Raw genomic sequence first — 58,942 nt, 5'->3', positions numbered from 1 at the left:
CCTTTGTCCATGGAAGGTCCCTGCAAAATTTCATTGAAATTGGTTCAGGGGTTTTGGAGAAGAAGTCGAAAATGTAAATTGTTTACGGACGCACGACGGACGACGGACGACGACGGACAAAAGGCGATCGCAATAGGTCACTTGAGACTTTGTCTCAGGTGACCTAAAAAATTGGCCCAACAATCTGTCACTTAACATTCTAAATATTGTATTTCCTACGGTCATCGAATTGAAAAAAGTGTTCTAATCACATTTGTTCGTGTCGGCCTCGTCAATGGAACGATAACAGAAAACGCTACTAAACACGCCGTAATAACTTAACCACAGTAGTGAAGCCAGTGCGCCCAGCCTCCCACTGACAATACAATGGTATAACAGAAACCGTACCTTTAGACCGTCTGTTTGACTAACTGATTGGTCTATATTTTGTTTCATTTATTCATAAATTCATCGACTGGATCGCCTTACTTCCTTCCTTCATTCATTCATCAATTCAGCGAAATATTAAACTCAAGAAAAGTGCTAATATAGGACTACTGCTAAAACATGTACGTTTACAGTAATTTGTTTCTTGAAATCATTGTCAAGGAAATATTGCTATATCATTAATATACTGGTCATACGCTACTTCTAACGCCAGCAAACATGCTAAGGTGTTACATTGAATAGATTATTACGTCAAAGGAAAACAAAATCCATACGTCTCAAAACTTTGCAATCATGGAAAACGTTAGTATGCGATCGTCGACTGCGATTGCAGCACTAATTATTTACGCATGTGTATAGAAGGCACTTTGGTCGATTACGATGGCCATGCCTTGAGAATAAAGTAACACAGGAATTCCGTGACTTGGTTGGCTTGGCAATTCTTTCTAAGTATAATTCTCCATGTTTGGTGAATGATAATTCATCATACAAAGGGGGTGTTATTTGTATTCACCGCACCACGTATTAAATTCCCAGATATACCGTCTGTCCAAAAGCACTGTTAGTTTGAGTTTTCAAATACGATGGCGTATTCCGAGTATGAGAGAGGATGGGGAAGCTATATTTCACTATAAATGGACTCCAGATTCCTTGCAACCAGTTATGAATTTATTTTCTGGACATAAGAGACAGAAATACTTTGGATAAGTATGATTCCTGGATGGTATTGACAGTAGATATTACTATAATGTTAAAAAATGTATTTGTTAAGTTACATTTTTGAGGGGTTTGTCTGCCGGTGGGATTAAGTGGTTCGACACTAGACATTTGTATGTATGTACGTATTTAACGACAACGGGTTCAAAGGGTGTATTTAAGACAGGTAGTTTTATAGTGAAGTGTGGTAATTGATAACATTTTCATTCCTTCGATTACCGTTATAAAAACCAACAAATGATACGTCAAGTAGACTAACCAGCCACTGGTCAAGCATGCCCGATAGTAACACAAAAGCGATTTGAAAATTACGGAAATCGATTGGAGTTGATAGTTGCTACATAATATAGAATGTAACATCACGAAGACAACGTTTTCATGCGTGGGCATCCCAAGGGAGATTATTTTTACGGTTCATTTGTTTATTTAACTAGTCAATTAAGTGCTCACGGGGGGACACAATGATGTATGATTTTGTGGCACGAATACTTATGCGCCATGGGAATACCTATACTTATTGTATATCTAGCTTTGCCACGAGAATTGGATCCATTTTATTACGCAACATTCGTGGCAGGGTGCAATTAACTATTTCAATGTTTGATAAAGTCATTGACTATATCTATATAATAGATTGCCGACAGCACAATAATATTTTGTGCAAATAAACTTTTAAACATGTATGTATTAACTATTTAGAGAAACCTTGACAACTGTCTGTGTGTAAATCAGATTTGTGCCATTACTGTGTTTTTTGTATGAGTAGTAGACGTGCTGTTTTGTTTTATTTTTATGTCAAAAATAAAGCTTTATAGACGGCTTTTGTCAACAATGCCTTTGTTATTTCAACACAATCTAACATATTTTCAAATGAAATAAAAAAAGGATCTTCTGTGTACACAAAACCTGATAAACATTAGATGGATAAAGAGCCGACGTTTGCCGACGGATCTATTATTGCTGAAGACACGTTGCTTTCGGTTGGTATATAAAGTGTCTTAAACGGAACGAATGATACCATTACATGGAGAGACTATAAGCACTTAAACTTTCAACATTCAAACACAGTAGACCAATAGAAGGCATCCTCGAGGTGTTGAACATATAACTGAAACCTATGGCCTAGATAGACGTTAACCTTCCTTATAGCCAAATTACCGAACGAACAAAAGAAACAGCTTCAGTCTACTTAAAGATAGGCATAAAATAAACATACGACAATTATCGTTTAACAAAGGATGGTGCATGGAGGTTAAATCTATAGTTAGCTGTAGGTTTATTTTGTTCCGATCTCTAGATAAAAGGACTGCGTGGTGGGGTAATTTGCACTGTCGATCATGCAAAAAATGTAATGTAACCATTTTCTTTGCCAAAGACGCGATACCTAACCGTCAGTGACGTTTAAGCATTTTGTTATTTTTTTCTGGTTTTCATAGCCAATATGAAAGCCAACAATAAATAACGAACTCCGTGAGACACTCATTGATGTACATGTACCGACGATAAATATATAGTTAGCATATTAATATGTTAGCTCTCTGTGCAATTTGATGGTCGATGTATTTTTTGTTATAATTATGCCCTTCAGTGTGCGTCTTGTGATATTGGTATCACTACCTAAAAGTGTATAGCAAGACCTTTTATTCTTCGTAAGATCTTATTCGTTAAACACAATATATATTAAAAGCAGATATTCATTGTATGTGTTTAAGGGTTGGGAGTCCCTTTGAAAGATGTCCAAATACCGAAATGAGATTGAGGCTATGATACAACAGATGTTCACGTCACGACAAGTGCATATATATCTAGTGGAATACATAATACTATAAAGTTAATGGTGTCCTAACGGGATTCTTCTTCTTCCGTTGAATGTGAAGGACAAAGACGGCAAAGTAAATTTTAAAATGAAGAAATTACGGTGTATATTTATTGTATAGTTATTTAAGTTTATCTTACCATGAACTGTTATAAGATGACGCCGCCCGCCATGACTTTGATGTATATGACACGATCGACCTAGTCTCAACTTTATCATCCGTAAGATAACTCATATTGAGCGTTCAATTTTGTCCTGACATATCCCAGGAGTGCATATAATTTAACTGAGCGTAACCCCTGGAAATTCGAGGATTGGCGCAGAGAGACAGTTTCACAAAATGTTGGGTTCTAGTTAAATATACAAGCAGAATGTAAAATGAGAACATGTCATTGCGATGATGAAACAAAGACAAACATTTAATTTCGGAATTCAAAATTAAGTTTGATCGTACAATTGCATGTTCCATCTGTAAAACGACGCTCTTGAAAGCTTCCTCACAAGAACGGACTACCACGGGAATTATGACAAATTACTAGTTGTCATCACCATATTCTAGACACGCCAGGCATGATGCATAGGCAACAGAAATTGACGAAACTTTGTTTGCAAATTATACTCCAGCCGGCATGTGCAAGCCTATCCCCAATAATAAAAAGACAATTTGTGTTGACTAGAAGGAACACATTATCCTTAGCATTGGCAGGTTGTGAGTGATTTGTTTCAATGGGGCCAGCGAGGGGGAGTCTACATCAAGTTTGAATGAAAACCTGCCAACTCTAAGAGCTCGAGGAATTCGAAAGCACGTATGAATTATATATATGTGTGTGTTATTCGAAATGTGTTTCTCTTCGAAATGTGTTTCTCTCTTTTATGTGTAACTGCTGTAGTTGGATTAATTGTATTTGTACAGTTCCAAAGAAGTTGTTATTTCTGTACGTTCTATTTCGTATCTTTGTAATGTTGTAACCACGCCTTTGTTGTGTTTTGTTTGCTTCGTGTTTAACGTCCTTGTAACAGTCAAGGTCAAATGAAGACGGGTGCCTAGTGAGATACCGCCGAAAAGAATGAGTAGGGAAGGCAGAAAGGAGAAGAGAGATCCCAAGTGTTGCAATGAGGGCAGCAGATCAATTGTGTTTCCTCAATGTCCTCTAGCTAGAAAACACAGAAGGAGGACTCCGGTTAAATCAATCCTTGAAAATGGCTGATTTTAGACCTCTGCCAATGTGTAACTGGTTTTAGACCTCTGCCAATGTTTAACTGATTTTAGACCTCTGCCAGCGTTTAACTGATTTTAGACCTCTGCAAATGTTTAACTGCTTTTTCAAGTAGTTTTACGAACTAATAAAAACAATTTAATTTTAATGAATAATGGCTTTTGGTACAATTGTGGGGTCAGGGGTAACGATTACAATGATGGAGTTTAATACTGGAAAGAATCAGTTGAAACACTTAGAACCTATACACAGATTATTAATTCATGCATATCGACACACATGTCATCATCGATACTCCGGATATAAGGCTTACTTACGTACTCCACACACCTGAAATATGTCAAGACAAAATCAACTGTCGACAAGCGGTTAGGTATTTGATTGATCTGTGGTAAAGTAATGACCAATACCTCGGCCGATACCTGTCGTTTGAAGAATATAGAGAAGCGACTACAATCTTCAAATCCGGTCAGTTTTACCGTTAATATGTTGCTGGATTCTTTTGATGTACATCAAAGGATAAAACCATTCTTCTTGTTTCATCCGCAAGGCGGCGAACACTGAGCCTTCGCATTTGTCATGATATATTCCACGGGTGCTGACAAATAAGTGCTACGATGTAATAGTATCTATTATTAACTAATGAGATTTTAACACTTAATTCAGCATAGCCTTTTTAGTTATTTCTTTTCAACACGCAAGTTGCATATAGCATGCAAAAATATTCAGATATACAAATCTCCGTAGAATATTAACATGTGATTACTCTGTACTCTGCCGGGAATACGTGATCATTTTTCAGCTGGAATGACATAAACACATTCTTTATTATCTGATAATGCATGTTATCTCTATTCCTTATGACAACGACCCCAATTCAAACCATGTCATGTGGAAAATTTAAATGACAGCCTTAACACTGACTGCTGTAAATTAGTAATGTGTATCTTGTTAATTTATATAATTTACAGTCTGTACTTTACGAATGGTGTTTCGTCAAAATATAATGTATACTAAATGGTAATTGTATTTCAGCAGAATGTTGTAACAGCCAAGACTGTACAAAAAAAAACCTGCAACATGCCGTAGTCGACGTTTTAAACAGATCTAATTTAAAGTTAACATTATTTGTCCGTCCCCCTTTCGGAGCCCCTGACATGAGCTGTTGATGGTGATTGAGGAGCTTATAATATAGTTATAAAGTCTTGTACGGACTGCAGAGGAAGGAACGACAATGAATGCGCACCCTTTCCCAACTCTGGAACCGAACACGCCTGACCAAGCCTAACTCTCGGGATATGTCCCCAATGCTGTCGTATAATACGTTCTAACTTCATGTCAAATGCAGATATACATTTGATATAGCCATCGAATTTTACGGAAGGTTGCCAGAATAAATATTGTTATATCTAAAACAATAGTCGTATATGTAAATACCATGCATACAAATAACATGGAATAGATGCACATGACTGGATAAACAAACTGTTAATGGCTATTTCGTCCTGTTGGTCGATCAATATTCTGACTGTTATCAATGGTAAACATATCACAATCACGTAATTCCACCTATAAAATTTAGTAAAGGACACAGAAAGCCAAAAGTGAATGACACCGCACAATGCAACGTTGTCTTCTAATATCGAATCATCGATGATACTAGGGACAAAAGGATGAAAATTTATTTATGATTCAAAGTGATGTCCTTCCTGTAAGTTCGAATATCTAGCAACTCTACGGTCCGTTGTGAGGTCATCATTTTGTTTTTAGGTTCAAATTATATTTTATTCCCCCCGCAGCATCTTTGGGAGGGATGCCAGGGTTGGGGTGCCCCGGGATCATCCCTCTTACATAATATAGTCTCATGCAAAAGGCCTCTTTCTCTTCATTCTATCTTTTTTTTCATTCATTCTTTCATACTCAAACTCAAAATCATTCATTCTTTCAAACGTATATTTCATTCATTACAATAACAATAATATTTATTTTGATTAAATTGATATATTAAATTACATCAACCAATCCTTCTTTATATATTCATATTTTGAGGACTAACTTAAGAAGGAATGTCTGGGGAAATAAAGAGTACAAATACTAATGTACCTACCAATTTAGACCTATATACATAAACACAAAAACATAAACAGTGTAACTTTATGTAAAATTTAACTACAAATTAGGTATTAATAAATACATCATACACACACTCGACAATGACAAATATATTACTTGAGTCATACATATATACCACACATAATTGTACACGCATACACTCTTACCCATACACATGCATCCTTGCATGCCTGACAGCATATAGACATTGCAAACATTCTTTATATTAAGACATTAATATGTGGATACATCCATCCTTTCTATTACAATAAATATTTATATATTTACCATGCCATTTGGGTCTACACATACACTTAAAACAATAAACATACACAAGACAGATATATTACATACAAGTACGACTGTTATTTACTTAAATACCAGAAATCTTTCTTCATGTTTTAATTAATTCTTTACGGGTTGTAAGTTTACCCGGATATGCAATTGATATTAAAAGATTTTCTTCTCAAATATTAAGGGAGACCACTTTTGGTTAAACTTGTTCATCCTTTTTTCAATCTGTTGTTGTTGAATAATGCGTCTTTTTCCACCATTTAAAGACGGTTCAATATTTTTGAATCGACATGTATAGATAGAATATTTAATAATCAGTATCAGATAGTTTATGATAGAGGGACCCATTTTTTTGTTAGTTTATAATAGAGGGACCCTTTTTTTGTTAGTTTATGATAGGTGGACCCTTTTCATAAAAAAATAACACATCCTTGATATTCATATGATGAATGATGATAATATTGTTATTCAAGTCATTCACCCAAGCTATTAAATCATTCCATATATTATTCATTTTCACACGGTTAAAATATATTCACACAGTTAGAATATAAGTGTTCAATTGATTCTGGTGCATCTCTACAAAAAGTATATTGATCCTCATCCTTAACATTAATTTGGTAAAGAAAACTGTTTGTTGTTAATATTCTATGAAGAGTCTTAAATTGTAGATTTTGAAGTTATGTGTCAATTGTCACCAGAAAGCTTGTTAAATAAATTTTCTTCAAACCTATATCATCATTTAAATTTGTATTTAACTTTCCATTCCATTTTTCCTGCAGTTTAACTGGATAATGTTTGTAGTTAGCAACAATCGCTTTATAAACATATCTAAGATCTTTTGCTTGAAGAAGTCTTCTTAAAAATTAACTGTTTTCTGATTGATTGTTGATCAATGGTTGTTGTCGTATTATGTTTGAGTTTTCTCTTTGAATGTGGTCTATTACTGCAAAAAATTGTAAAAAAATCATTTTCTCACATTATTCTTAATATCATTGAATGACAAAAACTGATAAATATTGTCCAGCAAGTCCTTAACTGTCTTCACCCCATTCCTTTCATATTCAATAAATTGTTTGAAACTAGGGACTGGTATGTAATTCAAAAGATCATGACCAAGAAAACTTGATACTTCATTATTATCATCTTTATATTCTTTCCATGCTAAAATAACATCTTTCGAGAAAACATTAGTTATATTTTTCGATGTTTCCTCTAGTTTTCATTTTTTCTGATTCCATAATCTCTCACCTCCAAATTTACTAAAATTAGATTTTGCTAAACATTGCCAGTCCCCATTTCCATCATATACAGTAGCCTTTTTTACCCACTTAATTTTCAGGTATTTCATAAAACTTTCAATGTGTATCATCTTTAAACCTCCTTCTCCATATTCAAGAATCATTGTATCCCATTTGATTTTGTCAGGTGTGTACCCCCATGTAAATCTATAACAAACTGTGTTAATTTCGCTTATCCATTTTTTACCTAGTTTTGGCAGTGAATACAGTAGATGTGTTATAAGTGGTAGTGCCAGTGTTTTAACAACTGTGATCTTTCCTAAAAGAGTTAGATTTCTTTTAGACCACATTCCAAACAATTTTCTTTTTTGTTTTGACAGCTTTTCTTTAAAATTTAATTCAATGATTTCTGATAACTCCAAAGAAAAATGTATAGCAAGATGTTTATGTTCAGGGCATAACATCTCTTTTGAGTATTTCTTGTTACCGATCCATACCAATCGACACTTATCTATGTGAAGTTTAAGTCCAGACACTGTAGAAATCATATTGAAGTCAGTTATAGTACTTGACAATGACTTTGAAGAACCATATAGGAATAAAAAGGCATCGTCCGCATATTGACCAAGCAAATATTCTCTATTGTTTATTTGTACACCTTTGATACTTTGATTTTTTTTTCAATTGTATAGCCAAAATTTCAACACCTATCGGGAATAGACATGGGGAGATGGGATCCCCTTGTCTACATCCACGTTGTACATCGAAAAATGATGAAAAATACCCATTATCAATTATTCTGCTTTTTGCATTATGATATAAAATATGTATCCATTTAATCAAAGATTCACCAAAATTGAAAGATTTTAAAGACCTATAAATAAAACTCCATTCTATCGAGTCAAAGGCGTTTTCAAAATCAACAAGTAGCAATAGACCAAACATATTTTTATGTTAATGATCCATAGATATGTTGTCAAGGGGCTGGTCGGGGAAAAATTACAAAATAAATGGGTCTAAATGCGTTCGCTGGCCTTCCAAAAGTTATACCACGGCAATATGATGGTCGAGTTCTGCTTGCAATGTCCAGTTTTGACAACTGAAATCGCGGGGAAGCCCCGTGTAAATTTAGCGCAGATCTATTTATATATGTCACGTGGTTGTTTCAAAAGTGAGGCAGTGAAGATAACAACAATAGCACGCCGTGATGTGCCATGTCGGACTCAACTAGCGGACAAGACAGCAATACTATATGTAAATAATTGTTTTCAAAGGTCATGCAAGATACAAGTGTAGTATTCCTACCTATATGTTGTTGTTATATATAACGGTATTAATACCTCGTGCCTGTCATGACTTTTGCATGCATCTTTTTCTTTCGTCGCGATGTTTACATTTGGCCTTGTTGATGACGCGCGTGCGGTAAAATTACATCACTGATCTGGGTCAATTGAGAGTTTTAGACTGTCAGGTGACGATTTAGGATTTCTTTAATATGATTATAATTTTTACTCTTAGGTAGTGAATTTCAGCAAAATTTGTATCGGTATATTTCATAAGACGGTATTTTAAACATGTGTATGCCATTTTAGGAAATATGACATTTTTCCCCCGACCAGCTCCTTTAAGTTATAATAAAACTATTACTGATTTAAGTTTTCAGTTTCCCAAAATACACACACATACACTACACGCATGCATCATGCACACAGGGGAGGCTGTCCCTAAATGACCTTAGCTGTAAATAGGACGTTAAACAAAATCAAACAAACAACAAATATTGTCCTCAATATTGGCGCACAAATGTTAAATATTTCCCCGATTATAGCTGTGACACTTTAAATTGTCGTTTTCCGAATCGATGTACTACTTATATTTACCGAGGGTCAAATATAAACACCGAATCGAATATCAATATGTATGGGGAAAATATTGCCACAGCGCGACATCTGTACAAATACATGACATTATAAATCATGCATACGCATTTAACTATTTAGCCAACTAAGTGTTTCCTTATTAAACTATTTAGCCAACTAAGTGTTTCCTTATTAAACTATTTAGCCAACTAAGTGTTTCCTTCAGTCCCATCTTAATTTACAGTAATGGTAAGATGTCTATCTACATAGTTACTGTGAAAAGCGAGTTCACTCTGTAAGTAGGTGATGTGAAAGTGTTTGCAGACAAAGATTAGGTTATCACATGCTTCCTCTGCATACACAATACATACCATACCTACCAAGTAGATCGTTGAGAAAAATTGCATATCAGCCTTTACAAACCAACTTTCATGTCCAATAAACATCGTTATTTTATATTATGAGTAAAAGGAAGTGTGTTGTTAACGAGGTAATATTCATATGTATGGTAATGATGCATTGATGAAAATAAATGCCCTGGTCGACGCTCTAAAATAATAGCTTGAGATAAAAACTTGTGAAATACACTACTCATCCTCTATTTAACCACCACTTCAACCCTTATCAGGTGAAATAGATAAAAAGCATTGTAGCTTCAACAAATGCTACAATTCTTTTAAACGTAGCGGAATCAATTTGAACATCTGGCTATGATAATGCCCGTAGATTTGTCAGCCTTTAATTTGTAACTCTTTCTGAATGGATATCTTAAAAAGCACATGCAAGGGGAGATAACTCAAACTAGAATCTCTCTTCATAACAACAAAAGTTGCGTCCGACACACGCAAGCGTTTGAGGTTTGCAAATAATTGAAAGGATGAAATAGCCTACAAGCATGTTGCAAATATACATTTATACGTGAATAAAACTTTTTTGAACTGTCCAATTTCGAACAAAATGGTAAAGATATTGTCGTTTATTTGCATTCAGTCAGTTTGCAACATAACATAATCCTTACCCTGGAAATTATGTTGTGCAATAATTGGTCACTTTGGTCAGTTTCCGATACATACAGGTATATCTCAATAAAATGAAATACTTTTCAAAGTTTGGTTTTTGATGTATCTAAAGCAAAAAATTATTTTTTTGTATTTGTCGTTTTTTCGTATTCTCGCAAGAACGTGAGACTAGACTGGCTCTCTAATGCGGGTGCGAAATACTTTGAATGAGGCATAGCGCAGCAGGTGATAAGGAGTAGTAAAACTGGCACAAACGAGTCAACATATTTGTTTCTAACGTTTAATGTCTTTTGTTTTACATTGAAAGTGTATGGGTATTCAGTAAGAAATAATGATTTCTCATAAATAATAACATTATTTGTAAACGCCGGTCATTCGTCGCTCTTTTCTTATGGTGTTACATACATTGACATGAAACTACACCACAGGCATTTGTTTCTGTCACTAAAAATAGTCATGAGAAAAAATCACACCTTTTTTCTTTTTCTCATGGCTATTTGTATTGACAGAAACAAGTCCCTGTGAACTACACTGATTTCTATTCACTCGCAAAGGTCTAAACTACGCATTTGCTATGTATACTGATATTCTATATGGGCCACAGAACACATAAGCATAAGCTTCTCTTGTATAAGCTAGTGTTTTGTGACCATATCAGAAAATACAATGTATGTGTTGTGTATTTCAGACAGATAGAATCCAAAATAATGTTGTTTGCTTTTTAGCATTACTTTACTGATATAAATGCATCATTGGGAAACTGAACATTAACTGTAGTATGAAACGAATCATCACTTTCAACATGTGATTATTCAATTTTAAATTGGCGGTTTTATCAGAATATATTTACTACTTTGTGTGCATTTACACCAGAGACAATAGCACATTTAAATAACACATTTTCAGTTGTTCTTTCCGGTGAAATCATTAGATCTTGGAATATATAAACAGTTTAGCAAATTCACTGGTTAAAAATAATAAATTTAAGTGTCCAAAATCCGCAGTCTTCCTCCTAAATATGGAGTGTTGGCAAATATGGAGTTAATGACTAATTCATTTGAATACCAAACTCTGTTCAAATCTGCTATTAGTTCTACATCTCAAATGGTTATTCTTCTCTTCTCTTTCTTCTTCTTCGTCTCCTTCTTATTCCAGTTATCATATGCAGCTTATTGTCACATATTCTTTCAATACCATGTTTGCTACCTCTTTTCATTCTACTTTCTGTACCATCACCGAATGACATTATCATCACCAGGCTGAAGTTGGTCATTATTAGGTAAAACTAGAAGCCATTTAAAATCACCTTTTCTGATTCTATGAGCGCTAATTCATCATTGCAGCGAACATAAGGTACATAACATAAAATTAGATCTACAATTAAATGGGAATGGTGAATTCAAAACTGTACGAATATTAATTTTAAAACGTATTCAACTTAAAACAAATGTATCATGATAGTCAAGTAAAATCACAGGTTTTCTGTTACAGTAAACAATAAATCTACAAAAGTATAATGTCTAGCAGACATACTACTGTTATCTAAAGTGTATTACCATTCTCCTGTATTACAATAATAAGATGTACATGATATAAACAGGTTTCACTATCATTGAAATTTAACCTATGTGATCGGTTAAAAAAAATGAATTCAATTAGTACTAACTAGGGTAAAAAAATCATTTGGATAATGCACAGGATCTTATTTTCTGAAAATGTCTAATTGAATTGCAATCTCATAATTATTCCCATCATGTTTGAATTTTTCCCTGCTGAAAATTGACAAATTATACCTTTTCCACATAAAGAGTATATAGAGGATATTTAATGGTGTCTTCAGTAATAACAAATATATTTCACGAGTGTGGCTAATATTTTGATATTTTTCACGAGTGCGCAGCACGAGTGAAAAATATCAAAATATTAGCGACACGATTGAAATATATTTGTTATTACTGAAGACACCATTGAATTTTCTATTTATTTCATTTTTAAAGCCTAGGGTAAATAAAATTTGATCCCGATACATTTTTAATCTGAGGAAGAACATTGATTATGTGAATTGTTTCCAATTCCCCCCTTTAGGCCTTGCCCGTGCAGCCCCAGGCAAGGCAGGATTCTACCTCTCAAACCATATGATTGCCATCTCAACATAATTGTTCGAACCATGAATTATATCTTGCAGCTGAAAATGGACAAAATATACCCAATGTGTTATTTCTCTGTATAAACCATAGTCAACTCTACCCCCTCCAGATGAAAGTTACAATTTAGATGAAGCACCTCCGGATCTTTACATCTATCAGCATTATTGGATTCCAGTACATTTGAGTCTAGAGGAAAGGATTTTTTTAAATATTGCTTAATTTTCCCTTTTAGGACTCTAGGGGTTGGGCACGAAACCAAAATTCAATTGGAACCTTCTTCCACCAAGTATGATTTTTTTTACCAAGTAAAAGAAATCAATTCACATTTCTTTTTTAAAGTGAAATATATTTAAAAACAAATTATGGATGATGCACAATGACACACAAAAGGTCAACTGAGCCTTCGGCTCAGATAAATTAAACACAATATTGAAGATAATTTGTTGGGTACATATCAAAATCTTAAATCTTGAAACGTTTTTTGAGTTTTTGTATTAGATTATCCAATATATATACAAACATTTACTATTGATAATGTGATGTTTTGAACACAAACCTTAATATGCCCCCCCCCCCCCCCCCCCAAAAAAAACAACAACAACAAGAGGCCCAGATGGTCTGTAACACTCACCTGGAAATGTTAGTAAAATTGAGGTTGGAATAGCTAGATGTTGCTGGTAGTGTACATGCATTACATGGTTAGTCAGGGGTTATATTTATGCAATTGGACAAAATTCTGTCATTCCTACAGGAAAATAAGGATTTTGAAGAACTTGCTGTGTTTCCCCTATTGGGCCCCGCCCCTCTGCCCCAAGGGGGGGGGGGGGGGGGGGGGTCAGACTCACCTTTGATACAAAATCAGGTCGCTTTTACCCATTGATGTTTTTTGACTTCGGCATGCTTAGCTACCACAACCATAAATACATGCATATATAAGTTTCGATTATAACTGATCATCATCCCAACACCAGTCCACTTGGCCCAAAGATGCCCAAAGGATTCCATAGCTTTTTGGTATTAACTCAGCTATGACCTGGTCATCGACATTTGAACATACCCAGATTTCTGTCAATGCAAGAATGTCAATGTCCCGAGATGTTACAAAATCTCCGATGGACAATGACTTATTCTTCACTGAGCGACAGTTTAAGGACACTAAATTCAGAGGAATAACCCACTTACAGTGACCAGCTGTTGTTGGCTTGATGACATGTAAATTCTCGTACGATACTGATAATGTCGAAACCCGTGTGGAAATATCGTTACGAGAATGCACAATAGTGTTGAGATCCGATACTTCTGTGAGTGCAGTGTGGCTCTGCAAGAAAGAGTGCGAGGCAGACAGAGCATTTGTTCCAAAATGGATGTGGTTATCAGTTTTCAAGCCCGATTTGGTACAACCCCTTGTTCCGTTTGATTTAACACCGATATAACTTGGTATTCGCCTATCAGCACCCTTTCCTGCCCGTGAACCACGCCTAGTGCGCAAGTTTTTCTCAGAATTTGATTCCTTGATGTGTAGTAATATCATGACTCATTGGTAAATCACAGTATGGAAATTCACGGCGCTGCATGGGGTTCTCTCATTAGTCGCCTCTTCTGTGGCGTGTACAGAGATGCTATGTATACGAAAAGATCCTACAACTTCTAGTTATTTACAACATAAGCGAAACAAGAACAAAAAAAAATAGTAGTACAAAATTCTAGATCATATCTTCCAAATTTCTGATTCTGATACCGATACTGGAAGGGGACTCACATTGCAAATGGCATCAGAAAATTACTACAAACGGCATCAGGAAGTTTTAGTCTGATCTTGGAGTAATACCATTCTGAACTGTTATCAGGAAACATTAAGTCAAAATATAATACTGATATTGATCGTAAGTACTATATTTTTTTTTACATTTAAGGTGAGGCCTGCTGGTGGTCCCACATTTAATGTGTGCCTCTTAAATTAATGGTAGATGACAAATTTGTGACGAGATGTCTCTTACAAATCAAATTTTGACTATGCACGATTTTTTTCCTTAAAATTATATTGATATAGATTAACTTACCAGAAGAAAAACAATAATGTTTCACGAGCAGAGGATCGCGTTTATATTAGCACGAATGAACAAAAGCCGAGGGAGGATACCGATATGGTTTAGATTCATGAGGCAAACATTTACGGTTAAACTGTAATGATGTCTGTCCAAGCCCAGATTTTTTTTTTACCACAATGATAATTAGTTTTTGTATTATGTAAGTCAAATGTGAAAAGGATGTTATCAATGTTATCCAATCAAAGTGCTAGGATTCAGTGATATTGACCAATCATGGTTTGCTGGTGCTGTATATATGGGCGTTAACATTTCCCCCCAGTTGTAAACTTGTGGGGGAGATGTTTGCATGTTGAGAGACATCATCTGTGATAGCTGTCACGTGAAGAGAGGCCGATGTTGGGCAATAACAAAATATACTGTGTGTATGCGGGGTGGAAACCTGTAATGTACGGGGATTGAGTTACAGCTATTTAAGGAACAGTTTGGATTTTCACAAAAAAACTAACGATTTTGTTCCATTTGGCAAACATTCTTACGAGAACCTTGAGTGAAATTTTATCGTAAGTGTAATTTTTCATTGTAAGATAAAAACAACAAATAGGCCTATGGCTGCTGCATTTATTATATAATTTCAGTATGATAGAGCGATGCGTCGTGAACGAGTTTTTCGGGACAGATTGAACCACCTAGATACACTTACTGACGGCGAATTAATCGCTAGGTATCGGTTTCCAAGACGAATCATACTGGAGTTAGTAGAAAGCGTACGTGATGTAGTACACCAACCAACATCTAGATCGTGTGCAATTCCACCACATACGCAAGTAAGTGTTTACACTGCGACTGTTTACAAAGGAGGTCATTCTTGAACTACCTACTAGTTTTCATTGTAAAGTAAGTAAGTTTTAACATTGTATGAGGTTAGAATATCATTTTATGAATTATGAAAGTTTAAAACAATACTTATCATAACAAATATTGTGTATTTATTTATTTGTAAAATATCTTTCCGAATCTTTTTGAGGTTTATTTGGTATAAACCTCACTAAGGTCTTCATTTAATTTGACTCAAGATCCATTAAGGAAAGAAACCATAAATAAAATAAATAGTACAAATAACACATGGCATTCTATATGTTTTCTTAATTTATTTCTCAAATCACTGAACAGCACATACCTATTCAATTTAAATGTTTATTTATTGAATGTTTCTAATCATAAATGTAACAAACTGAGTTAATTTAGAATTGAAAGATTTGATTGTGTCAGCCTTCTACTTTGCCAACAGAAAGCCCTTTGCAAACTGTCTTATAATAATTTGATGGGCTAAATGTATTATCTAAATTTATAATTAATTGTATGTCATTATTTAAATTAAAGAGTACCACTGCATCAGATATATTTGTAAAAAGAGTTTAATTCATTTTTTTTCCTGGAGTATCCTCTTTTCTATATATAGAAGATGAGGCAACCAAATGTTTTTTCTGGCTTAGAGTCACTTCTCAAGTTTTTCATATACTTTGCATCTAATAAATTGGACAATAACTTTGATATTGTATAGAATTAATGTATCAAACATGGCTAAAGTGTTTTGTAGGATTTGCAATATCCTGAGTTCAAAAGCTGTAGCTTTCTTCATCTTGTGACACTATTTCTATTTCCTAACAGTTGTTAATTTCAAACTTTTGTAAAATGCATGTAGTGGATTATTTTCTCTGAAAAGGACTTGAAACAAATATTTCACAATTAGTGACAAAGGTAATGATGTTGGTACTATTTACCTAAAATGTCAAAGTAATTATTTGAGCACTTAGTAATTATATCTTGTTCAGTCTTCAAATGACTTTGAGATACATGTATGTTATGAGTAACAAAACAAGCCAAAAACATAGAAATATAATATTTTATGTTATTTGAATTTAATGGATAGTACTGGTGATGCAATTGCAATGACTTTATCTGATGCCAAAACAAGAAGCCCAAAGGGCCTGTGTCACTCACCTGCATATTTAAGCAAATTACACATTATACTGCAAATATGTCGTAGTACTGGATCTGTCTCTCAGCAACAGCCTTAAATGTTTTTTGTAATGGTTCTATTTTTCCAAGTTTTTCATAACATATACATAAACAGGACATCACGCATTCTCACATACATGTATACACACACGGACATGGATTTAGCATTATCACACTCAATTTCATTGTCATCATAATAGCATCATCAACATATCATCATCATTCATCTTTATCGTCGTAATCATCCTCTTTCATATATAATTATTCAATCATCACCATTGCCATAATCCATCATCATCCAAAATCTTCAATCATCGTTTCATATGTATCATCATCATCATCATACAATCATAATCTTCACTCATCATTCTATATGTGTCTTCATCAGCAACACCCTTACATTATTGGGTCCCATCCCTCCATCCCCATTGGGAAGGGGCGTGGTTTAAACAAAAATAAATCCTATTAGGTCAAGGATAGTTTATATCAAAGTGTTGCATTAGATCTCATACAGGCAATTGCATATATTTGGTGCAAAATATTTGATTGAAACAGTAATACACATATTAATACATCTATGCAATATTAATACATCTATGCAATTATTTTAGATTTTCAGCACCAGATAAATAATATGAATTGTTTTTCCTACCTACATAGGCTACCATATTTTTTGAGCCAAAAAAGGACATGCATCTATATTCCTGTTTGACTTTAGATTAATTCGAATCAATTTCAATTATACACGTCATCTGAAAAATCTAAGCATGCAACCTTTTCTTTCAATTGTATTTTAAATTTATTCAAGGTAATGACAGCTCTGCGCTTTTTGGCAAAGGGAGAGTTTCTGTCTGAGGTTGGTGACCTCCATGGAATTTCCATAGCATCAGAGTCCAGGATCGTCTACTCTGTTTGCACAGCTCTGTGTGATAATCTTGACAACATCAAATTTCCTTCTTCAGATGATGAGCTTAACAGGTTGAAGGAGGGATTTTACAAACTAGCCAACTTCCCAAATGTTGTTGGGTCAATTGATGGTACCCTGATACCAATCCAAGGATTGTCCGGAGATGAGGAGCCCAACTTTTTTTGTCGTAATGGGTTCCCTGCCATCAATGTCCAGGGGGGTTGTGGATGCTGATCCTCGGTAAATATATTTTGTACACGTCTTTTTAGCTATGCACAAAACTAACATGGCTAATATCACAGACATTCTCAGAGGCATAAAATGCATTGGCACATTCATATTTATTTGATGTATTATTTTAAGTTATACATACACTCTTTATATTTGCACTACTTTTGTTAACAGTTTAACCAACATTGTGGTTAGGTGGCCTGGAGCAACCCATGACTCCTTTATTCTTACTAACTCTGGCCTACCAAACATTACGGAAGGACTGATTGGTTGGCTGCTGGGCGATTCAGGCTATCCCTTTACAAATTGGTTATTGACTCCTTTTGGTGCTCCCAGGGGCCAACAGGAACAGAGGTATAACAAGGCCCACTGCCCAACCATGAACCCTGTGGAGAGAGCCTTTGGAGTGCTCAAGAGCAGGTTAATGAATAACCATAAATCATAGTTTTCATACCTGTAAGTAATTAATATCATCGATCAATTTGTTTCATAGATTTATGCACAAAACAGGAGGATGCCTGCAATTTTCCTCAATGAAATGCATCAAGATCATTGAGTGCTGCTTTAGGCTTCATAATAAAGCCATCAATGAAAGGATCCCTTTGGGTGCAGATGGGCCAGTACGCCTGTTCAACAACAACATTGCCTACCAAGGAAGGGAAAATGATGGATTTGCCTTGCGCCAGAGACTTTTAAAGATTGTTTGAAAATTCTTTTTTTAGTGAACAAAAAATAACACATTATCTCAAACTCACATCCACACATTTAAACTTGCATCAACTAATTTCATCATCATCATCATCATATTGTCATCGTCAAAATTGTCATTATCTGCTATCATCTTACATCATCATCAACATCATCATCATCATCATCATCAACAATACATTATCTATCATCCACAAAAACATATTATCATTTTCTCACATACGTCACAGGGTGATCCCGTTGTTGCTAGGGAAAATATTTAACACCATCTTGCACGGGGTAGGGAAAGACAGCTGACACACGCTATGATGTCATAATAATGGATTGTTGACGTGCCGTCATTTTATTGTTTCCGTGATGTAATACAATTGTTGTGTACGGGAAAACATCCGTCTCAACCTATGGCTTTGGGGTTTGCTGGAAGAATAAGATCGATGTTTATTTCGACTGAAATTGGTTTATTTGTATGTATGCGAGAAAATAATCAAAATTGGGTCTGTTCCATAGACAAGGATATCTCAACCCCATAAGGGCTGGACAGCCAAACTCTTACACTCGGGTTGAGATATCCCTGTCCGCGGATCAGACCCATAAAAGATTATATTAATCCTCATCACATTCTCATTCCAATCAGATGAACGCATGCGCAGGCACTTTCATCGTTTAATGGCATATTAGATGAACGCATTCGCAGACGCTTTCATCGATTTACAACAAAATTTAGTAGTTTTTAGCTCACCTGGTCCGACGGACAATGATGAGCTTATGCCATACCATAGCGTCCGTCGTCCGTCAACTTTACACTACTTGTCATGAACCACTGAGCGGATTTTAACAAAATTTAGGCTGAAGTATCCTTGAGTGGAGGCGAACTAATTTTGTATAAACCGTGGGTCTGGCCCCCCAGGGGCCTGAGGGGCGGGGCCCAATAGGGGAAACATAGCAAATTGTTCTTTAAAATCCTTCTTCTGTAGGAATGAAAGTATTTGGTGTGGAGCATCCTTGGGTAAAGCGAAACCAAATTTGTATAAACCATGGGTCTGGCCCCCCAGGGGCCTGAGGGGCGGGGCCTTATAGGGGAAACATAGCAAATTATTCTTTAAAATCATTCTTCTTCTGTAGGAATGAAAGTATTTGGTGTGGAGCATCCTTGGGTAAAGCGAAACCAAATTTGTATAAACCATGGGTCTGGCCCCCCAGGGGCCTGAGGGGCGGGGCCTTATAGGGGAAACATAGCAAATTATTCTTTAAAATCATTCTTCTTCTGTAGGAATGAAAGTATTTGGTGTGGAGCATCCTTGGGTAAAGCGAAACCAAATTTGTATAAACCATGGGTCTGGCCCCCCAGGGGCCTGAGGGGCGGGGCCCAATAGGGGGAAATATAGCTAATTCTTCAAAATTCTTCTTCCGTAGGAATGAAAGGATTTGTTCCATATTTGGTCTGAAGCATCCTTGGGTTAAAGGGATCCAATTTTGTATAAACCGTGGGTCTGGCCCCCAAGGGGCATGAGGGGCGGGCCCAAACATAGCAAATTATTATTTAAAATCTTTCTTCTTCTGTAGGAATGAAAGGATCTGGTCCATATTTTGTCGGAAGCATCATTGGGTAAAGGGAAACCAATTTTGTATAAAAGGTGGGTGTGGCCTTCCTGGGACCTGAGGGGCGGGGCCCAATAGGGGAAATAGAGGTAAAACCTTTATAATCCTTCTTCTACCATAGGGATTAAGGGATTTTATCCTTATTCTGTCTGGAGCATCCTTGGGCAAAAGGGACTCAATTTCGTATAAACAGCGAGTGTGGCCTCCCTGAGGCAGAACACTGGGGCCCAATAGGGGTAAAGATTCAAAATCCGTTATCTTCTGTAGGAATGACAGAATTTGGTATGAAGCATCCTTGGGCCAAGGGGACTCAATTTTGTATAAGCAGTGGGTGTGGGCTTCCAGGGGGCAGACGGGCTAGGCCCAATAGGAGAAATAGAGGTAAAACCTTTAAAATCCTTCTTTGACCTCGGGATTAAGGGATTTTATCGTTATTTAGTCTGGAGCATGCTTGGACCAATGGGACTCAATTATGTATAATTGATGGGTATGACCCCTAGGGGTGGGGCTCTGTTTGAAGTTTGTTCTCGCTATATATCTCAAGTACTGGATGGATCTTTCTGAAATTTCATATGACAGCACCTACCATGGAGTGCTATATCTTTACTTCATACCAATTATTTTAAACATATTCAGGTGAGCGATACAGGCCCTCTGGGCCTCTTGTTTCATTCTCACATCACACACACTCGTACATACATCCAGACAGAGAATTTGACTAGTACATCTAAAAATATAACAAGAGGCCCAATGGGCCTGCATCGCTGACCTGGTATTAATCTCAAATTTGTAACCTTAAAAGTCAACTAAAATAAAGCTACTGGCAAAGTATCAGTATTTATGACTAAGTCATTCAAAAGAACCTGTTAAAAGATTTAAAAACATTTAACCCCTGTAACCTTGAAAGGTCATTATGTTGGACAAACTTTATAGCCTTCATCTCAGCATGCAACTTACAAAATATCACCACCCTAGACCTTTTGTTTATTGAGATTAGGTCATTTAAATGTTTATACATACTTGACTAAATGTGACCTTGAAAGTGGGTCAAGGCCATTCAAATGAAAAAAGCTTGATAGCCCTTCATCCAAGCATACTTTTATTCAGAAGAAGTCATTCAAAGATTTTTAATATATGTGACCATTGATACCTTGAATAAATATCAAGGTTATTAATTTTAACAAAATTGGTAGCCCTTTATCCCAACATGCAAATGGCCAAATATCAACATTCTGGGCCTTATGGTTATTAAGAAGAAGTTGTTGAAAGTAAAATATTGACGACGGACGACACGTCACGGCATAAGCTCACTTGGCCCTTCACAGGTTTGAAAAGTTAATTACAGGCGAAACTGAAAAAGGGGACATTGAAGGTGAATGCAGGTTATAGGACTGTCCTGGTTGAACTTTCATGGTCAATAATTCCAGAGCAGCTGTTGATTTTCTCCTGCAAAGCTATCTTCTTTTCCCTGTAATCTTTTATATTCAGATACTTTTCCTTCTCCAAAAGAAAAAACTCCTATTGGTGGTCGCCTGTACTGTCATTGTTACCTGTAAATAAAGTGTTTTGACTTATAACTGTACTGATTACACTTATACTGTATTTTATATATTTAAATCCATCAATGAATGATTGTCACAAGGTAAAAAGAAAATATTTGGCATCTCTCTCTCTCCTAAGAATGTATGCAAACATACATAGAGATTTCTTCCTACTCTTCTTGAATTGAAGACTGGGTAGACAATTTGGTCTGTTAGCCTCTTCCACTCTTGTATTAAACAATATTGAAGTTTTATGACTGAAAGAAGAAAGGGAAATCAGTGTCCATAAACATGTCCATCTACACAGGTATTGTCCAACAAACTGATTCCAATATACCCTCAACCAACTGTGTAATCCGGGGTAAGAGGCTATAGTTACACTTACTTGAACCCTGATAGGTCAACAAGGACCTTGCCATGCGCCTGGATATAATTGCTATGATCTATTTTTAATAACAGTGACCTTGACCTTATACACTTTTTTTAAAATTCCTATTGCATCTACATATATCACAGTGTATCGCCATGTCAGACAGACACACAGATGGACACCTTGTTTATGTTAGGGCACCCACATCTCCAATGTGGGACCTTCATAAGAGACCACCAGTGGTGTTTTTGAAGTTTCAACAAAGCCTGCTGGCAGTTTAGAAGAATTTAAAAAAATGTATAGATAAATGGACAGAAAGAGACTTTAACAGTTCGCTAAAAAGTAAAATAAAAAAACAAGCTTTGTTACCGGAGCAACTGCTGACTGCTGCTTCCTCCTCTGTAGGAAAGTAATGAAGTTAAAGATTAACAGAATGTACTAATTGTGTTTACTTCTATTTTCAATTTTGTCGTTCCTTTAAAAACCAAGGATTTAATTAGATATATTTTTGTTTTCGAGGATGCAATGCAAATGTTATAACAAGTGCTGTCTCTTATTTATAGTACATGTATTTGAACAGTAATAACATTAATATTATGACCATTAAGGTATGAATATGTACATGAAATAGCAAACTTATACTGATTAACTTTTATAAAACAATTCTTCAATAACACTCTTATAAATATGATACCATTAGTAACTGAACACCAAAATAAACCGTTTTAAAGAATATCTGATACCCGGTAAGAGAGATATTGAATTTTGGGACCCATTATATGTGTCAATTTACGCATAATATACTCGCCAGTGTACAATATAAACAATATACATAATATACTTGGTATAAAACAGCGCCAGCTTGGAGCTTCACTTGCCTCCAATACTGATGTACCCTCTGAAGAAAAGGATTTTTTTAGGCAATAGAGCACAACAAAATAAATTTCGACCCGCCCCTTTTCACCTGGAGGGGTCACACCCTCCAATTATACAAAATTGTAATCCCCTTTACCAAAGGATGCTCTAGACCAAATTTGGATTAAAACATCATTCCAATGGTACAGATGAAGAATGATTTTGAAGAGATAAACCCCAAATGTTTAGAAAATGTGCACAAATATTTCAATCATCTGTTAATAAGTTTTGTTAAGACGGATCAACAAAAAGACAAAGAAGGATGTTTGTTGTTTTCATACCTTTCTCCAATGCTGTAAGACTCGATGCTTTTTTGGTCTGTTGCACAGCTGTGTCGACACCTCCTACAACCCCTTCAACAGCACTCCTTGTAAATATTCCAATAATCTATATAAAGACATATTTAAGTTTTTCAATATACATTTTGCCAACACCCTGAAATAAATACCCTAACTCAAAATTGAATCCCCCCCCCCCCCCCCCCCCCCCCCCCCCTACCTACGTACCCAAAGTGATAACGGGAAATATGTCTGTTGCTAGTTTGTTGTTGTGATGGGTTTACTCACTATTTTTTCCCAGGGCTTTGCATCATCTTCCATGTATGGACCCCCACCAGTAGCCTGTCGCTCCCGTATCCTTTGTGCTTCTTTTCTTTTAGTGAGGCTGCTAATATCCTGCCACTTCTTTTTCACATCACCAACATCTCTGTTGGTTTCAGTGCTGTTGGCAGCATTTACTCTGAAACAGTTAATTTATATCTTATATGTTAAACACAGAAGAGTACCACATATGCTTATACCATATGACTCTATAACAAGAGGCCCAAAGGGCCTGTATCCCTCACCTAGATCTTTATGCCATGCAATCATATATATGGCTATGGGTTCAGGACCACAACCATTTCAAAGTTATGAACAAATAATTAAGTCCTTGAAGAGGGGCCAGACCCAAGGGTCAATATAAATATCATGATTTAGTTTATCTCTTGATGCCCAGCAATGGTATATATGGTTATGGGTTGAGGATTTCAATTGTTTCAAAGGTATAGCTCGGGCATTAAGTCCCGATGAGTTGGACCAGTTCCCAGGGTCAACTTTTAAAATATAATTGATGGCATGTTGATGCTCAGCAATTGTATACTTGGATTTGGATCTTGATAATGTCAAAGTCAGAAATTATTTTAGCCTAGCCCCTCACTTTCCCTAAGAGTTCATTTATACAATTTTGAATCCCCACCACCTAAGCATGCTTCCAACCAAATATGGTTGATATCGATTATGAAAAGAAGTTATTTTAAGCAATATGGCCAAATTAATCCTTTCTGGTCCGGCCCCTCAGCCCCTCCATTTATACAATTTTGAATCCACACCACCTTGGCATGATTCTAGTCCAATTTGTTGAATTCTAAACTGCGGATAAGGAAAATAAGTCGTTTGAAGAAATTGTTAGCAGATGGAAAGACAGCGGAGGGACAGATGATAGACCCCACAGTATGGCATTAAAAAATTGGTTAGTCCAGAGATAGTAGTATATATACATGTACCTCTCTAGTTACTCTGATATTACTTTTTGTTATACAATATACAATTGTACATGAATACACAACATTCAGTACATGTACATGTTGATGGCTGATTTAGAAAATACTCCCCCTTGAAATTATTTGATTTTATTGCAAAAATGGTACAGAAGAAATGTTCTTTTCATCAAATTGTAAACCTGGAAATCTTATTCGCACGAAAGGTATAAACTGATTTGATTACATTAAAATTCAATGTGACACTAGCTATATGTTATCTCCACGGTAACAATCTTTACCTGAATATTTGTCCTTAGTTTTTGACTGGTGCATGATTCTATAGGTGTGTGTGTTACACTACCTAAGACTCTCAAATGGTTTACAAACTAGGTGTTAAAATATAGTTGACACTAATTCATAGCCCATCCCAGCAACAATTAATGGGTCAGTGGAACCATGATAGAGCCTTTTGTACCTGTAGGTCAGTGGTCAATAATAATAACCACACCTTGGGCACAGGTGCTACAATGAAAGAACTTAAAGGTGTTTGCAAAAGGAAATTAATTATCACTTTACGCATCAATGAATAACTCTGTGGGAGATTATCTTACCTAACCAACTTACAGTACCACTACTAGCACTAGGAGTTTATTTTGATTGGACAATGAACATTTATATTTTTTAGTCATTTTAAATTTATTCTGAGATTTATTTTTATGATACACTTTCATGTCGTTAAGTTTATTTTCTTACAAGAAACTTATACATTTACAGGATCATAATTAATCTTTAGTTACTTTTTTTATTAAGCTAACTATAAATAAAAAATAAACAAAGAGATCCATTAAAAAACAGTGCCATCCCCTGAAACAATCTGGATCTGCCCCTATTATGCTTAATTCCCCCTTCCACCAATACCGTCTACTCTTTAACTCCAGTGCGTTTGTTTACAACTGTACTGTATCGATAAAAAAAATCTTCCTAGCCTTATGAAATACAGTCCATTATTATGACTAAATACTTGACATTTTAGGAGAAACCCATGACAGGGCTGCAAACAAAATCAAAAACAAATATCGTACTGTATTACTGTAGCCTAGACATAGGGATTCGTTACAAATGTCTTATACACATATGCTGTACTGATTTGGGTCACATCACGCATATACATAACATACTGTATGTGTATTAGTATCAAATACGTGTGACGAACAACCCTGTGGACTAACCGTTACTGAAATAGTGGTAGACAAATTACAAAAGAAATGTATAAAAAGGGTTAGTCCTAAATAACTGACTCTCATTTATTAACATTGGTGGGTTTCTGTCCCGTCAAACATTTTTAACGGGAGACTAATTATTTCGGACTACTGTCAAAAATGCTGTATGTGAATGGGGTCCGTACGTACGTACGTCTCTTCTGTATTGTACTTACCATGAGGTTATCTCCAACCAACACTTGTTCTTCATGTCATTTGTTAGTGAAACGAGAAACGCGTGTTACGACTGCGCAAGATGCGATAAGGTCGTTGTGAGGAAGCTTTTTATCTAAAGTCAAATCGTAAGTGTGTTCGTAAAGAAAAATCCTAAGGTTTGTCTTAAGACTACTTTCGTGAAACTGACTTACGAATTCCCTTACGATAATCCTAACTCAAAATCTTACGACAAATCGTAAGATTTTTAGCTCACCTGGCACAAAGTGCACATAGTCAAGGTCACAGGGGTCAAATATGTTAAAAACTTTAAACAACTTGTTGGCCAGTAGCATGCTGAGATAAAGGGCTACAAAGTTTGTTCAAATAAATGACCTTCAATTATATTCAAGGTCACAGGGGTCAATTGTCTTAAAAAACATTTAAAAAGACTTATTCTCAAGAACCAAAATGCCCAGGGTGATGATGTTTGGCCAGAAGCATGCTGGGCTAAAGGGCTATCAGGTTTGTTCAAATGAATGGCCTTCACCCATATTCAAGGTCACAGGGGTCAAATATGTTAAAAACTTTAAACAACTTCTTCTCAATAACCAAAATGCCCAGAGTGATGATATTTAGTCAGAAGCATACTAGGATCAAGGGCTACCAAGTTTGTTTAAATGTATGACCTTAAATCATATTCAAGGTCACAAGGAGCAAATATGTTCAAAATATTTAAACAACTTGTTCTGAATAACTTAAATGCTTAGGATGTTGATATTTAGTCAATAGCATGCTGGGATCAAGGACTACTATGTTTGTTAAAGTGAATGACTTTGACTTATATTCAAGGTCACAGGGGTCAAATTTGTTAAAAATCTTTAAACAACCTCTTCTGAAATATGTTCAAAATAGTTAAACAACTTGTTATGAATAACTTAAATGCTTAGGATGTTGATATTTAGTCAATAACATGCTGGGATCAAGGACTATTATGTTTGTTAAAGTAGGATGTTGGTACTTTGCAAGTTGCATCCTGAGATGAAAGGCTATAAAATGTGTTCAACATAATGACTTTGTTCGACTTTCAATCACAGGGGTGAAATGTTTAAAAATAAAGAAGGTTCTTTTGAATGAATTTTAATCATAAATACTGATATTTTGCCTGTAGCTTTATTTTAGATCACTTTTAATGTTACAAGTAAGAGATTTATACCAGGTGAGCGATGCAGGCCCATTGGGCCTCTCGTTTGTTAAAAAAACTCACTTGAGAAAAGGGAGTAGATTAATTGCACACGTTTATATCCCCTATATTGTAAATAGTTTTTTTGTGAGCCAGAAGGTGTTATTCAGACCACGTAGTGTGTATTTACCGTAGCCTGGGGGTTTGGTGATGTTGTGTATTGTGACTGTTTCATGTTGAACTTTTTGTTCCTGGTCATAATGGCAGTTGTTATGAGGTTTAGTTTTGAACTTTGTGTTCCAAACTTGATTATATAATGTAAACATAAATAATTGAGGACGGTGTGTTCAATGCTAGAACTGTGTGTCCAATGCTATCGGCTACACCGATGTTATAGTGAGAACTGTGTGTTCAAACCTGATTGTAGTGTAGGTGTAACCGCAATATGTCATTACAAATATACAACAAAATAGTCCAATCAGGTATGGTTTTATCACACCAAACATTTTATGTTGAGAAAGGCCAATGTCTGCAGGGTTTAATGTTGCTTTAGTTATTTTTCGTCGAAAATGTCTTCATTCAATTACCTGATACTTTAACCATGCGGAGAAAAAAATTGAAATAATTGCGAGAAGATAGAGTTGTATTATCTGCTGCCAGAATTTCTTTCAGTGTTAAATTGGCATCACGCTGAAGTACCTTTTTTTTGTGTCTTTTGTTTATATACTACATAAACATATCAAGTGAGACTCCTTATGGAAAATAACGATCGGATTTGGCTGAAATAGATTCATAAAAATGATTAAATCTAAGATAATCATCGGTATTTCTACCTGTCTGACCAACGTTATGTGCAGAGATTTCCCTCTACTAGCGCATGTGCATAGTACACCATTTCTTTGTAAACAAAATGACTGGCCGTGTGAAGTAAGCGAAAGAAAAGTGTTGTACCGTGTCAGCTACGAAGCGAAAAGCTGCCAAATGGTCAAAAGATAGCGCAAGGGGTACGTTACGGAATCATTATTGCCAGTGGGAAGTAGTCAAAGCAGAAAATAACTGCCCTATCAGTTAGTACGGTGTATGTATTCTTCCGGATAGCCAGTTAAGCTGAAATGAAATCGACAGAAATGCTAGCGCTGTTTATGTTATGAATAAATATCTAAAACTATTACCCTCGCTAGTATCATTGTGTGAGTTTGAACACAGATGAACTTAGTTTAATATGTTAATGGGCATGTATCGGAGAGAGTTTACTTTGTGTTTCTATAATTATACAGTGGTTTATGCGAAAGGAAGGGATAAGTGACTGGTTAGTTTGATTTTGCCATGATGCCCTCTAAGGGATAACTGTTGTGATGGCCACGGCGTATTCTGTTTCCTCCTCTGTCGGTACTCGGGGTCAAATAAGATTAGGGCTGTAACGATACACCTATGCCACGATACGATACGTATCACGATATCTACCCACGATACGATACAGAAATGTTATGCTTCCTCTTCAAATGCGTCGCCATGTTTGATGTGTTCCCCGACTTGTAACTTAAAGCTACGAAATATATGCGGAAAGTGGAGAGTGCTGCTTCATTGATTGTACATTATGTAAAGGGACACCACTGCTGAATTAATTATTGAAATATAAATTAATTAACTTGATTTTTCAAATGTGCATAACTTGAAAAATATATGTAATATGTGAATGAAAGTTATATGAAAATTGTTCAATATTGTCTCTAGTTTACATTAACATTTTCAATTCTAAAGTTGCTTCATTGTTTACCTGTACAGGTGTTAATAAAGATAAAAAAAAAGGTGAAACTTTTAATTAATCGGATTTAAGCCCCAGAAAGATAATTTTAAAATTATGTTTGTCAGCAAATGTGATTGGCAAATGATAACAGAGATTCTAAATTTCCTTCATGAAAGACGCCATACATTTACACGGGAGATTATCAAGTGAAAAGGTCAGGTATTTCATCAAGAATAGCATGTGATTTGCTACAGGTTTCAAGTCGTCATTAAATATATTTACTGTCACAGTCGGCATATAGATATATATTACATGTAGCTACGGTCTAGGTTATGATTAAATCATCGATATATAGTTTAAAGAAATTAATCGGCTCAAAACGTATTGATATGTTCAAATCGGCCTCACCTGCAGACGACATGTGCGCCTCGGTCCGACGATATTTTCCTGTTTGCGTAGGGCACAAAATTAAAGCCGTTCATTGGAAAGTTACATATTATGTTACACCGAATTATTTCCACATCAACCGTGTCAAACCCTTCAAAACCTTTATTATCATCGTAGGTGACGCTGGTGAATAAATTTTACGTTACACTTGTGTGGTTAAATTCCGGAAGTCGGGTATTTCTAAAAACCGAACCGAACCGAAACACGGAAAAATATACCGTAAACCGAACCGAAGCAATTTAGCGCGGTTTTCGGTGCACCGCGGTGTATCGTTACAGCCCTAAAAAGATACGTGCACTATTAGATTTACATAATATATAATATCACCGGGATCATATAAATGGTATGATTTAATTATATTGCTGAATTAAACGGGTTTTTTTTGTTTTGACATGCAATATTTAAATTAGTACTAATAAGAATACCCTGCCTCAATATATGAAAAAAAAATCGCTCTTCGTCAGAAAGCTACGTTATCGCAGCTAGATTAAAAATGTCAAAATGACGGACCAGGATGAATAACTGAGGAAGGAGAACCTACTTCTAGTAAATAGGATCGTATAACATTTTTTTTAAATCGTAATTTTTCAACAGTTCATGTTTGCATAAGATGTTGACTTAGAATGTATGATCATGTAACAACCTTTTCTCTATAAAGAATTAATTTTCGACTTCAGAGAGAATCGGAATACGTATTGAACACATATTTCATTATGATAACTACGGCTTCTGTTTCGGACAAAGGGAACTGATTCAAGAAAAGTTGTCTCAACATAACAAAGGTCCATTTACAAGTATGCTTTAATCTCTGTAAAGTATTGAAAACAAATATAATTATCAAGTATCTCAACAGTGAAAGTGGGAAAGAGAGAGTATACATACATTTATATGCATGGTCTAGAAAAACAAAATTGGCCAAAGACATGTAATAAATAAATTCACAAACGTTTTCTCTTTTTTTTATACGCGTGTAGTTTGTCATTGCATATATGTAAACATTTGAAAAGGGATATTCGTCTCGTCAATATTCCTTTTTACAGAAAGGTTTGTCCCATGGTTGAGGGAAGGTGTTTAGCCCCGTACCATCTGTACCGGTCACATTCCGGTACTAAATTAAATATATATTTATATATATGTTTATGCCTATTATCATTGTTGACATTTAATTGTAAATGAATGACGGGAGAAGGCTGTGATAAATTATAAAAGCTTGTGCTCCATCCCTTATTCAATTTTATTGGCAACAAATGTATGTTTAAAGCTAAATAAATTTAAATTCTGAATATTTGCAAGTGTGCAATTCACTTCTGATGATGAATAATTATTGTTCTATAAGTTTAAATACGGACTTAGAAATCATATTACTTGGTTTCATAGTGCGGTTAGAAGTTGCAGTTGCCTGACGGTCCCTCTCTTGGGGCCCCTTTGGAAACCGTTTCATCTCGCTAACACCACTTGTGTAGTCAGGTGACGTTATCGGCGCTATTTTTAGCAGGGCTTTCCCGAACAATTCAAGTGGTCAAACTGGACATTTGGAACGGACTATGAATATGGGGATAGCGAGGTAACATAAGTGGAAGTGCATACAATACATACATTCATTAAAAAAAATATGGCTTTTCACGTGATGTCCCTTTAATTAAGGTTGATATAAGCCATATATTTGGCCTCCTTCCACATAACTTAACCCCAGGGTTTGCTTATGTTAATAGAGGCCAGTGGGTTTTTGGCCTCCTCCCACATAATCAAACCGTGGGTTAGAGTCGCTTATGCCCTTATTAAAAGTGGCCTTTTTCAACAAAAATTATGGCTAATTTCAGCATAATCTAAGTCTATTAGGTAGCATGTCACAATTTTAACAAATCTTTATTATTGAATATCTCAATTTATCATCAGAGGGTTTTGGTCAAAATCACAAATATTTTACACACTAACAAGGCAAACAGGTTTATCGAAGCGATTTTTACAAAACAACATTTTTTAATTTTTTATTACTTTTCCAATTATCGTGAAGAAAACAATACTGACGTCAGTATTTATGCCCGAAAAAGATGTTTCAAAATTTTAAACAATCGCTTACCTACTTGTCTTAGTAAAAACATACAAAATATTTGAAACCGCGTCCTGTTTGTTTGTTTACAGAATAACTTTTAAGCTATTTTCGTAATTCATTATATCACAGTATCACCATTTTGGCTCCTATTTTAAAACAAATCAGTGTGCTGAAACTTGACACATTTGCAAACAGTTTTATGCTCCTTTTAGATATGGAAAAGACTTATTTTTGAGAATTTATTTTGAAGGTCGGAACTTTCCTTTCATTTAAAATTTTATAATGCAAAAAATTAAATAATCAAAGTTAATAAAAAAAAAATCGAAAATAAACTTATATTTTATACTGAATTCTTTTTATCACTTCATTAGGACTTTAATTCCTTCTAAAATCGTCTAAAACGACTGTTTTAGTATAAAATGTTCCAAACTATCGATTTCTACATCTGGGTTACCCTAACCTTATACCAAAATCTGAAATGATTCTGTGCAGAAATATGGAACAAAATACATTTAAAAATTTTAGGAATTAGTATTGTGCTACCTACAAGTGCAACATAAAATGACATTATTAAACCCTGACCCTGGAACTGTACTTTCAACATAAGGTTAGGGTAAGAATTAGCTTATGTTGCAAAAAGTAAAGACAAAAATATTGAGTTAGGGTTTTTGTTTATTTTTTTGTTAGGGTTATGAGAAATACGTTTTTTCGTTACTATGCTACTTTTGTTGACATATCATTGATAGTTTCTGTTAATGTACCAAAACAACTAATCCCATAGTTGTAGATCTCTGAAAATGATTATTTTTATGTTAACCCCGACCCAATTTCAGTTTTCCATAAAATTGAATTTTGCTTTGATTTAACTGTTAAATCAACGTGCAATTTGTCTGTCTTGGTTTTTTTCTTATCAAATGCATCACAATCTTCTAAAATAGAACGGCTGTAATAAAATAAAAATATGTGTAATGTTAACCCTGCATATTGGGATTTTACAACATAATATGTATAATGTTAACCCTGCATATTGGGTTTTTACAACATAATATGCAAGGTATATGACCATGGATAAAGCAACGAATTTTTCTTTTTTCTTTTTTATTTTTATTTATATAAATATAACTAGTGAATTATAAAAAGGAAACAGTCTGTATAGATTGAACAATTAATGAAATATGTCGATTTATATTGGCTGGTTTTTCGCAACATAAGCTAACCCTAACCCTGACTTATGTTGCTAAACGGCAATATGGTCATAACACAACATAAGCCTGGGTTAAGATTCTCTGTGAGATTGATTAATAACCTCTGGTCTGATTTTGGAAACGCTCTTCTAGCACGATTTAGTGTGATATCAAGGGATGAACGTCCAACGGCCTGGTCTTCACTGGGAGTGTTGTCGCTTACCTCAGGGTTCGAAGAAGGACAGTTGAGTTCAGGATCTTGTATTGCTGGTGCCTCTACATCTGGCAAGGCTGTCAAGCTGTTTGAAATTAGCTTAGAGACCGACACAGCCTCACACTGCCAGTCGTGCAACTCGTGAGTGGGCGTCAGCGGTGGACGGCAGGTGCATCATGTCATGCGACACCAGCGCTTGCCGTGCTTGTGGTTCCTGTTGACGCACGGCCAACTTCCGGATCCAGATGCCGGTCAGTAAAGAAATATACTAAAGTTCATCTTTTCCAGCTCCTTTACGAACCCGGGTAGTGTTTTGCTTACTCGCAGGTAACTTTTTAACATCTTGTACATTTCTGTCGAAACGGCAATCACTGCTGGCGTCCGGTATCCGGTCTTGTGGCCGGCGACATTCATGATATAGGTTTGGTCTATACGAGTAGCGTATTCGAACGATCTGAGAGTCAAAGAACACAAGGCACCAGAGCACTGCGCGTTTTGGAAAAGTAGATGTAGAAACAGATAGTTCCTCATCAAGCAATTGGGGTTGCCATGTCTCGATGCTCTACCATCCGGAAGTATTCCTCCGCCCTGGTCGCAACACTTGATTTGTTGAATCCTGTCATGTCGCTTACACTGACCCCTTCATCAAGGTCGATTACTCTTCCTTCCACTACACGTTTTGATCATTCCAATAGCATTATTACATCTATCTATAGCAGTTTCAACTTTAGTCGCCGCCTCTGCTGCTGATTGTTTTTTTATGATCAACAAGCTGACGAACTCTTCAAGTGTTCCTAAATACGATTGAAAGGTTCCTGGAAGTTTGACTTCCCAGAAATCCTGCAACCATCTTGAAAGGATTTTGTCACAATCTAAAAATGAGGATATGTCATATTCATCAGTCTCATTGTCCCAGATGACTTTGAGTTGTTGAATGTTTTGATTGGCAACCTCTTCACATTTGCACCTCTCTGGTGAGATAAGGTACGCCTAGAAGGCGTTTAACGTCTGCTGCTTACAAGATGGCTCAGTGGTAATGTGTTGTTCGATTATCAACCTATGTGAATGCTCCTGGGTCAGTCGATACACACTCATCAAGTGTTTGTCCAGGCGCTTGACAATCGCTGGGCAGTTTGACACCATGCATTACTTGTAGTGTTTTTTTCATAGTGTTTGTTGCACTGACTGCCCTGTTCGCGGCCGCCGCTTGAAGATATCTTCAATATCCTGGGCATTCCGCATGTGCCTTGCCATGTCCCTAACTTAGATAAGGCATAAACGGCATTGCTGCCGCAGGCTCGGCTTTGTAGCAGTTTGCTGCCTTGACCTACGCCGGAGGTAATGACGTATTGTTGTGCGCATTTACTGTTGCCATGCTTTTCCCGTTGCGATCTTTCACAATCTACAGGTATAACGCTCAAAACCCTCTCTTTGGGATTAGGCCGTATCACGTCATCAGAGATAAAATTATCCTCCTCGCCGGAAAAGGGTTTGTAAGTTTGATCGTTGTTTGAATCATCCCCTTCATTTCAATATCAAAGACTTCTGCGAATGGTTTCTCTCATTCGAATTTTTTTTTTTTTAGTATGCTGTTCGGTTTTTCCTCACCGGCGCGTTTCCTTCACTAGATGTTCATCTTATCTGGCCCATCTGTGACACTGTCTCGGGCGCATCTGTGACACTGTCTGCTGTCTCGGGCGCATCTGGTAGCATCTTATTTCGCGCACCTGTGACACTGTCTGCTGTCTCGGGCGCATCTATTAGGCTTTCCTATTATCTGGCGCATCTGTGACACTGTCTGCTGTCTCGGGCGCATCTGTGACACTGTCTGCTGTCTCGGGCGCATCTGGTAGCATCTTATTTCGCGCACCTGTGACACTGTCTGCTGTCTCGGGCGCATCTATTAGGCTTTCCTATTATCTGGCGCATCTGTGACACTGTCTGCTGTCTCGGGCGCATCTGTGACACTGTCTGCTGTCTCGGGCGCATCTGGTAGCATCTTATTTCGCGCACCTGTGACACTATCTGCTGTTACGGGCGCATCTGGTAGTATCTGCCTCCGCTGTCACCTCCCTTTTTTTCTACTCGTAGCCTTTTTACGCCTTGGCATAAAGGAAACTCTAACCCTGTAATGGTCATGTCAACTTTTCAGTATGGGAAATACCATTCTCGTTAATATGCTAGTTTCGTCAAATTTTAATAGTTAATATCAATCTTTATATTATAGCAACACTTTTCCGTGTAGTAGGCTTCCAAAAACCGATATTTTATGTTAACTCTGGTCCAATGTCAGTTTTCAACATAATTGAATTTAGATTTTAATAAATTATTTAACCAAGGTATAATTGTTTTGTCTTATGTTTTTCCATATACACCACAATCTCCTTAAATAGTACGGTTATGATATAAATAGTATATGTGTGATGTTAACCCTGCGTATAGTAATTTTACAACATAATATGTGCAAGGTATGTGACCGTAGAAAAAACAACGAAAACACAAAAGCTTTTTTTATTTTTTTTTGAATATAGGAATGTCGAGTTAGTTTCAACAAATACAACAATCTGTATAGCGAGTGTATAGGGTGTTAACTGAATGAAATATGTCAATTTATATTTGCGTTATTCGACAAGGTTTTAATATATGATGGTGTGAAGGGGGAGTTGAACGCAAAACGATTATACGCTAATACAATAGTTTTAGATGAAAAGAGACGTTTTAAAACGTGATATATTGACACATTTTAGTATTTAATTATATTAAGTAATTATATGAACAAGGTCATTTATGAACAGAAACTCAGGGTCAGGGTTAGAATATGCTTGTGTATCTATCCGTCTGTTTTTTGTGTACGCATATACACTATGACTGTATGCATTTCAATGTGTTGACAACAAAATAACAGCACTTTAACATGACTTTAACCACTAACACACAGCCCGTCGGATGGGACTATAAAAGGTATCCCGTGTGCGAACTGTCCAATCACGCACGGAAAAGATCCCTCTGGATTTTTTCGAAAAAGAGTAGGCGAGTAGCGCCGACACAGAGGATAGCGTTAGATTTGTCTTCGGCCGATAGAACTAGGATATCTTTATTAGACAATTAGAAGGACTTTAAATATATATAAACCAACAAAATTCATAGAATAGGCAGGCGCTGGTGGTGGCTCAGTACCTCATTTCCGGTCCCGAAGTTCCATACTACACTACGAGTGTTAGGTATTAAGGCAATTATTAGGCATAGGAGCCGTCTTACAAAACCTAGACTTATACAGTTAACACATATAGTATAGACGGCTCCTTCTCTAACCTGTCCCCCTCTTCTATCCCTTCACTCCATACTTTATCCTTTCTACTTATTTTCCTTCTTTTTTTCGTCTGCTGAATAACCGAACTACTCGGTGGTGATGGGACGTAAAACCTACCAATCAATCAATTATCGAGTCAAAAGGTATATCAAATCTTATCTTAAATTGACTTTGAAAAGTGGCTATTTTGCCACTTAATATTTTTATTATGACCAACAGAAAATATTTCACTTTGTTTACATGTTGATTTCAACATTACATCTCAATAATGAAATTGAGCTACCAGTACCTATGATATAACTAAGGTGACCGCTAAGGCCCTTTGGCCTCTTGTCAATTATGTTTTATTTTTGGGTTAGGATTAAGTTTTTTAATGTTGTACATTTTCGGACAGTATATACGGAATTGCCATAACGAGATTATGACTAGTTTGGTAGAGTTTAACAAAAGAATACTTTTTTACTATTTTATTCTTCGTTTTTGTGTCTGGGATTAGAAATTAAGTGGCGAAAATACCTCTCTGCAAGTTTGGAAGGAGGTTCTGGAAAACCGTTTTTTGTGATGAAAGCGCTGGACATTTCTCTTTCTTTACATACAAAGCTTATTTATAAACCTTGCAAATAACTACGGATATAAATCTTTTCAAAAGTGTGGTCTATTCACAACACAAGTGGCTTTTTTATGTGCTTCTAGGAAAAGTGATTATTTTAAAAATTGGATTTTCCAGAAAATTTAGTTAAATCTAGTTTCGTTCGCAACATATCAGAGCATCTTTGTGTGAAATTTGGAGGCTCTATGTCCATTAATAAGGAAACTAGGTATGAAAGCGTGAAAAATGGAATTGTGTTCAGATTTGGTCCAAGCATAGGATAGGTCGATATTATCCGACAACTGCATTTTTTAGGAGTGTTTTTTTATCCTTAAAATACTCCGTGGTTAGAACGGGTCTACTAACGATGTTTTAAAGATCTTCTAACCCCCTGGGGAAAAAACTTTTCTAACCACATTGTCGTTTACGGGGGTGGACCCCATGTGGTCTTATTCAACTAACCGCTCTTTCTAAGTCTAACCTTCACTGCTATTTTATCCCCGAAACACTCTTGCATGATATAAAAAATAGATTGGCACAATCTGACGGCGTGTTTTTTCTAACCCCGATCTCAAACGAAAGAAGTTAGGTGGGCTCGGTGCTTATTAGGGTAAGGTTAGGGTTTAGGGTAAGGATGTTCATACGCAGATAACCTTGGCGAACTCGTCAATGTCAAAATAATAGTGACGTAATTTGCGGGGCCTAATGTTTTTGTAGTGTTATCTGAGCATGCATGACGTTATATGTAACATATCTTTTGAACCCCTCGGACGACGTGTAAAGGATTTGAAATGTAGCTTACATTTGTTAACTTATCGGGATTGTTATTGAAACAATGTGTCCTCTGGGGTCTCCACCTTTGATAAGGACATGAATTCTCTGAGGGAACACAGAAAGCTTTTAATTGTTCCTTGTTTGTATTTCGTATGGCAATTATGAAGCCAGCATTTGTTGAGTATACCCGCATCTTGTATGGTTTTCAAGCCGAAGTCCGCATCAATTTCTTTCCACATAGTGTATATCTGTGTCAGGTGTTGTCTTGTTACTTTCGGATCTTTCTCACGCTCTATTCCCTGAAGCCAGGCGGAGAATTTCTTAAGCACTGGATGCTCGTCTTGCGGGTATCTTACAGTTACAGTGGATGCCGGTATACTTTACCTTTTTGCTATGGATGATGTTGGTAAAATCCTTTCTTCCGGTGCTGTGACATTAGATGTTACTACTGTTGACATCGTTTGTCCTTGACTTGTCGTTGGAAAAACATGTTGACGAGGGAGGAAGTTGTCCACGTCAATTGGCGCAAACTGCGTTTTCTTTGTCAGAAGCTTTGACCGCTCCTTAGAAATGCCGTGATCCATTTGGGGAGCTTGTCTTCTGATTTTTTAATACTAGTGTTCGTTTCTTAGTTGATTCCACATCTGGACTATCTGGATTATAACTAAGATCTGAATCGGTGTCATCCAAATCCTCTTCGTCTTGGAACAAATCTCGATCTGGCTCAATATAGATCCGACACGTCTTCATCATCGGTTGACTTGTCTGCTCCCGCGGTTATTTATTTGATGTCAACTGGTTCCAAGTGCCTTTGGGGCCAATATTCCAACGGTTCCAAGTGCCTTTCGGGTTTCACAAATGTGGTCGAAATTTGTGAAACTATGTGCAGGAGCCGCTGTCATGTCATCATCTTCACCATTATCATCAATGGCCATGTCTGTGTTGTCTGCTTTTTCTGTTGTTTCGTCCTGATCCTCCGCTAGGTTGCCATCAGCCGGATCCGGGATATATAAGTGTTCATGAGTTTCGTTTGTTTTCGGTTTTCCATATGATCTTTTTTCGGTTCTTATCTGTTTTACAGTGTATCAGCTTTGTAATAGTCTCTTTAGATTTTTTCCTCTACTTGTCTTCTCTGTCACTGTCTTATGTTTTTTTGAAGTTTGCTTGCTGTCCTTGATTTTTATATCCTTCTTGGAGGTTTTTTAATCACGTTTTTCTTTTTTCTGCTGTGGTTCTGTTACTCTTTCTTGTTCCTGCCCTCGTTGTCATCTTTTTCTTCGGTGCCATTGCTTCTTTTAGAATACTTATAAATGCATCATCGTTGTTAGCGTCAGAGTACTTAACTTTTATAAGGTCACCTGAGCTAAAGCTCAGGTGACCTATTGCTATCCATTTTCGTCCGTCGTTGTCCGTCGTCCGTAAACATTTTACTTTTCAAACTTAAAGTCAAGTTCTGCTGGGCCGATTGAACTGAATGTTGGTGGAAATGATCGCATTATGGTCCTGACAAAGTGTTGTTATTTTTCGGGTCAATCAGAAATCCAATATGGCCGCCACGACCGCCATTTTGAAAAACTATTTCAAACTTAAAGTCAAGTTCTGCTGGGCAGATTGAACTGAAAGTTGGTAGGAATGATCGACTCATGGTCCTGACAAAGTGTTTTTATTTTTCGGGTCAATCAGAAATCCAATATGGCCGCCATTTTGAAAAACTATTTTAAACTTCAAGTCACGTTCTGCTAGGCCGATTGAACTGAAACTTTGTAGGAATGATGGACTCATGGTCCTGACAAAGTGTTGTTATTTTTCGGGTCGTTCAGAAATCCAATATGGCCGCCACGGCCGCCATTTTGAAAAACTATTTCAAACCTAAAGTCAAGTTCTGCTGGGCAGATTGAACTGAAAATTGGTAGGAATGATCGACTCATGGTCCTGACAAAGTTTTATTCGATATTTTGTTACTTTGAAAAATATAAGGCAAAATTATAATAATAAGAAATGGTGTTTTTTCTTAAATTCTTAACATATACACGTGCAATGAGCTAATTCCTATTAATAAAACACTGAACATCTGGTCCCCAACGGAAAACATAACAAACATTGCAAAACACTAGGTGTTTTTCAAGTTTTTTTATTTATATTTTTGGGAATAATTCGGTAACATATATATATATACATACATTATAGCAATTATTTATATATTAGTAACTACAATAACATCATATATCACAATAACTGCAAGATAATATCTGTATGATATATGGTAATTACAAGGAAATATTTCTTATACAAGAAAATGTAATAGTAACTTCAAGAAAATATTCATATAGTAGTCTAATTTGTTTATATAATAGTAACTATACGAGATCATTAATATAACAAATATTAGCTAAATGAAATCATTTATACTATTATAGCAACTGCAACATTTATTTATATTAAAGTAACAACAATGAAATCTTAATGTAATAGTACAGTTGTGTGAACGCACAACGCACCAAAAATAGCGTGCACGCACCGTGCATACATCGTTCACACACTGTCTGCACATCGTCCACACATGGTGCGCACAACTGTGCGATTTAACAATCGTTCGCCCCGTTGTGCGCTTCTCTCCGCACAACTGTTCATTTGCATTCGGTTTGCATATAGCTCCCCTTCACCTGTGTTTTCACACCCCAGGCCCTACCCGACGAAATACGTAAGCGCCCCTGGCGGGGGAAAACTACCGTCCAGGTACATGTAGACGGCTAGTGGCTATGTTTACCTGTATTCGGGACTGTGTTGTGATTTCACAGGTGTCGATTAAGGTCGTTTAAAAAATACCAAAAACACAATTTCTAAATTTAAGAAAGTGTAGATATAAAGATAGGTTTACAGATGTAGGTAGGATATAGAAACATACAAAAAAATCAAGGTTTATGTGTTTAAACACGAAACGGTATATATTGTTAAGGCATTCCTCAATTTACACCAACCACGATTGTTATCGCACAACGTTCGTCCATCGTGCACGCAAATGTCCGCAAGATGTGATCGCCCAAATTTTTAGCGTTCGCACATCATGGACACATCGTGCACACATCGTTCGCACATCGCACATCGTGTAACGTTGTGTGATCTCACAACTGTAACTACAAGAACATTATTGTTTGTATTTTATTATATTTGCCCTCGTTATGCATTAGTTAAAATCTTGAAAGGTTTTGTCCTAGTACATGTGTCTTTCCAAAAGATGTTAGACAAGGTGATAGTTGCAACTAGCTTGTACCGTTCGGAACAATAAGCCATTTGAAATTTTACTCCTCAATTGGTTTATGATACTTGGCCACCAGTTTTATGATTTTTCCCTCGTATATCCATTACAAAAACGGGATACAATAAAAACGCAAATCTCTAAGTTTTCATAGAAAATGTTCCTTCTAAGTTTCAATTTAATTATATCTTTTATTGTATCAAACCGAATAAAAGGGAATCGGGCAACATGCAAAGCCTATGCAAGGGTGATAGATTTGGAACATCAGGCAATGTTGAAATTTAATTCATACTAAGAAGCCCCTACCCAATGTTTGTGTGTTTGACAGGGAGACCTGATATTTATGATTTCCCAGAGTATAATCAAGGCGAATCACAATGGCCAATCACTGTCTAATTAATGAATGAAAAACCACTATTTATAGAGAACTATTTACAAGAGCATTATCTAAGTTACAGTTACAAGGATAAGAGGGAGATACATGAATGTAAATCCTCTCTGTATACACCAGGCGAACAAGGCTAAAGTTTGTTGAGGGTCAAATACGGCTAGGACATCCTTCCAAAAAATGACGGTCTCCACAAACCGGTAGCGATTTTGAAAGGAATGGAGACCGGCTTGGATTTAATCCATCATTTGGTCGATGACGAATATGGTGCTGGGAAAGGCCATTGTGATAATGATACGGAAACGCGCTAAAAAGGCGTTAAATACAATTCACCCGTACCTAATAGAAGACTTGCCTTTAACCGAGTACTCCAATCCCACATAGACAGAAAATGCAACAAAAATGAAACACATTATATGAAGTGTATTACATGTGTTTATTATATAGCATTGAACATTTCTATAAAAAGATGTGACGGATATCTCCAATAATGAAAAGAAAATATGAAGAAGAAAATACTTTTTACTGTTTATTGCATTTTTTCTCAGAAAATGAGATCTATATCTATAATTCTCCATATATGCAAATACAATATAGCTGTTTCCTGAAAAAAATCATATTAGGCCTGTAGCATGCTGGGATGAAGGGCTACCAAGTTTGTTAAAATTAATTACCTTGACCCACTTTCAAGGTCATAGGGGTCAAATGTCGTAAAATCTTCAAACGACTTATTTTCAATAACAAACAGGCCCAGATTACTGATATTGGGCCTTTAGCATGCTGGGATAAAGGGCTACAAAGTTTGTTAAAATTAATGACCTTGACCCACTTTCAAGGTCACAGGGGTCAAATGTGGTAAAATCTTCAAACGACTTATTTTCAATAACAAACAGGCCCAGATTACTGATATTGGGCCTTTAGCATGCTGGGATAAAGGGCTACAAAGTTTGTTAAAATTAATGACCTTGACCCACTTTCAAGGTCACAGGGGTCAAATGTGGTAAAATCTTCAAACGATTTTTCTCAATAACCAAAATGCCAAGGGTACTGATATTGGGCCTGTAACATGCACTAATGAATGGCTACCAAGTTTATTCAACTGAATGACCCTTGACTTATATTCAAGGTCACAAGGGTTGGCTATGTTAAAAACCGTTAAAAAAAAATCCTATGAATAATCAAGAGGCCAAGTGTGATGATATTTGGCTAGTAGGATGATGGGATGAAGGGCTACAAAGTTTGTTTAAATGAATGACCTTCATCTTTTCAAGGTCCCAGGTGTCAAATATGTTTTAAGCCTTTAAACAACTTCTGAATAACAAAGAGGCCTAGGATAATGCCAGTAACAGGCTCGGATGACGGACTACCAAGTTTGTTCAAATGAATGACCTTGACAAATATTCAAGGTCACAGAGGTCAAATATGTCAAAAAACTTTAAACAACTTCTTAATAAGCTAAAGGCCTTGGGTGATGATATTTGGCCATTATTAACATGCTGGGATAAAAGACTACCAAGTGAATGACCTTCGCCAATATTCAAGGTCATAGTGGTCAATATATGTTTAAATCTTTAAATGATTTGTTCTGTATAACAAAAAGTCCCAGGGTAATGGTAGTTTGCCAGAAGCATGCTGGGTTGGAAGACTATCAACCTAATGTCCTTGTTCGACATTCAAGGTCACAGGTGTCATATAGATGAGCGATAGAAAATAACCGTAGAATGCTGTACTATGAAGCAAAGGAAGTAAAAGTGTACCATAAAGATATGAAAAATAAAAACGTATCTAACAACTTGGAATATAAATGCTAACCCTATACACTATGGTCCTTTTTCAACTTAATCACCACATAGTATTTTAATTAGGAAATAGCCGAATAATAGTAGTAAATAAAGTTCAAGTGTACCATAAAGATGTGAAAAATCAAAAACTATCGAACTTGTTTGATTATAAATATTAACCCTATACCATGTGGTCGTTTTACAACTTAAAAATGTCTAACGATGTTCACATAGTACTTTATTTAGAATGTAGATGTAAAATATTGATAAACGATACAAGTACTGTAAAAATGAGATAAAGATTTGGAAAATCAAAAAACCTATACCATGTGGAGATTTTACAACTATAATGTCACGTGTAATGCCTTGTAAAATAAATAACAAAATGCGTTTGCTAAGTGTATTTAAGATTTTTATTATTCTGTTTTATCAATTAAATACACACAAAAACAGGGGAGGCCGTCCTTAAATGACCTTAGCTGTTAATAGGACGTTAAACAAAATCAAACAAACAAACAAACAAACACGAAAACAATAGTTTTCTGTAAGTGTTCTTGATTCTGGAAAGAGCAGTATTCTTAAGGTGCTAAATCCAGGCTTGGGACGCGGACCCTGCTATTGTAAGCCCAAAATTTCAAGACAGCCTGGTGCCTTATTTTTATTTTTTATTTTTCATTTATCTTCCTTTTTTTGGTGCATCCTATTTCAATTTCTATTAATCAAAAATTTATACTGATTGGTTTTAATTCAAAAACACTGTTCCTTTTATTGATAAGATAATTTCTTTTGATACATGAAATTGTCATAAAAATAAACATGATTAATTTCAAAATAAACCAAAATCAACATAAATCAAAATATTTTCACATTGATTTGTTGCTGATTGGAAATTCAATGTTCCCTTCTTTGAATCGATAATTTGTTTATGTATATTTTACAGTCATTAGAATTATAATTAATTAATTACATGCAATAGGTTGCCTTTTTACATTGACATGTTTATACTGTTTGGTTAAAAGTCTAAAATACGTACTCAATATATTGCGTCTAACCTTATTTTGTGATACATATGTACTTTGTCACGTCGCTGTCTTTACGCGGTCAGCAATTTGTTTGCCAGAGAACTTTTCAGTGATTTGCTGCCCTTCTTGAGGACTTTGCAATCCGGTTTTCTATTTTTTGATGCGCCTGCTCTGGAGCTGGACACGCAATTTCACCGATACCTCCGATGCCTCAATTATATTGCCATCACAGGCTTGCAGGTCAGCCTCTGAAGCTTCGATTTCAATGTCTGTAGCCTCAATCGCTATGCCATCATCGGCCTGCATGTCAGCATCCCCCATTGACTTTTCCTCCGCTGGCAATCTATTGCAAGTTAACATTACCTTTCCTATTATGTGGAATAGGATTCCTGCTGCCGCGAATGTAACTGATAGTATACATCCGCTGGGCCTATTGGTCATGTGGCTGGCCAATTTTTCTCGTGTTTCTGGGTTGGCTTCCCTGACATGGGTTACGGTGCTCTTTCAGATCTTTGTCGACGTCACAGCAGGGGCATTTGGTAAGACAGATTACCATAAGCTCTGAATTGCACTGTTGACTCGACTTCCGGTCATCTGCATTGGTCTTTGTTGTGGCACCGGCCACGTAAGGAAGAATGTGGCCGTGTCAGTCTCAAAAGCCATTTGGAAAGCCAGGAAGCATCCTTCTGATAATTTGGTACACCTTCATCCTTCCATGTAATTCCCGCGATAGCCCTAACATCACCGGGGTTCTAAATCCGGTTTTATGGTTGGCGGCTGAGATAACAAAACCATCTGGAGTCTCTATGGCGTACCGGAAGGACCGTAGGGTCAGGTTGGCAATGGCACCAACGCCCAGTGTGTTGGTGCAAAGGATATGAAAAAATGAGGTAATTCCCCATGATACAGTAAATTTCAGATGTCAGTTGCCACCTGACACCGTATTTGATATGTTCAATGTATGTGGTTGCTCGGGCAACCACCAGCCAGTTCATGACATTGTGGATGTCTTCTGGTGTTATGCGATCCTCGGATCCCTTACCTGGCGTTCCACCATCCTTTGTCTTGCTGATTTCCCAATTTCACAAGACCCACTTTCGTAATATTGGTGCCTTTCGGATTCCGATCCTCTAAAAAACCCACACAATTCTCTCAACGAAGACAAGTAACTTTTACGTCAATCACACTCTAAATATTGAATACTTTAGGGGCATGCTGGGTGGCTGCTTTCTCCTCTTTGCACATGTATATGCCCATCAACCAACGGTAGAAGGCCGATAGTACGGGGTGTGCTTGGTAAGTTTCGTACTTTCTGGTAGCTGTACTTTCAATTGTAGTTCTCCTACCAGCAGCAGCATTTGTATCAAATAGTTCAGGAACAGTCTCTTCCTGCACATCCATGTCCTGCAGTTCAGGAAATTTAGAAAAAAAATTCTCTGTAGTCTGAATGAAATCATCGTGTTCGATTCTGAATCTGGTTGTCTCGAACGTGTATAGGCTTTATTTGTTCAGAAATGTATTATCTACAATAGTGTATATTTAAATATTGAGTTGTTGACAAAATAAAAAACACATGGTGTTAACTTTTTACCCCCCTTGTTCCAATAAGTGATGCGATTAATCCTATATTTTACTGATGAAGGTTTGTAATTCATTGATTATATGAGCTATCTAACCATTTGGTTGTCTACTTAATTTATAAATTAACATATTATCTAAAACTAATTGGAAAAACTAATATTAAAATAATCGTAAGTAGGCACTTTTATATATTTAAAAACACAACATGTGTAAAAATAGCTAAATGTACAAAACCAAAAATTACCATAATTGCACGTAAAAACAATTTCACAGAAATGAAATCACAACCTGTGTAAAATTAGCAAAATAAATGAAAATACATAACGCAAGTATTTTGGTTGCCTACTTAATTTGTATATTAACGTTTGATTTAAACTGATTGGAAAAGTAAATATTAAATTTATCTTAAGTAGACACTTTTTGTAGTGTGATTAAGCCTTTAATTCATGGATACAAACTCCCAGAGAAGGAGGGTAAAAACCTGCAACAATACAACATAAAACCTGATCTGCTGTTTGTTATGATGTAAATATACATAAAGCTGGTTAATCTACATGACAGCAACTAACCTGTTTAACAGCTTATAGGTATGTATACAATTATATAGCATGGCATTTAAGAGTCTATTGAAGGTATGCATTATGTATGTTGATAAGTTTGCATGACAACACTATTATAGCAACTTAGGTCAGGAGTGTAGAATTCCGTGCTCACGGTTATCAGTACTCTCATTATTACGGTAAATACGGTTAAAACCACAGAAATACTTCCATTAGCACATATGAACACAAAATATATCAGAGGAATCTATATTATTAGGGCATGTTTATATAAATTGGACTCCAAACTCCTGAGAAACAAACCTACACTCAAATCAAACTTGTATGTGGTAGTAACTTATATTTGCGTATACATCCTGATGCATCAGTCGTAATCACTGACTGAACATGGCAATCAGTACGAATTATCACATATTTATATAGTTCGATCGGATACAATGTGCACAGATTGAGTCATTGGCTTATATATGATTAATTTGTCATGATTATGTTAATTGACGTGTCACTTACGCCTTGGCTTCTCTGATTTATGAAACACAAAAATTATCCACGCTGCCATGCGTTCGAAGTAACGGCAATCACTAACGCATCTCACTTAGGTGTAGCAACTAAAGGGAAATAACTCTTCACTAATAAATCCTAACACGACACTTTTATATAATTAAAAACACAACTTGTGTGTAAAATAGCTAAATAAACAAAATACATCTGATTCAAAACATTAGAAAAATACGAAAATTGTTAGTATTGAACGCAAAAACAATTTCACAGAAATGATATAATAACATGGGTAAAATTTACAAAATCAATGAAAATACAAGGTTTTTTGATTACCTACTTAATTGATATATTTACATTTGATTCAAAACTGACTGGATAATCTAATATTAAAATTATCTTAACTAGACATTTTTATGAAATTAGAAGCACTTTCTGTGAAAATTAACTAAATTGAACAAAAAACATGAGCTTTTTTCGAACGATGTTGATCAGGACTTTTGCTCATTTCAATGTTCAAATGTTCAAATTTCCTTTCTTTGTGATCAAACTGCAAATTTTCCCTTTCTGCAACCTCTTCGGGCCTTCCTGACTGTCTTATAAATCTTTTTGTTATATAAATTGACAAGATGTGTTTCGGAAACTTTTTCCAATACCATTTTTGCAGTTAGGGTTAGATCAGAATGGATCAAGTCTTTGCAGAGAGTTAGCAAGAGCTGACTGTCACTTCAGGTGAAACTTCTTCCACCCTTAGGAATCTCATTCTTGCTCTGTTGTACACTACTTTTCTTCTTCCATGCTTCCTGGCTCTTTTGTACACGAATTGTCTTCCATGGTTTCTTCCTCGTGGTTGCTCTCCATGTCTCCAGTGGCTCGTTTTTGCCTTGGAATACTCTTGGCCTCTTTTATAAATTTCTGCACTTGTGATTTATCCAATCTATGGACTCGGCTCAAATGTCTGTCTAGTCTGATCACTCGTGCGGGACAGCCACCCGTTGGGCAGTCTCTGTATTTGGCCTCCGCTGTTGACGTCATTTACCTATTTTGTGCTGTCGCCCTTAAAACCTGAAAATGGGTAACCTTGTCATGTGCGGTTGTCTGATGCCTCACCATGTCGACCACCGAAATTCCACATGTATCGCAGATTTTGCGCTTTCTGGGGTTGTTGGACACCTGTCTCCTTGAGACCGTCCATCTGATATGTTGTTTTGATTTTTCTAGCAGTTGAATAAACACGTACGTATTTTGAAAGTGTCAAATTCCTGCTTTTTGTTGTTTTCTCTTTGTTCTCATTGAGATTGAAGTCCGGATCAAGACCATCGTCAACGTCAGATTCATCATCAGTCCTTTCAGTGTTTTTCCTAGGTTTTATTGTTTTCACTATTGTAATACATGTCCTGACTGAAATCGTCGTCTGTGTCGACGTCCGTGCTGTGACCGTCAATGTGTTCACTATTGTCTTCCTGACCATCAAAGTGTTCGCTGTTGTCCTTCTTACCGTCTTGGGGTTCACTGTTATCCTCCTAACCGTCGTGGTCCTCTCAGTCGACGTCCATGTTGTGACCGTCTTGGTATTCACTGTTGTCTCTTTGACCGTCGTGATGCTCACTGTTTTCTTCCTTACCTTCGCGGTCCTCTCCGTCTAAGGCTAGACGGTTAAGGTTGTCTTCTTGAGTCACCCTTTTGATTCGTCTAAATTTATTTTTGCGTGCTATTCTGTAACAATAAAGTGTGTTATGATAATTATCCCCCGCTTTCATCGAAACGGGGGATATTGATTTTTCGGTCACCTGAGACAAAGTCTCAAGTGACATATTGCGATCGCCTTTTGTCCGTCGTCGTCCGTCGTCCGTCGTGCGTCCGTAAACAATTTACATTTTCGACTTCTTCTCCAAAACCCCTAAACCAATTTCAATGAAATTTTGCAGAAACCATCCATGGCCAAAGTTCAACTAAAACTGTGAATTATATGGTCCCCAGCCCCCAGGGGCCTGAGGGGTGGGGCCAAAAATGGTAAAATTGACTGAAATTTCAAAAATCTTCTTCTCAAGATCCAGATATGGTAGAATCAAATACTCTTCATAGATAGAAGGGTCTTAAGGTGCTTTGCTAAAATTTTGAGTTTCTTGACCCTGGGGTCTCACGTTTCCCCCTAGGGAGGGGGTAAACTTTACTATAGTGTATATAGGGAAATCACATTTTGGACTAACATTTGTTTAATTGCCATTGGAAGTAATTCAATTTAGGTTAGCATTATCAGTATTGGATAGCAGCTTGATAGTCTGCACATATCAGCCCTGACTGACCCCCCGGGGCTGATGGGTGGGGCCAAAAAGGGTCGAATTGACTGAAATTTCAAAAATCTTCTTCTCAAGACCCAGATATGGTAGAATCAAATACGCTTCATAGATGGAAGGGTCTTAAGGTGCTCTACCAAAATTGTGAATTTCATGGCCCTAGGGTCTCACGTTTCCCCCTAGGGAGGGGGTAAACTTTACTATAGTTTATATAGGGAAATCACATTTTGGACCAACATTTGTTTAATTGCCATTGGAAGTAATTAAATTTGGGTTAGAATTATTAGTATTGGATAGCAGTTTGATGGTATGCACATATTAGCTCTGACTGACCCCCTGGGGCTGATGGGTTGGGCCAAAAAGGGTTGAATTGACTGAAATTTCAAAAATCTTCTTCTCAAGACCCAGATATGGTAGAATCAAATACTCTTCATAGATGGAAGGGTCTTCAGGTGCTTTACCAAAATTGTGAATTTCATGACCCTGGGGTCTCGCGTTTCCCCCTGGGGAAGGAGGGGGGAAATTTGTTATGGTTTATAATGGCAAATGCTACTTTGAATATTACATGCTGATAACTTGATTAGAATTTTAACCCTAAGTTGACAGTTTGATACTTTGTAAATTTTGAGCCATCCCTACCCCCAAGGGCTGTAAGGTGGGGCCCAATGGAGTCTTGTGTGCTAAAATAAAATTTCTTCATTTTCCTTGTTTAGAATCAGAAGTGCTGTTTCAGATACTTTTCAGTCTTAAATCTGCACGCTAGATATTGTTTTTTTTTCCACTTTGAATAATATTTCTGTTCATGTTAAAAACAAAATTCAACTCTCTGTATAAATATATCAGGTGACCGTTAAGGCCCATGGGCCTCTTGTTGTTTGTCCATCTGTCTGTCTGTCTGTCACGCTTCGTTTTCGTGCAATAACTGCAACAAATGTTAACCGATTTTCTTTAAACTTGGTAACAGGTTAAATGCCTGAAGGGCTCGACTAAGTTAGATTATGTCTCATCAGTTCGATAGTATTGAGGTTAGACCTAACCTCAATAATGTTAACCTACAATATGTCCTGCAAGCGGGGGATATACATTCCACGAATGTGCTCGTTTCCATAGTAACGCTGTATCAGATTAGCTTTACGTCCTTTCTCGCCGATATTCAATGAGGAAATGATGATTTCCTGTCACGCTAAAATAGTGTTTCCTGGGATAGAGAACGATCTCTTCACAACTCTTGATGAGGTCTCCCCTCTTTTTTGAATGTCTACTTACTTACTACTTTAAAGATATTTTTGTTTATTCATCCACGTTTGAAGAACCTTTCCGAGAATAATTAGTCTAAACTCTTACGCTTTTCCGTCCGTATCCTGTCCGCAATTTTCTTGTCTGTACTTTGACCAAATCTTTCTTTTAATCTATTGTAAAGATCCATTCCTTCTTCTGTAGAAGTTAGACATTCAACAATTTCTTTGGCGCTAATTGATTGTCGGGTTACAAATCTGCCACTTAGTCTAAGAAAAAGATGTGACTCAACTTGGTGTAAGTTTCTTCGACCATGTGACAAGGTGGTCCTTTCTTTCTGACCGGTACTTTTCATGACTTATTCCTGATTTCTTTCTTCATCGACTGGATCCGAGGACGAGGAGGGTTGTTCTTGAGTTTGCGCACCTACAATAGGCCGGCGTGCTTTTCCTGACGTTCCTACCTCGATCCGAGGAGGGTTGTTGTTGAGCTTGCGTACCTAGGTCGGACTTGGTTTTCCTGACGTTCTCAGATCGATCCGAGGAGGGTTGTTCTTGAGTTTGCGCACCTAGGCCGGACTTGCTTTTCCTGACGTTCTGACTTCGATCCGAGGCGGGTTGTTGCTGAGGTTGCGCACCTAGGTCGGACTTGCTTTTCCTGACGTTCTTACTCTGATCTTCTTGGTCGTCCTCATCCGAGGAGGGTTGAGATCTTCATTGATATAGGGAGGGCATTTTCGACCAATTTCACCATGTCGTAAAACATGTGACTGGGTCGTGTGAGATGCCTGTGCCATCCTCGACGATCTCGACGGCTCCGATCTCCTCACATTCGTCGCTACAAATTTGCGGTTGAGGGTTGCTCTTAGCACATAATCCTTGTGAACAGACTGCCACGTCCGCTGTACAATCATATTCAATAAAGAATGAGTTATAGATTTCGGGTCGCTGTCTTTGAGTGGATATGAATAAAATATCCCCTTACTCGGGTCTTTGTTTAGAATAGAAAGTCTGTCCCTCAGTGACCGGTAGGCCAGCAGGTACTGGAAAAGTGGATCCGGAAGGCCCAGAGCTTCCGATGTCAGACCTGTTTACTACTACGGATTCGCCGTATTTTCTACGTTTTTAACAGTTAAAATACGCTCTACGGTTTATCATTGAAAAACTACGGATTTTGATATATAATCGGTCATTTTCGTTTTTTAAAGCGTATTTCCGTTCCTTGTCGCTATGATGGGTATTTAGACAGTACCCGTGATCATTCGAACGCTTGCATGATAACAAAACATTAGTTAACAAGCCTCTTGCGGACAGGATTAGTTCTAGAGGCCCGGATGTACACGTAAAGATGGCAGAAAAACGCCGTCTGCTCGATGATGAAAAAGAAACGGTTGGAACTAAAAAAGCCAAAAACAAACTAACAATCAAAAGTATAAAGTTGCATACAAAGATTTATGGAAATGTCTACCAAAGGGGACACTTATGTGCATTGTTTAACTTGCAATGTTGATTTCATGTGTGTACACGGAGGTCGCAACGACTGTAAGAGACACATCGAGTCTGCGTCACACAATCAATGGTCGAAGATAAAAAAAAAATCAAACAAAGACATTTCAAACATGCTACAGACATTCAGATCGGAAAAAGACTTGATAGTTACGAACGCAGAAGTGTTGATGTGCGAGTTTATTTCCGAAATGAACTTGTCCCTATCCACGGCAAAAAGGATGACTGAAACGCTGAAAACAATGTTCCCCGATTCGGAAATTGCCAATGGTAGGTTATAATTTAAAAATGTTGTCATAGTTAATTTATTTCTTAAGGAAAAACTTCAAGAGAATTATGTTTAAATGAATATTTTTGGTGTTAACATGATTTTAATGTGGAACCAAAGACAAAGAGGTGAGTGTGTTCTAAATATATTCTAAAATCTTTCTATCAAACAGAGAGGGGGAGGTGTTTTCATTAGGATAAATGAAACGCCTATCCCCAACCCCTCTCAAAACTTCTGCCTCATCCCCAACTTTTGATTGGCCTATTAAAAAGAAAAAGAAACCATTGTATACAGGGAGTTTATACCCTTTTATAAAAAAAATATTCTGTGCAAAATGCAGCATTGGCACTCCCAGTAATACATGTATTTTTGTATATTTTTCAGGCATGAAGTGTGGTAGAAACAAGGCAACAGCCATCATTTGTGATCTTGCTGACATCACCAAAAAATCTCTTGCAGAGAGAATGAGAACCGCCCCATTCACTGTTTCTATTGATGGTAGCAATGATGATACCAGTAAGCAGTTTCCACTAGTTGTAAGAACTGTGGATCCGGAGTCGATGACTGTAGACTCAGAACTGCTTTCCATACCAGTCTGCACAGAATCTGCTACAGGTATTACTTTAAAAAAGTAGCTCTGTCATTATATGATTATATAAAATACTATATTACTACAATATGCAGGGGTTTCATGCCTCATAAGTAGATGGTCTATCCTGATGCAGTCTTTAACAATTTGCATCATTGACCATTTCTTGAGCTGTAAAATACTTAAGATCAGGAGAAGACTTGATCCTGTTTGTAGTTTTACTTAACATTAAGAAAAAATATGCACCATTTACTTAACGTTATGAAGAATGTGTGCAATTCAATCTGATGCATGCCTGTTCTTCTTTTCAGGGAGAAACATTTTTGGACTTATGGACAAGGAGTTGAAGGCCAGAAATATACCTTGGGAGAACTGTTTGTCTTTGGGCTGCGATAATGCCAGTGTGATGACTGGTCACAAGAAAGGTGTGATAGCATTGTAAAATTTTACATACACCAAATACTTAAATATTTAAAAAAAAAAAAAAATACTTCAAAAATAATTACTTCAAAAATTACTTCACTTTTTTGTTAAATATTTCAGTTTTGTCAAAAAGTAGAACATGATGCAATGATCTTTAAATAGCCTTTGCATGAAAGGGTTAATCCACTTTATAACTGATTATTTATTGTATGCATTGTATTGACACATATTATATAAATACTTAACTCAAATGATTAATGTTTCTATCTATATATCTATCTAGGTGTGTTTGCCTTTGTTAAGGAACAGCAGCCACAAGTGTATCTTTCTGGTTGTCCTCTACACCTAGTTCATATAGCAGCAAGGAAGGCAGCAGAAGCCCTCTCGGCCATTGATGAGGTATTGGTTGACATATACTACTACTTCAACAAAAGTGACAAGAGAAAATCGGAGTTCAGGGGCACACAATCACTCTATGATGTTGACCAGAAGAAGATGTTGAAGCATGTTTGCACAAGATGGCTCAGCATTGGAAGGTACATTCTTTATAAATTACATTCAGTTAGATGATATAGTCTGATAATGTTGTATATTATGCAAGAAAATCCTCTTTTAATAAAATTTTCCTCGCACAATATTCTTCTAATGGATATTTCTTTATTTTGGGGTTTTTCAGGTGCATTGAGAGGCTTCTTCAAAACTGGGACCCACTGAAGGTTTACTTTAAGACACAGAAAGAGTTGCACGACTCCAAGAAGGGGTCCAAAACTAGTGTGGAGAAGAGCTCTCAGGTCTGCAAACCTTCAAGTGATAAGACAATACAGGCTGCTGAGAAACCAGGAAAATCACAGTTAGGAAAGGAAGATACTACAAAGAAGAGCCAGACTGTTAAGAAACCAAGTAGCACATGTATAAATAAGACACATGACAGCAAAAAAGATGACAGTATGAAGGTATCTGTTGGTGGCTATATGGAACAATCATATGCTGAAAAGAAAGTTGAAGTGATATTTGATTTCATTCGCTCACCTACCAACAAGAGATACACAATTAAAGTATTTGATGAGACTCTGACCTGTCTTCAAGCAGAAGATCCAAGAATTCACACCCTCCGGCGATCTCTCCACCGTCTTCTGATGAACATTCTGGTTCGCTTTGTTGAACCTAGTGCTATAACAGGGAAAGCTGCAGATGAAGATGACTACCATTCCAGGTACAATTTAAAGTACAATGAAACCATAGTTATAGGTGAGGAGGCCAAGCAGTTCATTGCAAACAAAAGAGAGAATCACTTACGAGACAGTCGAATTGAAGTGTTCTACACCAATGTAAAGTGTTATTTCACAAATGCTTGTAACTACATAAAAGCAAAACTTCCAAACAATGAGCCTTTGTTGAAGTATGCAGAAGTTGTGGATATCTCTCTAAAAGAAACAGCCAATCAGTGTGCTTTGATGTACTTCATAGACAGATTTCCCTGCTTGGGTGCAGGAGTAAGGAAAGATGTTCTGATTGAACAGTTTACTCTTTACCAGAGTTACAATGTTGAAGCATGTGTGAAGGACACTCAGAGGATTGATGAAACTTGGAGGGAGATGGGAAAAATCAAGGATGAAAATGACAATGCTTTGTTCACAGAACTGTCCAAAGTGATGCTGGGAATTATCACCATACCTCACAGTAGTGCACACTGTGAACGTGTCTTTTCAACAGTAAGAAAAAACAGAACTGACCAGAGAAGTTCATTGAACGACAAAACTTTAGAGTCCCTTCTTGTGCTTAAAGGACGGGCAGGGAAGCCTGACAATAGGCACCATGATCGAGACATACTTAAAAGACTGAAAGGGGCCTACTACAGATCATTGAAAGAATAATTTTGTTGTTTGAATATGTTCAGGGTTTAATGCAAGACTTTTATACCTCTATATGAAAATCATAAATAGTTTTCACAGGTCTGCATACAGCTCTGAATTTGGAGAAGTAGTTATCTTAGCAGAGATACACTCATCATGGGCAAAGATTTTTACTGTATGTCTTTGAAATATTTGATTGGTTGTTTTAATATTTCAAGGATTGCATGCAAGACTGTGATAACTCTATGTGATTTTCATAAATAGTTCACAGCCTTGCATGCAACTCTCTTTTTCAATTTAGGTTCTCAAAGAGTACATGTTTATGAAATACCAATTTGAATGGGGTTGTTTGAAAAATAGGGAGTCATCATGGTAGGTGCATGCTAAGTTCCACCTTGGCACAATAGCAGAAACACTTTTATAAAGGGACTACTACAGGTGTTTGAAAAGAGTTGAGACCATGTTGTTTTGGGTTTTTTTTATATTTGAAACAAGCATTAACCAAAGGTTCTTTTAGATTAAGTTCAGACTTAGTTTGTTATACCTGTTGAAATTCCTGTCTTAGAATAAAGGCAATTATACACAAGTTAAAATGTTTTGTTTTTCATGTTATATGCAGTATACACATGGTGAAATCTTAAGATTTCATATTGTATTACAAAGGCAGTGTGTACAAGGTGGAATCTTTAGTTTTCATGTTTAAAAGGGCAATGGGCCTAATAAGTAAAATCTGTACAAACTAAACATGATTTACAGATGAAATTTTCTCAACTTGCATGTATTGCTCTGTTATGAGTGAATACTGCACATACAGTATAGTAGTGTGATGGTGATAAATGACTTGTTAATGCTGCCCAAAACTACTGAGAGTAGCTGTCCAAACTACATAAAGCCTCTAAATAGGGTAAACAGGTCTGCGATGTGAATGCACTTGTTTTGTGTTGTGTCACTTGCAGTACGGCACCCTCTTCGCTAATTCTAACCAGGAATTCGCTGACTTCGTGGGTCGATGGCATAATTAAAAAGTCGCATGTGGCCACCTCCGATGCCCTCTGCCAGACTCTTTTTTCAGCGTACTGGTTGTTCTTGCTTTCCAGAGCTGATGGCGGAAAGGACTGACATGTCGTAGAGTACTTTTTTTGTACTCAAGTACTCCAGAAATAGGATCTAGCTGGATAAGTGACTCTTTACCGTTCTCACCCTGTACTCGGACAGGGCCTGGGAGATCTATTGTTTTATAATGTAGTCTGCATTCATTACGTTGTAAAGGTCATACCCTGTCCCTGGACATGCTGTCCATATCACGTGAACTTGCCGGCTGTGTTGTAGCGAGTATTTGTCCGACTGGAGGTACCCGCAGAATGTGCGCAAAATCTGCAGTCGCACAAACTCTAGGTTAAATGTTTTGCGTCCTCTTGACTCGATAACCTTCTCTTCGTCGGACTCTTCCTCATCATTATCAGCATCTGACTCTTTGTCTAATTTGAAAGAGGAGCCAGAAAAATCCTCTACACCCTCTTCATGACTTGCACCAGTATGGCGACCTCCTCTTTTTTTTTTCTCTTTTTCTTAGCGATGGTCTAATAGACCACGTTTGTCCTGCAGGTAGGGCGTAAGAATTGTACCTGCTGCCCCCAATTGCATGATCGTAAGAGGCGACTAAATTTGGGACCTTATCTCTTCTCTCCTTTCTAAATAACTTTCTTCTTCCTAATGTCTCCCTTGACAATGCCTCACTTTTGGCCATTTGTTGAGCGTTCGCCCCTGTGAGGAAGGCTTTGGGTTCTGTCCCCTGGCCGAGACATACCAAAGTCTTTAAAAATGGTAGTTTATACTCCTGCTTAACGCTCAGCAAATTAGGAGTGGGACGACTGGTTCGCCCGTTGTCAGTATAATGTGACCGGGTGGGGCGTCCTGCTGGGTGTCTTCGGCAGTATGTTTCAGTGAGGTAGCACTATAAAGTCGGCATCAGTTCCGCGCTATCACAAGGAGACAAACACGAACATATCGCAGCCTCCCAAAATACACACGCTAACACTACACGCATGTATCTTGCACACAGGGGAGGCCGTCCTTAAATGACCTTAGCTGTTAATAGGACGTTAAACAAAATCAAACAAACAAACAAACAAATAGACCACGTCGTTGTTTTTGGTTCGGTATCCTCGTCGGAATCAGATATTGCTGTCGGCTTGGCTTCTCAGCCATCGCTTTTTCATCCATTGTCCTCTTTCTTGATTTCGGCTGCTGCCTATCAACATTCGGACAACCTCAATGTCAATGCAAGATTTTACGTTCTCTGGAGGCCAAAGTTTTTTGTTCTGACTTCTTGACGCCGGTCTCTCGGTTTCTGGACAATCCGGCCGCAGCATATCTGCCATCTTGCTATAGTTATCCCACAGGCGCTCGTTCTGTTTTCAGAACTGGGGCGACTGATTTCCTCTGCCCATGGATCGTTCGCATATGGCGCCATATGTTTGACTGGGTTGTAGCACACCTCACATATATGCGGTTCCCGCCTCCGTAACACTCTCTGGTTTACCAGCCTGAGAAAATAATAGGTTATGTCAATACTCTGCGAGGAAAGTATAAGAATGAAAACATCCAGTTTACGAAACTACTAATACTGAATTTGAGAATCAATAATATATTGTAATTCATAAAAGATTAGCCGATACATAAGAAATATCAATTACTTACCGTCGGGAAAGTTTCATCGTCGGTGTCCGGTTTGTCTCGTGGGGTCAAAGTCGACTATTGTGAACCTGTATCATCGTCATCCATCATTTTATGGTCATCTTTATAAGCCCGAGAAAGTAATAGGTTATGTCATAACTCTGTGAGGAAAGTATAGAATATCCAGATTACGAAACTACGGATATGAATTAAAGAATTGGAATAAATGATAATAAACTAAACATTATTATTATTAATTACATACCATAGGACTAATTTCGCTGGTCTGCCGCAGGGTCGGCTGTGCGGTATAGTAAATTCCTCATAAGTTTTTCATTTCTGAACGAATTGACAAACGTTTTTGTATTAATTACCTTAAAACCAATACCTTTAATTTGATATACAATAGAGTGTTTAATTCTGCGTCAATTTTGGCCTGAAAGTAGAGATATCCACGTTCAAACTTATACTTCCGGTAAAATTCGAAGAAAACCGTATTCTTGTTACATGGGTTATATAATCACTCATAGATAATTTATTTCTAAGAATGCCAATATGCAATTTGTTGTGTGTGTATTTAACAATCCAATAGCTATCTTTTGATAACTGGAAGTCGATTTTTCCGAACAAATGTTGTTTTTTACGGATTATTGCAACAGACGCAGGATCGTGCCTTGTTTTCATGATTATTTTAACGCCCCAGAACACCATGTAAGGGCCGAGTAATGTCTACTTTTGGCATGGCGTCTAGCCGTCCGATTGTCAAACAAAAGCAAGAATAAACTAGAAATTGTTGGCTTACAATTTGACGGGCTGTAAGGGTTACTTCCCTAACACCAGTAGTAAAAGTCCTGGTATCTGGTAACATTACATGTTCGAATTTGACCTCTATCAAATACTGGAAGTTGATCTTTAATGGTTATTGATGTCCATTAACCATGCATGTAGCCCATCATCCTAGCATGCTACAGACCAAATATCAATACCCTGGGCCTTTCCGTTATTGAGAAGGAGTCTATTGAAGATTTTAACATAATTGACCCCAGTGACCTTGAACATTGGTCAAGGTCATGCATATTTTCAAACTTGATAGCCAATTACCTGACCATGTTATGTATGAAATAGTAGGGCTCTAGACCTTGTGGAACTTTAGTTTTTTGAAGTCATTATCTTGAAATAGCACATATGAAGTTAGTCCGAATTATTCTGACGTTTTATCAACTTTTTATACGCCCGTCAAAGACTGGGACGTATTATGTTATCACGTGAGCAGGCGGGCGGGCGGGCGGGCAAACGATGTCCGTTCGATATCTCGAGTAATTATCAACGGATTAACTTCAAACTTCACAACAAGGTTAATTACCATGAAAGCTCGGACAAGTTCGATAACC

At 36.8% G+C, this 58,942-nt stretch overlaps 2 protein-coding genes and 1 pseudogene across 2 annotated transcripts; 2 read left to right on the top strand and 1 right to left on the bottom strand.

Annotated features, from left to right (window-relative positions):
• Positions 1-15,501: 15,501 nt before the first annotated feature.
• On the top strand, positions 15,502-18,760 carry LOC110465289 (annotated as a pseudogene).
• A 4,962-nt stretch (positions 18,761-23,722) lies between these two features.
• Positions 23,723-38,202, bottom strand: LOC110465288. Its single transcript, XM_021521000.1, has 2 exons — positions 38,003-38,202; positions 23,723-23,924 (listed from the first exon to the last, which is right to left on the bottom strand). Exons 1-2 carry the CDS (start codon positions 38,200-38,202, stop codon positions 23,723-23,725), a joined length of 402 nt encoding a protein of 133 aa, XP_021376675.1.
• A 13,061-nt stretch (positions 38,203-51,263) lies between these two features.
• Positions 51,264-55,456, top strand: LOC110465317. The gene is made up of 5 exons (XM_021521049.1): positions 51,264-52,012; positions 52,395-52,625; positions 52,911-53,024; positions 53,306-53,558; positions 53,699-55,456. Exons 1-5 carry the CDS (start codon positions 51,691-51,693, stop codon positions 54,894-54,896), a joined length of 2,118 nt encoding a protein of 705 aa, XP_021376724.1. The 5' UTR covers positions 51,264-51,690; the 3' UTR covers positions 54,897-55,456.
• Positions 55,457-58,942: the final 3,486 nt, after the last annotated feature.

Source organism: Mizuhopecten yessoensis, unplaced genomic scaffold, assembly GCF_002113885.1.
Source record: "Mizuhopecten yessoensis strain PY_sf001 unplaced genomic scaffold, ASM211388v2 scaffold11069, whole genome shotgun sequence".
NCBI classification, from domain to species: Eukaryota; Metazoa; Mollusca; class Bivalvia; order Pectinida; family Pectinidae; genus Mizuhopecten; species Mizuhopecten yessoensis.
Note: the sequence above shows the minus strand (reverse complement) of the source record. Positions and strands in the feature narration are given on the sequence as shown.

What these genes read in the sequence shown, in the direction of transcription:
- LOC110465288 (XM_021521000.1), bottom strand. Translation starts at nt 38,202, where the DNA reads ATGGATCACGGCATTTCTAAGGAGCGGTCAAAGCTTCTGACAAAGAAA. An exon ending in ACATCATCCATAGCAAAAAG is followed by an intron (nt 23,925 to 38,002) that starts GTAAAGTATACC and finishes TAACTGTTTCAG; the next exon opens with AGTAAATGCTGCCAACAGCA.
- LOC110465317 (XM_021521049.1), top strand. Translation starts at nt 51,691, where the DNA reads ATGGAAATGTCTACCAAAGGGGACACTTATGTGCATTGTTTAACTTGC. An exon ending in CTGCACAGAATCTGCTACAG is followed by an intron (nt 52,626 to 52,910) that starts GTATTACTTTAA and finishes TCTTCTTTTCAG; the next exon opens with GGAGAAACATTTTTGGACTT. An exon ending in GATGACTGGTCACAAGAAAG is followed by an intron (nt 53,025 to 53,305) that starts GTGTGATAGCAT and finishes ATATCTATCTAG; the next exon opens with GTGTGTTTGCCTTTGTTAAG.